The sequence below is a fragment of the Aegilops tauschii genome, chromosome 4 (genome assembly GCF_002575655.3).
Source record: "Aegilops tauschii subsp. strangulata cultivar AL8/78 chromosome 4, Aet v6.0, whole genome shotgun sequence".
Taxonomy (NCBI): Eukaryota; Viridiplantae; Streptophyta; class Magnoliopsida; order Poales; family Poaceae; genus Aegilops; species Aegilops tauschii.
Window position 1 is genome coordinate 247,127,278 of NC_053038.3, and position 72,089 is coordinate 247,199,366.

The following is a 72,089-nucleotide window of genomic DNA, read 5'->3' on the forward strand; positions in this document are numbered from 1 at the left end:
AGTCAACGCGGGACAAGGAGAAGCAGGACGGAGGGATCCGGGGATGGAGCCGCGTTTGGTTGGGATCCCGGTGGATCTCATCCACCCCGAGTGGATCCGGTCGGCGAGGGTTCCGACTGTTGGGGAACGTAGTAATTTCAAAAAAATTCCTACGCACACGCAAGATCATGGTGATGCATAGCAACGAGAGGGGAGAGTGTTGTCCACGTACCCTCGTAGACATACAGCAGAAGCGTTATCACAACACGGTTGATGTAGTCGTACGTCTTCACGATCCGACCGATCAAGTACCGAACGTACGGCACCTCCGAGTTCTACACACGTTCAGCTCGATGACGTCCCTCGAACTCCGATCCAGCCGAGTGTTCAGGGAGAGTTTCGTCAGCACGATGGCGTGGTGACGATGATGATGTTCCACCGACGCAGGGCTTCGCCTAAGCTCCGCAACGGTATTATCGAGGTGTAATATGGTGGAGGGGGGCACCGCACACGGCTAAGAGATCTCAAGGATCAATTGTGTGTCTCTGGGGTGCCCCCTGCCCCCGTATATAAAGGAGCAAGGGGGAGGCAGCCGGCCAAGGGAGAGGCGCGCCATAGGGGGGAGTCCTACTCCCACCGGGAGTAGGACTCCTCCTTTCCTTGTGGGAGTGGGAGAAGGGAAGGGGGAAGGAGAAAGAAGGAAGGGTGCGCCCCCCTTCCCTAGTCCAATTCGGACCAGACCATGGGGACGGGTGCGGCCACCTTTTGAGGCCTTTCTCTCCTTTCCCGTATGGCCCATTAAGGCCCAATACGAATTCCCGTAACTCTCCGGTACTCCGAAAAACACCCGAATCACTCGGAACCTTTCCGAAGTCCGAATATAGTCGTCCAATATATCGATTTTTACGTCTCGACCATTTCGAGACTCCTCGTCATATCCCCGATCTCATCCGGGACTCCGAACTCCTTCGGTACATCAAAACTCAATAAAACTATCATCGTAACGTTAAGCGTGCGGACCCTACGGGTTCGAGAACTATGTAGACATGACCGAGACACGTCTCCGGTCAATAACCAATAGCGGGACCTGGATGCCCATATTGGCTCCCACATATTCAACGAAGATCTTTATCGGTCAGACCGCATAACAACATACGTTGTTCCCTTTGTCACCGGTATGTTACTTGCCCGAGATTTGATCGTCGGTATCTCGATACCTAGTTCAATCTCGTTACCGGCAAGTCTCTTTACTCGTTCCGTAACACATCATCCCGCAACTAACTCATTAGTCACAATGCTTGCAAGCCTTATAGTGATGTGCATTACCGAGTGGGCCCAGAGATACCTCTCCGACAATTGGAGTGACAAATCCTAATCTCGAAATACGCCAACCCAACAAGTACCTTTGGAGACACCTGTAGAGCACCTTTATAATCACCCATTTACGTTGTGACGTTTGGCAGCACACAAAGTGTTCCTCCGGTAAACGGGAGTTGCATAATCTCATAGTCATAGGAACATGTATAAGTCATGAAGAAAGCAATAGCAACATACTAAACGATCGGGTGCTAAGCTAACGGAATGGGTCATGTCAATCACGTCATTCTCCTAATGAGGTGATCCCGTTAATCAAATGACAACTTATGTCTATGGCTAGGAAACATAACCATCTTTGATTAACGAGCTAGTCAAGTAGAGGCATACTAGTGACACTCTGTTTGTCTATGTATTCACACATGTATTATGTTTCCGGTTAATACAATTCTAGCATGAATAATAAACATTTATCATGATATAAGGAAATATATAATACTTTATTATTGCCTCTAGGGCATATTTCCTTCAGTCTCCCACTTGCACTAGAGTCAATAATCTAGTTCACATCGCCATGTGATTTAACATCAATAATTCACATCACCGTGTGATTAACACCCATAGTTCACATCTCTATGTGACCAACACTCAAAGGGTTTACTAGAGTCAATAATCTAGTTCACATCGCTATGTGATTAACACCCAAAGAGTACTAAGGTGTGATCATGTTTTGCTTGTGAGATAATTTTAGTCAACGGGTCTGTCACATTCAGATCCGTAAGTATTTTGCAAATTTCTATGTCTACAATGCTCCGCATGGAGCTACTCTAGCTAATTGCTCCCACTTTCAATATGTATCTAGACCGAGACTTAGAGTCATCTAGATTAGTGTCAAAACTTGCATCGACGTAACCTTTTACGACGAGCTTTTTGTCACTTCCATAATCGAGAAACATATCCTTATTCCAGTAAGGATAATTTTGACCGCTGTCCAGTGATCTACTCCTAGATCACTATTGTACTCCCTTGCCAAAATCAGTGTAGGGTATACAATAGATCTGGTACACAGCATGGCATACTTTATAGAACCTATGGCCGAGGCATAGGGAATGAGTTTCATTCTTTTTCTATCTTCTGCCGTGGTCGGGTTTTGAGTCTTACTCAATTTCACACCTTGTAACACAGGCAAGAAACTCTTTCTTTGACTGTTCCATTTTGAACCACTTCAAAATCTTGTTAACGTATGTACTCATTGAAAAAACTTATCAAGCGTCTTGATCTATCTCTATAGATCTTGATGCTCAATATGTAAGCAGCTTCACCGAGGTCTTTCTTTGAAAACTCCTTTCAAACACTCCTTTATGCTTTGCAGAATAATTCTACATTATTTCCGATCAACAATATGTCATTCACATATACTTATCAGAAATGCTGTAGTGCTCCCACTCACTTTCTTGTAAATACAGGCTTCACCGCAAGTCTGTATAAAACTATATCCTTTGATCAACTTATCAAAGCGTATATTCCTACTCCGAGATGCTTGCACCAGTCCATAGATGGATCGCTGGAGCTTGCATATTTTGTTAGCACCTTTAGGATTGACAAAACCTTCTGGTTGCATCATATACAACTCTTCTTTAATAAATCCATTAAGGAATGCAGTTTTGTTTATCCATTTGCCAGATTTCATAAAATGCGACAATTGCTAACATGGTTCGGACAGACTTTAAGCATCGCTGCGAGTGAGAAAATCTCATCGTAGTCAATACCTTGAACTTTGTCAAAAACCTTTTTCTGACAAGTCTAGCTTTGTAGATAGTAACACTACTATCAGCGTCCGTCTTCCTCTTGAAGATCCATTTATTCTCAATTTCTTGCCGATCATCGGGCAAGTCAACCAAAGTCCATACTTTGTTCTTCATACATGGATCTCATCTCAGATTTCATGGCCTCAAGCCATTTTGCGGAATCTGGGCTCACCATCGCTTCTTCATAGTTCGTAGGTTCGTTATGGTCTAGTAACATAACCTCCAGAACAGGATTACCGTACCACTCTGGTGCGGATCTTACTCTGGTTTACCTACGAGGTTTGGTAGTAACTTGAACTGAAGTTACATGATCATCATCATTAGCTTCCTCACTAATTGGTGTAGGAGTCACAGGAACAGATTTCTGTGATGAACTACTTTCCAATAAGGGAGCAGGTACAGTTACCTCATCAAGTTCTACTTTCCTCCCACTCACTTCTTTCGAGAGAAACTCCTTCTCTAGAAAGGATCCATACTAAGCAACAAATGTCTTGCCTTCGGATCTGTGATAGAAGGTGTACCCAACCGTCTCCTTTGGGTATCCTATGAAGACACATTTCTCCGATTTGGGTTTGAGCTTATCAGGATGAAACTTTTTCACATAAGCATCGCAACCCCAAACTTTAAGAAATGACAACTTTGGTTTCTTGCCAAACCACAGTTCATAAGGCGTCGTCTCAACGGATTTTGATGGTGCCCTATTTAACGAGAATGTAGCTGTCTCTAATGCATAACCCCAAAACGATAGTGGTAAATTGGTAAGAGACATCATAGATTGCACTATATCCAATAAAGTACGGTTATGACGTTCGGACACACCATTACACTGTGGTGTTCCAGGTGGCGTGAGTAGTGAAACTATTTCACATTGTTTTAACTGAAGGCCAAACTCGTAACTAAAATATTTTACCTCTGCGATCATATCGTAGAAACTTTTATTTTCTTGTTCCGATGATTCTCCACTTCACTCTGAAATTCTTTGAACTTTTCAAATGTTTCAGACTTATGTTTTATTAAGTAGATATACCCATATCTGCTTAAATCATCTGTGAAGGTGAGAAAAGAACGATATCTGCCACGAGCCTCAACATTCATCGGACCACATACATCTGTATGTATGATTTCCAACAAATCTGTTGCTCTCTCCATAGTTCCGGAGAATGGCGTTTTAGTCATCTTGCCCATGAGGCACGGTTCGCAAGTATCAAGTGATTCATAATCAAGTGATTCCAAAATCCCATCAGTATGGAGTTTCTTCATGCGCTTTACACCAATATGACCTAAACGGCAGTGCCACAAATAAGTTGCACTATCATTATTAACTTTGCATCTTTTGGCTTCAATATTATGATTATGTGTATCACTACGATCGAGATCCAACAAACCATTTTCGTTGGTGTGTATGACCATAGAAGGTTTTTATTCATGTAAACAGAACAACAATTGTTCTCTAACTTAAATGAATAACCGTATTGCAAAAAACATGATCAAATCATATTCATGCTCAACGCAAACACCAAATAACACTTATTTAGTTTCAACACTAATCCCGAAAGTACAGGGAGTGTGCGATGATGATCATATCAATCTTGGAACTACTTCCAACACACATTGTCACCTCGCCTTTTACTAGTCTCTGTTTATTCTGCAACTCCCGTTTCGAGTTACTACTCTTAGCAACTGAACCAGTATCAAATACCGAGGGGTTGCTATAAACACTAGTAAAGTACACATCAATAACATGTATATCCAATATACCTTTGTTCACTTTGCCATCCTTCTTATCCACCAAATAGTTGGGGTAGTTCCGCTTCCAGTGGCCAGTCCCTTTGCAGTAGAAGCACTTAGTCTCAAGCTTAGGACCAGACTTAGGCTTCTTCACTTGAGCAGCAACTTGCTTGCCGTTCTTCTTGAAGTTCCCCTTCTATCCCTTTGCCCTTTTCTTGAAACTAGTGGTCTTGTTAACCATCAACACTTGATGCTCTTTCTTGATTTCTACCTTCATCGATTTCAGCATCGCGAAGAGCTCGGGAATTACTTTCGTCATCCCTTACATACTATAGTTCATCACGAAGTTCTACTAACTTGGTGATGGTGACTAGAGAATTCTGTCAATCACTATTTTATCTGGAAGATTAACTCCCACTTGATTCAAGCGATTGTAGTACCCAGACAATCTGAGCACATGCTCACTAGTTGAGCGATTCTCCTCCATCTTTTAGCTATAGAACTTGTTGGAGACTTCATATCTCTCAACTCGGGTATTTGCTTGAAATATTAACTTCAACTCCTGGAACATCTCATATGGTCCATGACGTTCAAAACGTCTTTGAAGTCCCGATTCTAAGCCGTTAAGCATGGTGCACTAAACTATCAAGTAGTCATCATATTGAGCTAGCCAAACGTTCATAACGTCTGTATCTGCTCCTGCAATAGGTCTGTCACTTAGCGGTGCATTAAGGACATAATTTTTCTGTGCAGCAATGAGGATAATCCTCATATCACGGATCCAATCCGCATCTTTGCTACTAACATCTTTCAACATAATTTTTTTTCTCTAGGAACATATCAAAAATTAACACAGGGAAGCAACAACGCGAGCTATTGATCTATAACATAATTTGCAAAATACTATCAGGACTAAGTTCATGATAAATTTCAGTTCAATTAATCATATTACTTAAGAACTCCCACTTAGATAGACATCCCTCTAATTCTCTAAGTGATCACATGATCCATATCAACTAAACCATGTCCGATCATCACGTGAGATGGAGTAGTTTCAATGGTGAACATCACTATGTTGATCATATCTACTATATGATTCACGCTCGACCTTTCGGTCTCCGTGTTCCGAGGCCATATCTGTTATATGCTAGGCTCGTCAAGTTTAACTTGAGTATTCCGCGTGTGCAACTGTTTTGCACCCGTTGTATTTGAACGTAGAGCCTATCACACCCGATCATCACGTGGTGTCTCAGCATGAAGAACTTTCGCAACGGTGCGTACTCAGGGAGAACACTTATACTTTGATAATTTAGTGAAGGATCATCTTATAATGCTACCGTCAAACAAAGCAAGATAAGATGCATAAAGGATTAACATCACATGCAATCAATATAAGTGATATGATATGGCCATCATCATCTTGTGCTTGTGATCTCCATCTCCGAAGCACCGTCATGATCACCATCGTCACCGGCGCGACACCTTGATCTCCATCATAGCATCGTTGTCGTCTTGCCAACTTATTGCTTTTACGACTATCGCTACCGCTTAGTGATAAAGTAAAACAATTACATGGCGATTGCATCTCATACAATAAAGCGACAACCATATGGCTCCTGCCAGTTGCCGATAACTCGGTTACAAAACATGATCATCTCATACAACACATTATATCACATCATGTCTTGACCATATCACATCACAACATGCCCTGCAAAAACAAGTTAGACGTCCTCTACTTTGTTGTTGCATGTTTTACATGGCTGCTACGGGCTTAGCAAGAACCGTTCTTACCTACGCATCAAAACCACAACGATAGTTTGTCAAGTTGGTGCTGTTTTAACCTTCGCAAGGACCGGGCATAGCCACACTCGGTTCAACTAAAGTGAGAGAGACAGACACCCGCCAGTCACATTTAAGCAACGAGTGCTCCGAACGGTGAAACCAGTCTCGCGTAAGCGTACGCGTAATGTCGGTCCGGGCCGCTTCATCTCACAATACCGCTGAACCAAAGTATGACATGCTGGTAAGCAGTATGACTTATATCGCCCACAACTCACTTGTGTTCTACTCGTGCATAGCATCAACGCATAAAACCAGGCTCGGATGCCACTGTTGGGGAACGGAGTAATTTCAAAAAATTTCCTACGCACACGCAAGATCATGGTGATGCATAGCAACGAGAGGGGAGAGTGTTGTCCATGTACCCTCGTAGACCGACAGCGGAAGCGTTATCACAACGCGGTTGATGTAGTCGTACGTCTTCACGATCCGACCGATCAAGTACCGAACGTACGGCACCTCCGAGTTCTACACACGTTCAGCTCGATGACGTCCCTCGAACTCCGATCCAGCCGAGTGTTGAGGGAGAGTTTCGTCAGCACGACGGCGTGGTGACGATGATGATGTTCCACCGACGCAGGGCTTCGCCTAAGCTCCGCAACGGTATTATCGAGGTGTAATATGGTGGAGGGGGGCACCGCACACGGCTAAGAGATCTCAAGGATCAATTGTTGTGTCTCTGGGGTGCCCCCCTGCCCCCGTATATAAAGGAGCAAGGGGGAGGCAGCCGTCCAAGGGAGAGGCGCGCCATAGGGGGGAGTCCTACTCCCACCGGGAGTAGGACTCCTCCTTTCCTTGTGGGAGTGGGAGAAGGGAAGGGGGAAGGAGAAAGAAGGAAGGGTGCGCCCCCCTTCCCTAGTCCAATTCGGACCAGACCATAGGGAGGGGTGCGGCCACCTTTTGAGGCCTTTCTCTCCTTTCCCGTATGGCCCATTAAGGCCCAATACGAATTCTCGTAACTCTCTGGTACTCCGAAAAATACCCGAATCACTCGGAACCTTTCCGAAGTCCGAATATAGTCGTCCAATATATCGATTTTTATGTCTCAACCATTTCGAGACTCCTCGTCATATCCCCGATCTCATCCGGGACTCCGAACTCCTTCGGTACATCAAAACTCAATAAAACTGTCATCGTAACGTTAAGCGTGCGGACCCTACGGGTTCGAGAACTATGTAGACATGACCGAGACACGTCTCCGGTCAATAACCAATAACGGGACCTGGATGCCCATATTGGCTCCCACATATTCTACGAAGATCTTTATCGGTCAGACCGCATAACAACATACGTTGTTCCCTTTGTCACCGGTATGTTACTTGCCCGAGATTTGATCGTCGGTATCTCGATACCTAGTTCAATCTCGTTACCGGCAAGTCTCTATACTCGTTCCGTAACACATCATCCCACAACTAACTCATTAGTCACAATGCTTGCAAGCCTTATAGTGATGTGCATTACCGAGTGGGCCCAGAGATACCTCTCCGACAATTGGAGTGACAAATCCTAATCTCGAAATACGCCAACCCAACAAGTACCTTTGGAGACACCTGTAGAGCACCTTTATAATCACCCATTTACGTTGTGACGTTTGGTAGCACACAAAGTGTTCCTCCGGTAAACGGGAGTTGCATAATCTCATAGTCATAGGAACATGTATAAGTCATGAAGAAAGCAATAGCAACATACTAAACGATCGGGTGCTAAGCTAACGGAATGGGTCATGTCAATCACGTCATTCTCCTAATGAGGTGATCCCGTTAATCAAATGACAACTTATGTCTATGGCTAGGAAACATAACCATCTTTGATTAACGAGCTAGTCAAGTAGAGGCATACTAGTGACACTCTGTTTGTCTATGTATTCACACATGTATTATGTTTCCGGTTAATACAATTCTAGCATGAATAATAAACATTTATCATGATATAAGGAAATATATAATACTTTATTATTGCCTCTAGGGCATATTTCCTTCACCGGTGACGCGGCGACTCCGGCGAGGGCGCAGAAACCAAGGCGGCCTCAGGGACGGGCGGATCCGGCGGCGGAGGTCGGCGGCGGCTACTCCGGCGAGGCTGGCCGGTGCGGCGAGGCGACAGAGGCCAGCTGGGCAGCAAAGCCGGAGGCGACGTGGAGCAGTGGCGGAGCAGGGCGGCGGAGCTCCCTGGAAGCGACGAGGTGGCGCGCGGCGGTGCTGGGCGGTGGGGCAAGGCGGTGCGCGGGTGGCGGCGATCGGCGATCGGAGGTGGTGGCGGCAGTATGCGGCACACAGAGGCGGCAGCTGCGTGGCAAGGCGCCGGCTCGGGCGCGCGGGCCGGGAGTGCTGCGACTGGGCCCGGCGGGCCGCGGCGGCGAGGAGAGGCGCGGAGACAGGTGGCGGCCTCCGATTGGTCCGGGGCGGCGGCTGGACGTGTCCGGCGGCGCGAGGACGAGAGAGCTAGGGTTTTAACCCATGATTTGAGGAGGGGGAGGTGTTTATATAGGTAGAGGGAGTTAGGAGAGGCCAAATGAGGTGTTGTTTTCGCCCACATGATCCTGATCCAATGACGGAGAGCATGGAGGGGGTTTAGATGGGCTAGTGGGCTGTTGAGGAGGGGTGCTAGGCTGCGAAGAGAAAGGGGTCCGACGATTAAAGCGGTTAACTGTTGGGGCATCAAACGACCTCCAAATGGAACGAAATTTGACAGGCGGCCTACCAGTGATGTACCAAGGCCACTCGACAAATCTCGGCCCATTCTGAGAACTTTTTTCTCCCGCTCACGAAACAAGGTCTGAGAGGTGCAACGGGTGCATGTGAGAGAGTCGGATTCCGAAACGGACAATGGAGAAAAAGACCGGATGCAAGTTTTTAAAACATGAGGATGCAATGCACATGATGACATGGAAAAATGCAACACGCAAGCAAAATGACATGGAAATGACGGCGAATAACTGGAACACACCTGGCACATCGGACTCGGGGCTTTACAAGAATGGACACCTACTCGAGATGAAGAGACGCAGGAAACAGTCATCCCCGGCAAGGAAGCACCCCAAGAGTGGATCATGTACATTGATGGTGCTTTCTCGCTGCAGGGTGCGGGGGCTGGCGTGCTCTTCATCGCACCCACCGGGGAGCACCTAAAGTACGTAGTCCAAATGCAGTTTCCCTGAGAGAGGGCTACCAACAACACTGCAGAATATGAAGGGCTCCTTGCTGGGCTCAGGATTGCGATAGAGTTGGGGATTAAGAAGCTGATCATCCATGGAGATTCACAGCTTGTGGTGAGGCAGGTCAGCAAGGATGACCAGAGCCCGTTAATGGAGGCATACGTTGAAGAAGTGAGGAAGTTGGAGGAACACTTTGACGGATTGCAAACGGAGCACATACCGCGTGCGGAAAATAGCACTACTGATTATCTGTCAAAGTGTGCTGCACAAAAGCTCCATGTGGAACCAGGAACCTTTGTCGTCCATTTGACTCAACCATCCGTATCTTATTGGAAATGGCTAGGAAGAGGGGGAAGCTGGACTCCGGCAAGCCTTCACCAGTAGTACCTTTTGTTTTTAAATTTGGATTTGTTTGGAATTTTAAAAAAAATGTCACTCCAAAAATGTCAGAAGAAAATAATGCCAAAAGTTTGAATTTAAATTTGGATTTATCTGGAATTTCAAAAAAATGTTTTTTTATAAACTTTTGTTTTTGCATCTGAAAAATAGTTCAATATTTAGGATTTTTTTCTGCTGAGAATTTTGATATATATATATATATATATATATATATATATATATGTCCTATATAAACAATATATTTTTTCTTTATTTATATTTTTCTTCTTCTCTATCTAATTCAAAAAAAAGGAGAAAAACCCCCGAGGTGGCAAGGCCGGCCGGCGCAGCCAGCAGCGCCCAGGGGCCAGCCGGCCCAGCCAGCCGACCACACCGTGGCCTGCCCCAGCGCGCCCGCACGCCCCGAATCCCCCACCCTTCGGCCGCCCGCTCGCCCCCTCTCTCCTTTCTCTCACTGACCCGCGGGGCCCGCCCTCATCTTTTTCTCCTTGCACACGCCACGCAAAACCGGAGCACGCCCAGAGCGCCGCTGCGTTCTGATCTTCCTGGGACCGTGATCCCGAGTCGCCCCCTCCTCCAAGACGTTGCCCTACATAAAGCCCTACCTCTCCTCCCTCAACCCCCTAAAACCCTACCCCAATTCCCATCGTAGCCCACGCACTCGCCGATCACATCTCGTCGCTGCCGCCGCCGTTCGTCGCCACTGCCATCAACGGTGAGCGACCTCCTTCCCTCAAACCTTTTCAGATGATCCCCCTCAACCCTACGCAACCTTTTGACGTGGTCTTGCCCCCTATTTTGTTCCTCAGCGACGCCCCCGACACCCCGAGCTCTCGCGGGAGCACCGAGGCCGCATCGTGACGCCCTCGCTTCGCTGCATCCGCCCAATGTCTCCGCCGCCGCCCCGGACCACCGAAGACCCCGCCGCCCGCTGCCGAGCGGCCACTGTCGTCTCCATCCGTCGTTGTAAGCCCGCACCTTCCCTCCAATGTTAGATCTTTAATGTACGTTGTAGATTAGATTGTAGCGAAGGGTTAGGTTTATTTGTATTAGATCGGTTTCTGATCGGTTTAGTTTACGGCTTATTTCCGGTTTATTTGATTAGATTGAACTGGTCGGTTTAGTTGTTAGCCGCATATGTTTCTATTAAGTTGCGCTCGAGCGTTGTTTAGCTTCAGATCGCCCACAGCCTAGGCCCAGTAGCGTCGTCTGTTTTTTTCGTACCTGTTTTTAAAACAGAAAAGGTTCAGTTTTGTAAAATTCATAACTCTTAGGTTATTTAGAGCTTTTGATTGGTTCTTTTTGCCTAGTTTGAAAATTTCCTATAGTTTCTGTATAAAATAGTTTCGGCAATGTTTTAGTTTTTAAAAATTGTTTTATATGAGTTTTAGTCGGATTAGTATTTCTGCTACAAAATGAGCTAGGATTAATTGTTTTTAGTGATTCATTATGCCACTGCTTTGTTTTGACCTTGCCTAGCAGTAGGATCAATTTGGGTATTTTTATATTTTATTAAAATTGTTTTACACGAAAACAACGCTGTTGTAGTTTCTTTTACTTTGCTGATCTTTTCTGTTGTTTTAATTACTTTAAAATTTATTTTTTCTGTTGTTTTATTTTTGGGATAATTAGATTTATGCCCCTAGTTGTGTCCCACTCGTCTGTTTTACCCCTAATTTCCAAAAGTCGCCGGTTCTGTCCAAGTCACTTTGTTCCTCTTATGCTTCTGCCCTTTGACCGTTTGACCGTCAGTTTGAAAACTTCATAACTAATTCATACTAAATCAGAAAAATGCAAATAAGATACCAAAATGTTCAGAAAAACATCACCTATATGTCTGTGTCATTTGCATTCGTGAAAAAAGTTTTGGAAAGTGCACATCCGAGTTTTAGCTCTTTTGATACCACCATGAATAGTAAAATCTAAAAAACTCAAAAAAAATCAAAAAAATATGGTGCCAAAGAACGACAAATGTTCTAAGTACTTGCCAAGTTTCATCAGGGAACGACATTCATGGAAGTCATGGTAAAAAGTAATCTATTTTGGAGTGCTGATTGTTTTTTTTGCTGGGGCACCCACGAATGTCATTTCCTGTTGAAACTTGGCAAGCACTTAAAACATTTGTCATTCTTTGCAACCAATTTTTTTTATTTTTTTATTTATTTTTAGATATTAGTATTCATGGTGGTAGCATAAGAGCTAAAACCCGGATGGGCACTTTCAGACACTTTTTTCATGAATGCAAATGACACTGACATATAGGTGATGTTTTTTCAAACATTTTGGTACCTTATTTGCATTTTTTGATTTAGTATGAATTAGTTATGAAATTTTCAAACTGACGGTCAAACGGTCAAAGGGCAAAAGCATAAGAGGATCGAAGTGACTTGGACAGAAGCGGTGACTTTTGGAAATTAGGGGTAAAACAGCCGAGTGGGACACAACTAGGGGCATAAATCTAATTATCCCTTTATTTTTAGTTAGATTAGTTCCTGTAGAGTTAGAAGGTGAACTTTTATCTGCAGAAAAAGAAATTTTTTTATTTTATTTCCTTTCTAGTTTTGTTTTAGGCATAAAAGGAGTTTTATAATAGCTTTTAATGCGTTTCTTTTTGCATTAAATTATTTGCCGTTTTTATTTTTGTCATTTAACAAAAACCTTATTTTGGCTCTGTTTAAGAAAAATTTGTAGAAGAAAATTATTTTTGAGTTTGTCTTACTTGTAGTAAAAAAAACCTTGCTTTGATTCTATCACTTCATTGGTTTTATTGTTGGATTTCTATGTGTGTATGATGGTGTGTTATTATAATTTACTTGTTGTTGTAGTAGAAATTTTATGATGGTATACTTATTTTGTGTTTATTGTTTGCTTCGAATAGAATTTCCGAAGTGTGAAGCTTGCTATCACGAGTCACTAGCGTTCAAAGGCCGTCAGCCAGGCAAGTCTTGATCATGAATTTTAATTCCTATGTTCTATTGCATGAGTAGTATTTCCTCCCCACCATGCATGCAGTAGGAGAAATTGAACAAGTCCTGAGTAGTATCATGTGGTAGGTTGACCCAACATCCCTTTGTTACCATTGCCCGGGACGATGTAGTTTATTTTGCTATGCTCGTAGACACTGTTTTTAATGATTTCGGGTATGAGACACTGGTTGGCGGAACCATCTCATTAACAACCAACCATTTGTAGTAATTGCAAGCAAGTCCTTTTGTTGTAGGAAAAAATTGGCTTTTTTGCAAAAACTTAAACTTAGAGCCCCACAGCCAAATTGCATATAGTATTAGCATTGTTATTATTGTCTTTCTCTATGACTTGCCAGCATATTCAAAATGCTGACCTACACGGCTGCAACGTCTCAGGTTGCAGAGGAGTTTTCCGACCAGGAGTGAGGCTATGATCTACGCTCGGTGATTTCCCTATTGAGTCGGATGGACTCGCTTATCGTCTACGCTTCTGCAGCATTTAGTTTTTCTCACGAGTTGGCCTTCGGCCGAATTTATTCTATTGTAATAAAGACTCTATTTGAGAATCGTGTAATAAATCAGGTGTGACAGCAATGTACTGTGTGTGCCAGCATGATCTTGGGATGGTACAGATACATAGAGACTTGGCCGATTTTGGGTCAGGTCGCTACAATGGATAGGCTACATGCACACAAGTACCCGACAAGGCTTGTCTTTTTCGTTAATATGTTGATAAGCAAGTACAAATCTTACAGAGCACAAACATGGATAAAATAGATTACATATTTAAGACTAAAGTTTGGCAAGCGCCTACATATTTTAGACTGAAAAAAGGTAAGTGCCCCATAATCCCTTTCTTGTCCCTCTCCTCCCAGGAACTACGTGGAGGTGAAGAGGACAAAAGGAGTGCCTGGGTAGAAGCAGCCTGGCCCCATCAAGACCCACAGGCAGCAGCCTGACAAGGGAGTGGCGAGGCTGCGAAGGCAGCGAATGGGCAGAACGGCTAGGCGACACCCTAGCCGCCACCTGGACCGCGGGATGCGCCCGGCAGAAGGCACCAAGAGAGCCTCCCCCGGCAACCATCTAGAAGAGGCTGGTGATGATGGTGCCGGGGCAGGCAAAGAGACGAAGAACGGAGCAGTGGGCCAATAATACGAGACAAAGGCGTCGGTGCCATCGTACTAAGACTTAACGGCCTGCCACCTGCCTTCCTCCTCTTTGCTGGTTTTCTCCTCGTCGCTGTCGCTCCAGGAAGGCGCTAGGCCCTGGCCCGACACCTCCCCCGGAAAGACTGCCGATGGTAGTGGCGGGGCCCAAGGCGTGTTGAGAGCACCATTCCCCACTCCGGCGGGTAGAAGGGCGTCACCACCCTCGGCGTAGCCCCCAACCTCGCGGTAGAGAGCAGCACTGGGACCCCAAAGGTCCCGAATGCAGTACCACGAGCAGGCACCAAAAGCCCTCGGGAATTTGCCAGCAAGTCATTGGGCTCCGGAGGCTTGCTGCAGAGGCGACGCCCCAACCCCGGACGGAGAACTCATATGAAGGATATGAGTGCTCCGTCGTCAAGGAAAGGCGCGGCGCCCCATGCACCGAGGTTGGTTCGACCGCGAGAAGTGTGTCGCCACCAACTACGGCGGCTCCAACAACAGCCGCCATGTCTCCTGCAGCCATGGACCAAGCTCACTCCCCGGGTCTCTACACGAACACTCAAGGTCATCGCCCCTAAACAGAAGCACGGGGTCGAGCCCCGACCTCTCTTCCTCGGCATGAAGAAGACGAACAAGAAGAAGGAGGAGAGGCGAGGATAGGTGCTTCCATTCATCCTCGCACTCCCTTTTATAGGCAAGCAGAAGCACACAGCTGGGGGCTCCTTCGAACCCGACCCGCTCGTATCACTAACAGCAGTCGGGCCCGTTCACCGCCCCCTTGCGCCAATCTGGAATGATCGAGTTTTTTCCACGATGCCCTTTCCTGCGCCATCCATCACCTACCCCGTGCAATGCATGCCGCGTACGTGGCGGAGAAATCAAGCACGGTGGGAAGAGTGAGATGGCAATTACCTCCCAATGAGTTAAAGTCATTCACGGGCCAGTACAGAGATGGCCCCACCACGTTCGGCATCTTTCACGACGCACGGAAAAATCGTAAACTGACTCAAGCACACGTAAATGAAGAAGCAAAGAAAATATCAAAGGTTAAGCTACCACAAGCCCCCTGCCTATGTACTTGATGGGGCCTACCCCAATGATGCTCGACAGCATGTTCGGGCCAAGCCCGGGGGCTCCTGTTTGTGCAACAAACCTTGCCGTATGTTGCCCGGACTGTACACAGACGCAAGGGGCAAGCCTGCGGCAACAAGACAAGACCAAGCTGAAGAAATAACTCTTTGAGGAATCAAAGGGCACATCAAGAAGACCAAGACAGGACAAAAGAGCAAGATATCATTAAGGAAAAACCTGCCTTGCCGAGCAGGCGAGCCTGGTCAAGTCGAAGCTACACCGAGGACAAGTCTCAAGATTTCCCCAGCAAGCTTGCCGGGGACGTCTAGGGCGGATCGCCCCGCCAAGGCTCCACCGCTCCACCGCACAGCGACTCAAGTCACTTATCAGTGCGGTGTCGAGCCCCCAAATGATTAAGTGGCAATCATTTGGCACATGGCAGCCATTTGGGAAGAAGATTCACCCTGCATGACATCCGTCCAGAGGTGTGTCATGCACACAGACAAATGGTGGTTGAGCGGCACGGCAGGCTTGCCGGGTTTCATCCTCAGCATGACACCTAGCAATGCATTTAATGCACTTTGTCCTAACTGCCAAAGTTAGGTATGATAGCACTGTTGGCTATCTAATCAGTGTATAATGACGGATTTGCCACTGTGGTAACCCCTTAGCCTATAAAAGGAGGGCCATGGCGACCTAGAATAGGATTCGGATCCTTGTACACTTATTCGCGCGTAGCTACTCTCCTCGAGGCGACCTTGCCGAGCTTGAGCGCTGCATGTTCGTCACGGTCCTCCATTCAATCGACCAAAGCAGGAGTATGATTTTACGCTTTGTAGGGGCCCAAACCTGGGTAAAAACCACCCACGTCACCATTTCTATGCTGCCCTACAGTCTCCGCTCTTTCTGCAACGTGCCCATCCCCCTTGCCAAACCACAAGGGGCTTATGGCCCCATAGGTGATTGTGTTCTTCCACGACGGTGATTATATGTGTAGAACTTTCAATGATCTCAAGATTGTTAGTAAACATGCTTTCATGGTAAAAACTCAAGTAGAACAAGTTCTCAAGGCACAAAATGATTTTCTCAATGAAATAAATAATAAGATGAATGATCATGTTGTTAGAGTTATGACTAGAGGTGGTAAAATGACTCAGGAACCTTTGTATCAAGAAGTTCATCCTAAGAGAAATGAGCAAGACTCTCAGAGAATTCATATTAATGCACCTAGTCCTTCTAAAAAGAAGAAGAATAATGATAGGACTTTGCATGCTTCTAATGAACCTGTTATAGATACACCTGAGAATCCAAATGATATTTCTTTTTCCGATGCTGAAACAGAATCTGGTGACGAACATCAACCTAGTGAGAATGTTAATGATAATGTTCATGTTTGTGTTGATGCTCAACCTAGTAATGATAATGATGTGGAGATAGAACCTGCTGTTGATCTTGATAACCCACAACCTAAAAATAAAAGATATGATAAAAGAGACTTCATTCCTAGGAAACATGGTAAAGAAAGAGAACAATGGGTTTAGAAAACCATGTCCTTTCCTCCTAAACCATCCAAGAAAAAGGATGATGGAGAACTTGAGCGCTTTGTTGAAATGCTTAGACCTGTTTGCGTATGTGTTTGACTGATATTCTAAAAATGTCTCCTTATGCTAAGTATATGAAAGATATTGTTACAAACAAAAGAAAGATACTAGAAGTTGAATTTCCACTATGCTTGCTAATTACACTTTTAAGGGTGGAATACCAAAGAAACTAGGAGATCCAGGAATACCAACTATACCATGCTCCATTAAGAGAAACTATGTTGAAACTGTTTTATGTGATTTGGGAGCTGGTGTTAGTGTTATGCCTTTCTCTTTGTATCGTAGACTTGATTTGAATAAGTTGACACCCACTGAAATCTCTTTGCAAATGGTCGATAAATCAACTTCTATACACATCGGCATTTGTGAAGATGTACCCGTCGTAGTTGCAAACGTTACTATCTTAACGGACTTTATTATTCTTAATATTCCCGAGGACGACAGTATGTCGATCATCCTTGGTGGACCATTTTTTAATACTGCATTGGCTGTTATTGATTGCAACAAGGGCAATGTCACTTTTCACATTAATGGTAATGAGAACATGGTACACTTTACGAAGGAACAACCTCAAGTTAATAGCATAAATTATATTGGAAAATTTTCAACTATTGCTATTGTCGGTTTTGAATTCCCTATTCCTACTATCAAAAAAATACGATATACTTATCATTGGGGACATGCATATCCCCGTTGAGGTAACCTAGTGTTATACGAAGATTCTCCGGTTTCATGTCATTCGGAAGAAGTTTGTTAATAAGACTTGATCAACCTTGTTAATGAATTCCTTTTGATGAGCATGAGATGGATGTATTTAGTAAACACAACTTTCTCTACCCACTTTTTAGTTTCTCTTATTTAGAATAAATAAAGCAAACATACTATTGTCTGTTTTCAGATTTATCCGTGCAATAAAAAAATAACCAGAAAATAAAAGTTCTCCAAATGCCCTGAAAATTTAGTATGATTTTTTCTAGAATATTTAAGAATTTTTGGCACTGAAAACACATCAGAGGGGTGCACCAGTGGGCCACAAGCCCACATGGCGTGCCCGATGATACGTCTCCAACGTATCTATAATTTATGAAGTATTCATGCCATGTTTACAACAATTTTTTATATGGTTTTGGGATGATTTCATTAGAACTAACCCAGACTGGCGTTGTTTTCAACAGAACTATCATGGTGTCATTTTTTGTGCAGAAATAAAAGTTCTCGAAATGGGCTGAAAATTTACGGTGATTTTTTATGGACCAAAAGAGAACCCCAAGGCACAAGAGTTGGACCAGAAGTGTCCCGATGCGATGACAAGGTAGGGGGCGCGCCCTACCCCCCGGGAGGGTGCTCCTACCTTGTCGATGCCTCGTGGACCCCCTTGACGTGAGACCACGCCAAAAATTCCTATAAATACCAAAACCTCTAGAAATAAACCTAGATCGGGAGTTCCCCACCGCAAGCCTTTGTAGCCACGAAAAATCAATCTAGGCCCCCTCCGGCACTCTGCCGGAGGGGGCCATCATCACCGGAGGCCATGGAGGAGGATCCCGAAGGGGGCCATCACCACCATGGAGGCCAAGGACCCGAGGGAGAACCTCTCCCCATCTAGGGGGAGGCCATGGAGTAGGAAGCACAAGGGGGAGACCCTCTCCCCCCTCTCCCGGTGGCGCCAGAGTGCCACCGGGGGAATAATCACCGCAGTGATCGTCTTCATCAACATCACCATATTCATCACCATCCTCATCTCTTTTAAGCGGTCCACTCTTCCGCACCCCGTTGTAATCCCCTACTTGAACATGGTGCTTTATGCCACATATTATGATCTAGTGATGTGTTGCCATCCTAAGATGTTTTGAGTAGATTTCCTTTGTCTTTTGGGTTGATTGATGATCTAGATTGTTTTGAGTTGCATGTTTCATTTTGCTGCTGTCCTATGGTGCCTTCCGTGCCGCGCACATGTGAGGGATTCCCGCTGTAGGGTGTTGCAATACGTTCATGATTCTCGTATAGTGGGTTGCTTGAGTGACAGAAGCATAAACCTGAGTAAGGGGGTTGTTGCGTATGGGATAAAGGGGACATGATGCTTTAATGTTATGGTTGGGTTTTACCTTAATGATCTTTAGTAGTTGAGGATGCTTGCTAGAGTTCCAATCATAAGTGCATATGATCCAAGGAGATAAAGTATGTTAGCTTATGCCTCTCCCTCATATAAAATTGCAATAACGACCATTGATCTTATTAACAATTACCTAGGATAATTCCGCATAGCTATTCATCATTATTCCACACTCGCTATTTATAATATATAGTAATATACTCTAACTTTATGTTAACAGATATCATGCAAAGTTATCATCTTCATACCCACAACGTGTTTTATTTCGCGTTTCTAGATGGAAGCAAACGTTCAGTGTACGTAGAGTTGTATCAGTGGCAGATACGACTAGAGAGAATATTGATCTTACCTTTAGCTCCTTGTGGGTTCGACACTCCATACATATCACTTCCACCTTTGGAAATTGCTACGATGATTCCTTTCACTTGGGGATTATCAAGCTCTTTTCTGGCGCCGTTGCCGGGGAGCAATAGTGTGGGGTTGATATTCTCGTGTGTGCTTGTTTGCTTTCTTCACTAAGTAGATTTTGTTTTCCCTTTGTTTTTCTTTAGTTGTGTGTGAATAAAAAATTAAAAGAATGAATTAAAAAAAGTTACTTGCCTCTTATGCCTGAAAACTTTTTCAAAAAGAGAAGTGATTGGAAGGTTACGCACTAGAGAAGTGAGGGTCGACCTTGAACACTTGTGTTCATGCTCATGGAAACAATGTAGAATTTTTCTTGGAAGTTTCTCAAAAATAATTATCCCCTTGTATATATCCATTGTATTATAAAAATAATGTGCCAAGTTTTGGTTTTAGGATGATTAGAGTGCTTGTTTGCTATGTGCGGTGCAAAAATAGAAACTTTGGCTGTAGTGCATGAATTTTCAGTTTTTACTGGAACGTTAAAGGTTTCTGAAATTTTTACATAGTACTGCTATGCAAATTGTTTATTTTCTCCTAATTATTTAGAATTTTTGGAGTTACATAAGTATACAAAGTTTCCAGATGGCTACAGACTGTCCTTTTTTTGACAGATTATGTTTTCTTTGTGTTATTCGCTTATTTTGATGGGCTGTATCGGGGGGGTATGAACCATGGTGAAGGTGGAATATAGTATATATAATGATAATATGAAATTTGAATTAGTTTACAACAGTACCTAAAAGTAGTGATTTGCTTTATTGTACTAAGGATCTCACAAGGTTTTTTGTTAAGTTTTGTGTGGATGAACTGTTCGAAGATCGAGGTGTTATCAATATGAGAAGAATACGGAGAGACAAGAGTTCAAGCTTGGGGATTCCCAAGGCACCCCAAGTAAATATTTCAAGGAGACTCAAGCATCTATGCTTGGGGATGCCCCGGTTGGCATCCCATCTTTCTTCTTCAAGAATTATCGGTATACCTCGGACTTTGTTTTGTTCACATGATATGCGTCTTTTGTGTTTATTTCTCTTCTCTCTTACTATATGCTCCATGCTAGTATGAGATATCACTTCATTGATTTGTAGAATGCTCTTTGTGCTTCACTTAAATCTTTTGAGTATGGCTTTATAGAGTGCTCTTTGTGCTTCACTTAAATCTTTTGAGTATGGCTTTATACAATGCTTCGTGTGCTTCACTTATATATTTTAGGCTTGGATATTTGTCAATCAATATTAATTGTAGAATGCTCTATGAACTTCACTTAGATCTTTTGGATTATGAATAAAATTATCATCAAAATTGGGCTTGGAAGAGTATCATTAAAATATCATGCCTAGCTAAAAAGGCACTAAAGAAAAGTGCTTGTTGGGACACAACCCAATATTTACCCTTACTATTTTTGTGAGTTCTTGTGATTATGGTACTGTAGTAATCATGTTTTATAGTTTTTGTTTCAATAAAGTGCCATGTAAAGCCTTTGGAATGGTCTATGGTGATAGTTGATTTGATCTTGCTGAAAGACAGAAATCTTTGCGCTCATTGCCAGAATTTTAAAAATTCACATAAGCATGCTTTTGATCTGAATTTTTTACACAAGATTGATATACAAATTGCCTAGTTTGTCCTAATTTTTCAGAATGTTTGGAGTAGTAGAAGTATGGTTGTTGTTCAGATCATTACAGACTGTTCTGTTTCTGACAGATTATGTTTTCAATGCATAGTTTGCTTGTTTTATAGTTTCTATAGCTTATATTGCTCAATATAAATTGTAGAAATGATATGTTATAGTAGGCATTGTGTGAGAACAATTATGAATCTTATCTTGACAGTACCAAAGTAAATTATTTGCTCTTTATCATACTAACCCATCTCCCGAAGTTCCGTTAAGTTTTTTGTGATTGAAATTTTCAAGTTTTGGGTGAGAAATTGATATGAGGAGAATAAGGAGTGGAAAGACCCTAAGCTAGGGGATTCCCAAGGCACCCCAATATAATATTCAAGGAAGACTCAAGCGCCTAAGCTTGGGGATGCCCCGGAAGGCATCCCCTCTTTCGTCTTCAAAACTATCGGTATACCTTACTCGGAGCTATATTTTTATTCATCACATGATATGTGTTTTGCTTGGAGTGTATTTTCATTCTACTTGTTGTTTGAATAAAATCATTGGATCTGAAATCTTGAATGAGAGAGAGTCCTCCCATGTCTAGTTAATTATTTAACTACTCATTGATCTTCACTTATATCCTTTTGAAGTAGTTTGTCATTTACTCTCGTGCGTCACTTATATCCTATGAGTAAATGGCTGAACTAATTGAATTTCATAAATCTGAAATTATATATGATTTATATGCTTATCCCATGGGGAGTAATCACTTCACACATAAGAAGTATAGGTGGTAAAAGTTATTGAAAGTTAACAAACACAACATTGGTCACATGAACAATTCATGAAAGAATATTGAAGGAAGAGATATTTCACATATAAATATACTATCTTCGACATCTTGTATGATTGTGAGCCCCACTAATTATTTTCAAATTTGAGCAAATTAGTTGAAGTTCGACAAGGAAGACAACGTAATGAGGTATGTTTGGGTATATTTGCATAGAAGTTATATTGTTATGGATCCTCTAACATGTGGTGCTTGCTTAGGATCTTTTGCTAGCCACAATTTTGTACTAAGTAGAGATACTACTTGTGCATCCAAAACCCTTAAACCCTGTTTCATGCCATGAGTGTCCACCATATCTACCTATGGATTGAATAAGATCCTTCAAGTAAGTTGTCATCGGTGCAAAAAGCAATAAAAATTGCTCCTAAATATGTATGATCTTTTATTGTAAGGGAAAATAAGCATTGTACGAACTTGTGACGGTAAAGAAATAAAAGCGACGGACGGCATAATAAAGGTTGCTATCACAAAGGGCAATCCAACGTGACATTCCTTTGCATTAAGGGTTTGCACATCCAAAATTAAAAAGCGCATGACAACCTCTGCTTCTCTCTGCGAAGGGCCTATCTTTTACTTTCATGTATTTACTTTTATGCAAGAGTAAATAGTTTTCCTTCTTATTTCAACCTCAGTTATTCTTTAGTTGGAAAGCATCATGTGGTGGGGAAAGACCCAAGCATATATAGCCATTCAAATATATTTGATCATGAATTATTATTGTTGACAATTATCTATATGATAAATAAGTTGGGAGGCGAAACATTAAGCCACTATCTTTCTTTGTGTTCAACGGATGTTATTTGTTCTAAAAATATGCTTTGAGTGTTAGCAATCATGGAAGACTATATGATGGTTGAGTAGTGCAATTTGCTAAATCAAAGCTCTTACATACACCCTTCCTGTAAATAAGATGAATTACAATTGTTTGGTGACCGTGAACATGGTTTGTTAGTTTTCAAGAAAGTTTACGGTCTATACTTTAACATGTGAATAGCTTGCTACTTGATCATGAGAAGTATTTTGAGATGAGATATTGTTTATGATATGTAATGATGCTAAAAAATTGTTTGGAACTATCATTGATCAAATTTATGCACTATGCTACCATTCACACTTCATAAATTATTTCATTTATAATTTACCTACACGAGGACGAGCAGGAATTAAGCTTGGGGATGCTGATACATCTCTGACATATCTATAATTTATGATGTATTCATGCCATGTTTACAACAATTTTATATGGTTTTGGTATGATTTGATTAGAACTAACCCAGACTGACGTTGTTTTCAGCAGAACTACCGTGGTGTCGTTTTTTGTGCAGAAATAAAAGTTCTCGGAATGGGCTGAAAATTTACGCTGATTTTTTATGGTCAAAAGAGAACCCCAAAGCACAAGAGTTAGACCAGAAGAATCCCGAGGCGACGACAAGGTAGGGGGGCGGGCCCTACCCCTGGGGAGGGTGCTCCTACCTTGTTGATGCCTCGTGGACCCCCTTGACATGAGACCGATGTCCAAAATTCCTATAAATACCAAAACCCCTAGAAATAAACCTAGACCAGGAGTTCCGCCACCACAAGCCTCTGTAGCCACAAAAAATCAATCTAGGCCCTCTCCGGCACCCTGTCGGAGGGGGCCATCATCACCGGAGGCCATGGAGGAGGATCCCGGAGGGGGCCATCATCACCATGGAGGCCAAGGACCACAGGGAGAACCTCTCCCCATCTAGGTGGGAGGCCATGGAGGAGGAAGCACAATGGAGAGACCCTCTCCCCCTGTCTCTCTCGCTGTGGCACCGGAGTGCCACCCGGGGAATCATCGCCGCGGTGATCTTCTTCATGAACATCACCATCTTCATCACCATCCTCATCTCTTTTAAGCGGTCCACTCTCCCGCACCCCGTTGTAATCCCCTACTTGAAAATGGTGCTTTATGCCACATATTATGATCCAATGATGTGTCGCCATACTATGATGTTTTGAGTAGATTTCCTTTGTCTTTTGGGTTGATTGATGATCTAGATTAGTTTGAGTTGTATGTTTTATTTTGGTGCTGTCCTATGGTGCCTTCCATGCCATGCACACGTGAGGGATTCCCGCTGTAGGGTGTTGCATTACGTTCATGATTAACTTATAGTGGGTTGCTTGAGTGACAGAAGCATAAACCCGAGTAAGGGGGTTGTTGTGTATGGGATAAAGGGACTTGATGCTTTAATGCTACGGTTGGGTTTTGCCTTAATGATCTTTAGTAGTTGCGGATGCTTGGTAGAGTTCCAATCATATGTGCATGTGATCCAAGGAGAGAAAGTATGTTAGCTTATGCCTCTCCCACAAATAAAGTTGCACTAACGACCATCGATCTTGTTAACAATTGCCTAGGATAATTCCGCATACCGATCCATCATTATTCCGCATTCGCTATTTATAATATATAGTAATATATTATAACTTTATGTTAACAGCACCTACTTTTATATTTTAGTTCTCCGATATCGTGCAATGTTATCCACTTCATACCCACAACGTAGTTTTATTTCTCGTTTCTAGATGGAAGCAAACGTCCGGTGTACGTAGAGTCGTATCAGTGGCAGATAGGACTTGAGAGAATATTGATCTTACCTTTAGCTCCTTGTTGGTTCAACACTCCATACTTATCACTTCCACCTTTGGAAATTGCTATGATGATTCCTTGCACTTGGGGATTATCACCCACCCCCCTTGGGCGCGCCTAGCAGGCTTGTGGGTCCCACGTGGGTCCCCTCACTTATTCCAGCACCCATCCACTTCGTCTTCCTCCAGAAAAAAATCCCACCATTGTCCAAACCCGTGCTCTTGCTCATTTTGCTGCCATTTTCGATCTCTTGGCTTGAAACTCCGTTTCCAAAACTGTTTCGGGGATTTGTTCATCGATATGTGAGTCCTCCAATGGTCCAATTAGTTTTTGTTCTAGTGCTTTATATATTACAAACTTATGCTAATTGGTGACCTTGTTCTTGAGCTTGCATGTCAAATTTATATGGTCCAAAGTAGTTTTGTTGCATGATATAGCCTCTACACACTAGTGGGAGTAGTTGCTATAAATCTTGTTGAGTTTTGTTCACTTTTATTTTGAGTCACTAAAAAATTCACAAATTTTCACAGAAAGAAAATGTCGAGGAAGGTGTTCCAAGGTGGTTCCTCGAAGAAGAAATTCCCAAGGCCCGCGATACATGAGCCGGATCTCGAACCACCAAGGGAGGCTTTAGTGCAACCTTGTGATTGGCCATCTGATCATTTCATGACTCGTGCCGGTTTCAAGGATAAATTGTATGCGTACGTGCATAACGCCGAGCTGACGGACTTCTAGTCAGATAAGCCCTCGGTACTACAACCTTACATATTCCTTTGTGTCGGTGGGAGACAACACCTACAGGACCACCTGAGTCCCTTCTACGGTTTGGCCGGGAAGAGGGGTGGCGCAAAGAGCAGATCTAGTGATCAACACGATGGATTTTTACCCAGGTTCGGGCCGCTAAGAAGTGTAAAACCCTAGTCCTGCTTGAGTGTATATTCTGTGTTCTTGAGCTTCGGCTCGCTGTTCCGCATGCAAGCTGGGCCGAGAGGTTCCAAAGTCCAAATCTTCCTCTAGTATGTTGTGGGCCTCCTTTTATATGTCCAAGGGGTTGCCACAGTGGCACACTAGAGGTGTAAAGTAGCTACAGTATCTATGTTTATCACCGGCATCTTAGGACAAACGCATTAAATGCCGAGAGGATAGCACGTCCCGTCCGTCGCCGCCCCGCCCTAACTCAAAACGCATCCATGCTGAAGAGGCATGCAGTGCCAAGTTGGTTGGCCAGCTGCTGCACTGGAGAGGTGGCAGGGTCTTCACGAAGATCTGCATGCCACCACGCAAGTGCTTGCTAGGCTGGCTGGCCGGCCACTACGCTGGAGTGGTGACGGGGTGACGGAGTCTTGCCGCGGTCTTGCTGATGTCCCCGGCAAGGATCTTGCCGGGGCCTCGCAGACGTCCTCGACAAGGGTCTTGCTAGGAACTACGCCTTCTGGCCTTCACAAAGATCTACACGCCACTACGTGCGCGCCCCTGGGTCTTGGCCTTAAAATTGTCGATGGTGTTAGAGCTCTCAACCACATGGGTGGCGCCTTTGTTAGTGATCTGCAAATCGTCCCGGCAAGGATCTTGTCGGGGTCTCGCAAGCCGTCCCGGCAGGGATCTTACCGGGAGTCCAGCTCGTCCTCTGTTCTCTGGCTTGGCCGCTTCTTCTTCTCCTTGTATCTCATTTCTATCCTTGATCGCCTTCTTCATGCCTCACCGCGGGTGTGGCTACAACTGCTCGTGCACAAGTATGGGGAGCTAAAGGGCCCAAACTTTAGTACACCGACAGGAGCCCCCGGGCCTGGGCCATACACGAGTGCGAAGCATCGTTGGGCCAGGCCCAAACAGTGCGCGGGCACGCGTGGCAGGGAATAACTGCTATAACCTTCTCGTCTGTCATGCTCGCAGCTGCCCATGAATAGTCCTTTATTCATGGGATGGTAGCCGACGTTCCACGCCCCTCACCACGCCCGCCTTTTTCGCCAGGTACGCCGCATGCATGGCATGGGGTAGGTGGCGGACGCGCAGGTTATGGAAAGGCGTGCCACGGCAGATACCCATGCGCCTTTGATTGGCGCGGGGAGGGCGGTCGACGACCTCGCTTGTTGCCAATGGCCTTAATGAGCCGGACTCAAAAGGGCCCTTCAGAGAAGCTATAAAGCCAGCCCCTAACCCTTCTTGTTTGGCTATAAAAGGGGGATAGGGAGGAGAAGGAGGGGCATCCCTTCATGTCTTCTCTTCTTCTCCGTTCTCCATCCACCACCATGCCGATCGCGACCCCGTCCAGCACCTCCGCCTTGGGCGCTTGGTTCTTCCTTAACCGCCGTGGCTCTCTAGCGAGAGGAAGATCTAGTCACCTCCGTAGCGAGAGGAAGATCTAGTCGCTTGGTTCTCCCCAGCAAGCTTGGCTTCCCCGGCAACATCCTTGCCGGCGGCTCCTGCGAATTCGGCGGGAAAGTGCTTGCAGGGGCCTGATTTTCTTCGATTATTCTGCCCTGCCGATGGTTCAATGGACGACTGAGTCAATTGGAGCACAAAGGTCCCTGGTTCCACAGGTAACTTGAGGGCAACACGTTTTGAAAGGTCGTCAGCAATGCTGTTCTCTGCTCGGGGAACATGCTCTGCTTGTAGACCGTCAAAATGCTCTTCCAACTTCCTCACTGCATCTACATAAGCTTCCATCAGCGGGCTCTGATAATCCTTGTTCACTTGCTTCACTACAAGTTGTGAATACCCACGGACGATCAACTTTCTGATCCCAAGGTACACCGCGATCCTGAGACCGGCGAGAAGCCCCTCATACTCTGCGGTGTTGTTCGTCGATCTCTCTCGGGGAAAGTGCATTTGGACTATGTACTTGAGGTGCTCTCCGATGGGTGCGACAAGCAGTACACCGGCATCGGCGCCTTGCAGCGAGAAAGGCCCATCGAAGTACATAATCCAGTTGCGGCATGTTTCCTTGCCAGGGAGAGTGGTCTCTTGAATTTCTTCATCAGGTGTTGAGGTCCATTCTGCAATGAACTCCGCCAAGACCCTGCTCTGGATTGTTGAAGTGCTTTCAAACCTGATACCAAAACTTGACAGCTCCAACGCCCACTCCACAATCCTTCCGGTTGCATCCGGGTTGTGCAAGATCCGTTGCAACGGGGAACGAGTGATGATGGTGATCTCATGTGCTTGAAAATAATGACGCGGCTTCCTCGAGGCCATAAGGAGGCCGAAGAGCAACTTCTGCACCCCAGAGTATCTTGATCTAGCCCCCTGCAAGAGGGAGCTAACAAATAGACCGGGTGCTGCATCATCTTCTTCTTCTAAATCGCTTCATTTGCTTGTGCAGATCCTGCCTCACCGGCACCCGACTCTGCCCTGCCGGGATCAGACTCTGCCGGGGGTACTGCCTTGCCAGCACCAGACCCTGCCGAGGAGAGCTCTAGCTCGCCATCCGTCGCTCTCGCCACTACTATTGCCTCTTCATCAACTTCCCTCCGCGCCACTAGCGCAGCACTGACCATTTGATTTGTTGCCGCTAGATATAGTAGCAACGGCTCTTGCGGTTTAGGCGCGACTAGTATTGGCGTAGAGGAGAGGTATCTCTTCAAATATTGCAGCGCTGCCTCGGCCTCCGGAGTCCATTTCATTGGTCCTACCTTTTTCAAAATCTTGAAAAAGGGGAGGGTGCGCTCAGCAGATTTGGAGATGAACCTACTCAAAGCAGCAAAACGCAGCCAGCAAGCCGACGTACATCTCTGACTCGCCTTGGTGCTTCAATTTGCTCAATCGCCTTAATCTTGTCAGGATTCGCCTCGATCCCACGCTGAGACACAAAGAACCTGAGAAGTTTGCCGGATGGAACACCCAACACACACTTCTCAGGGTTGAGCTTGAGGTTGATCTTGCATAAGTTTGCAAATGTTTCTTCCAAATCTTGCACGAGTGTTTCCTTGTCCTTGGTTTTGACCACTATGTCATCCATGTATGCTTCTATATTTCTATGGACCTGGGGCTCAAATCCAATCTGAACCGCTCTTGCAAATGTCGAACCAGCACTTTTCAACCCGAAAGGCATTTGTATAAAACAATACGTACCACATGGGGTGATAAAGGCGGTCTTCTCTTCGTCTTCCTTTGTCATAAAGATTTGGTGGTATCTTGAATAGGCATCAAGGAACGACAGCAGGTCGCACCCGGCAGTGGAGTCCACAATTTGGTCAATGTGCGGCAAAGGGAAAGGATCCTTTGGGCAGGCTTTATTGATATCTGTATAATCAATGCACAGCCTCCATTTCCCATTTGCTTTGCGCACCATGTTGGGTGGAGCACTCCTCTCACCAAGCCTGCAGCTTCCAACTTCCTAATCTCCTCGATGATGAACTCTTGCCTCTCCAAAGCTTGCTTCCTGACCTTCTGCTTGACAAGCCGCGCATGACGACAGATAGCAAGGTAGTGCCCAATCACCTCCCTGGGAACGCCGGGGATGTCAGATGCTTGCCATGCAAACACATCGACGTTCGCCCGCGGGAAGGCGACGAGCGCACTTCCCTATTTGTTGTCGAGGGTGGAGCTTATAGTGAAAGCTCCGCCCGTGCCGTCCTCCTTCGCGGGCACCTTCTTGGTTTCTGGTGGTGCAGCCTTGGATTTCTTGCATTTGCCGGTGGAGCTCTCTGGCACGTCCTCAACGGGAACGCAGCACTCCGAAGAGGCGCGTTTGCCGGAGTGGGTGCAAGATGCTTGGCCGAGGTGAGAAGCCTTGCCGGTGACTGAGGTCTTGTTGATCTGCCCTGGGTGCGATGGATCTTGCAATATTGCTTGTCGGAGCCCTCCGACTTGTCACCAGCCACCAAGTCCTGGCAGGCGGCACACCCGGCGACTTCCTTGCCGGGGTTGTCAACCTTGGCCTTCTTGGCGGTGTCGGGGTTGCCGGATTCCTCGACAGCAAGCATGGTCTTGCCCCTACGCTTTCTATTGCGTCGCCGGCCTTTCTTTGCCGGGGTGACGACGTCTTCGCCTCCAAAATCGTTTCCCGTGCTGGCATCTTCGTCGGGGTACTTCCTTCCTTCTTCAGCATGAGCACATATGTCAGCCAGAACATATAGTTCGGCAACATCCCTAACTTTGTTCTTGGCCAGCTCTTGACGCATCTTGCGGTTGCGCATGTTCTGATGGAATGCGCTGATGACAGCGGCAGGATGAACATCTGGGATGTTGTACTGCACACGGCTGAATCTCTGTATGTACTTGCGCAGGGATTCTCCATCCTTCTGGGGAATGAGATGCAAATCACTTGCCTGGCCAGGAGCTTGATGGCCTCCGGTAAAGGCGCCGACAAAGTCGTGGCACGGGTCAGACCAAGAAGAGATGGAATCTACTGGCAGGTGCATCAACCACGACCTGATGTTGGGTTTGAGCACCAATGGGAAGTAGTTGGCGAGCACCTTACCGTCCCGAGCCCCGGCAGCTTGCATCGCAATGGTGTATATGCTCAGGAACTCGGGCGGATGGGTCTTGTCATCGTACTTCTCCGGGACCTCGGGTTTGAACGTGCAAGTAGTGGGCCACTGGAATTGGCGTAGCTCACGGGTAAAAACTGGACAACCTACCTCGTAAGGCAGGTCACCAGAATCCCTCGGCGCAGGCCTATATGCAGTGGGCCTTGCACGCCTATCAGACTGATGGCGTGCTTCCCGTCGCCGCTTGATGGTAGTTCGAGCGTCCTCTTTAACCCGCTCCCGAAGAACTTGACGCTGGTCGCGCCGAGCTCGTGGATCGGACGAAGCTGTGGAGCCCTCATCACGGGCGTCGACCCACCGAGCTGGCGACCGTTGCTGCCATGGCGGAAGGGAGTGCACCGTGGTCACGGCGCCACCGGCCCTTCCGCCGTCGGCACGCGCCGGCTCGGTGGATCGACGCCGCGAGGGGCCTGCCTCCTGGTATTGGTCTTTATTGGCATGATCAATAAGGCTCTGGATAGCAGCCCTCCATTCTTCTTGCTTCTCCGCAGCAGGAGGGAAGTTGAGGAGTAGCTATACTCGCGCTAATGCTTCCGCTAGCGTACGTGGCAGCGACAAGCGTGAGGAACGGGAGGTGCTCGGGCTTCTAACTATGTTAGAAGGAGCGCCGTCACGGTTCCGCGGCCGTGCACCATCTTGACCAGCATCTTGGCGTGCATGTCGCCCCTTCGCATTTCGAGAATCATCCAGAGGGCTCTTCCCGCGGCGGCGCCCGGGGTCACCAACGTTGCGGCACTGCTCGTCATGCACGACCTAAGAGGACCGCGGTGCCGACGCCGGAGGGGGTGTCTTGGAGGTCGCCGCGCCGCCCGTAGGCAGCACGATCCCGCCCCTGGACCCCGTGGCGCGCGGCTCGTCGTCTCGGGCACGAACGACGCCGCTCGCCTGGCTTCGATTGCCTGAGTGTCATGGATGCTCGTGATCCGCACCTCCGCCACCATCCGCAACTACCCCGTCGCCCGTCCTCGCTGGCACGGGCGGTTCGGCTCCAGAAGAACCGATCGTCGTGAATCCCTTCTTCTTGGGAGCCATGGTGATCGAGGGAACGACGCACTAACCGCTAGATCAGGTTTGCAGAACACTCTTTCCCCTGCCTGGCGCGCCAAAGATGTCGGTGGGAAATGACACCTACGAGACCACACGAGTCCCTTCTACCGTTTGGCAGGGAAGAGGGGTGGTGCAAAGAGCAGATCTAATGATCAACACGATGGATTTTTACCCAGGTTCGAGCCGCTGAGAAGCGTAAAACCCTAGTCCTGCTTGATTGTATATTCTGTGTTCTTGAGCTTTGGCTCTCTGCTCCGCATGCAAGCTGGGCCGAGAGGTTAGGAAGTCTGAATCTTCCTCCAGTACGCCGTAGGCCTCCTTTTATATGTCCAAGGGGTTGCCACAGTGGCACACAGGAGGTGTAAAGTAGCTACAGTATCTTTGTTTATCACTGGCGTCTTAGGACAAATGCATTAAATGCGCTGCTTACGTGCCCTCTAGCTTTATCAGGGACGGGAGGAGAGCCCGTCCCGCCCGTCGCCGCCCCGCCCTGTCTCGACACGCATCCATACTGACGAGGCATGCAGTGCCAAGTTCGCTGGCCAGCTGCTGCGCTGGAGAGGTGGCAGGGTCTTCACGAAGATCTGCATGCCACCACGCAAGTGCTTGCTAGGCTGACTGGCCGGCCACTACGCTGGAGCGGTGACGGGGTGGCGGAGTCTTGCCGCGGTCTTGCCGATGTCCCTAGCAAGGATCTTGCTGGGGCCTCGCAGACGTCCTCGACAAGGGTCTTGCTAGGAACTGCGCCTTCTGGCCTTCACAAAGATCTGCACTCCACTACGCGCGCACCCCTGGGTCTTGGCCTTAACGTTGTCGATGGTGTCAGAGCTCTCAACCACCAGGGTGGTGCCTTTGTCAGTGATCTGCAAATCGTCCCGGCAAGGATCTTGCCGGGGTCTCGCAAGCCGTCCCAGCAGGGATCTTGCCGGGAGTCCAGCTCGTCCTCTGTTCTCTGGCTTGGCCGCTTCTTCTTCACCTTGTATCTCGTTTCTATCCTTGATCGCCTTCTTCATGCCTCGCCGCAGGTGTGGCTACGACTGCCCGTGCACAAGTATGGGGTGCTAAAGGGCCCAAACTTTAGTACACCAACACTTTGTGAGGAGATTTAAGTATTCGGTCCAGCGCAATATGCATTCTGTTTTATTTGGTCTTTATGATAAATCATTTACCATGGACATTGAAGATTTTAATGATGCATGTAAAATTCCACAATGGGGCAGTTGTACTGAACCTCGTAAATCTGATTGTTCTAAGTTCCTTGCTAGCATTACTGTAGGAGAAACCAAAACCATAACAAAAGCTACCATAGGGAGCATTCACTTTCCTGCTTTACATTACTTTGCTCTCTTTATAGGTAGATGCATTAATTATAAACATGATCATAGCCTCCTTTGCGCCTTCGATCTCATTGTTCTTAAGAGCGCAGTAATGAATGATAAACGATTTAATTTGGGGGCTATCATTGCACGTCGATTACATAATAATGCTAAAGATGGAGACTTCTTTGGTGGAATTTATGCCACCCATTTAGCTAAGTATCTTGGGGTTCCAATTAAAGAAAATGATGTCCCTCTACCACCTGCTCACCTTGATTATGATGGTATGGAACATTACCAGTTTCTTGAGAGAGACGAGTTGCCTTTTCAGTATAGACTAATCTTTGACAGGCAGTGCGTTGTCCATATTACGCTTCCCGCTTCTGCCTTCTTTGACTTTCAGGTGAAACGAATATACTTCATAACTAGAGAGGAGGCAGCCTAGTACGAAAGAGCGAGGGAGACCTCTTGCCTCCATGAGGCAGCTCGCCAGGCCGTGGCGGCTGCAATCGAGTACACCCCAACTATAACCTTGGATTTTACCATGTCCAACCATGGCCCTAGACTAACTTAGGCCAAAATCCTAAGCTTGGGGCAGTACGTATTTCTCACCGGCATTACATTCATGTTCACACACTCATTCCAGTTGTCGGTGTTCATCCTTTTTCATGGTATTATCCATGTTAGTTTGTTTGTCTTGCTGTCTTCTTGTGTGTTTGAAATTTTTGGAGAAAATCCAAAAAATAGTTCTCGCTTCTTTTTAGTTTTTCTTTCTAAGTTTATTTAGTAGTACTAGTAAAAGAAAACCCCAAAAGATTTCTCGTTCTTCTTTGCTTGTTGGGAGCTTTCCTGTGTAAATAGTTTTTCTTGTTCTTGTTTTGCTTTCTTTAGGAAAACAAAGACTCCAAAAATATTTCAGTGTGTTTCTTTGAAATTCTTTTCTTTTTCTTTGGGTCGTAAGGAGAAGACCACGATGAAAATGTTGAGTGGCTCTCATATGCATTATTGTTGATCTAACAAAGGGCCCATATTACCTTGTCTTCTCCTTTGAATGAATGTTTGTTGATTCCAGCTTAGTCCAATGCATGTGCACTCTTATTATTATCCACACCGTTCGGTCCTGCAAGGAAAGGCAATATGGACGATATTTGATGAAGTGATTGAGATGAGGAAAAGCTTGTACGGACTCGACCTATTTTGTAAATATGATTAGCTCATCGTTCTTGATTCAGCCCATTACGAATGAAAAATGTTTGCATGAAAATTAGAGATTATAGTTACTCATGCCATGCTTAATTAGATAGGAGTGGATAATGGTTTATCTGGTGTGCCAACATGCTTTTAAAATGCTTATCATGTAGTATGATAGGATGGTATCCTCTTCTGAATGATTCAAGTGGCTTGACTTGGCACATGTTCACGCATGTAGTTGAATCAAAATCAACATAGCCTCCACGATATTTATGTTCATGGTAATTTATATCCTACTCATGCTTGCACTCAATGTTGGTTAACCTCAATGCATGTTTATGACCGTTGTCGCTCTCTAGTTGGTCGCTCCTCTATCTTTTGCTAGCCTTCACTTTTACTAAGCAGGAATACTGCTTGTGCATCCACTTCCATAAACCCAAAGTTGTTCCATATGAGTCCGCCATAACTACCTATATGCGGTATTTACCTGCCGTTCCAAGTAAATTTCCATGTGCCAAACTCTAAACATTCAAATAATAATCCGTTTTGTATGCCCGAATAGCTCATGTAGCGACTGGGGGCTGTCAGTATCTTCCATGCTAGCGGGGTTATTCTCACGATGAGTGTTTATTCACTTGTCATTCATGAGAAAGTGGCTGGTAATCGGGATGCCCAGTTCCATGCTCAAAATCAAATCAAAATATAATAATAAAACAAAACTCCCCCAGGATTGTTGTTGGTATGGACGGTACCCGCGAATTCAGCTAGCCATGGAGTGTGGTTGTTGGTGGAGCAGGAGTAAAAACTTTACCATTCTGTTTGGGAACCGCATATAATCTATCTAGCATGGAAGATAGCGAGATCTCTTGGTTGTTATGTTGACAATGAAAGCATACCGCTCAAAATTATATTTATCTATGTTTTAAAAACTCTGAGCTCTGGCACCTCTGCAAATCCCTACTTCCCTCTGCGAAGGGCCTATCTATTTACTGTTGAGTCATCATCCTCTTATAAAAAGCACCAGCTGGAGAGCACCATTGTCATTTATATGCTTTGTTTTCAATTGATGTTGAGTATGAGTGTGACTGGATCTCTTTTGCCATGAATTATAATGTCTAGTCAGTCCTTGATCTTCAGGGGTGCTCTGCATTTATTTTTTGCGGTCATAAAGGGCTAGCGAGGTGCCATTTTTTCATATTATATCATTGTTGTTTTGAAAAGGTGTTGTCATCCGAGATTTATTATTATTGCTCGCTAGTTGATTATGCTATTGATATGAGTAAATGTGAGACCTAAATGTAATTGTGAATACGGTTAGTTTATAATCTTTGCTGAAAACCAGAATATTGGCTAGACATATTTGCAACAACAAGATCAAACAGAGTTTGTAAAAGTTTTTCTTTGCCACTTTCAGTTTGTCAATTGAATTGCTTGAGGACAAGCAATGGGTTAAGCTTGGGGGAGTTGATATGTCTCCATCGTATCTACTTTTCCAAACTCTTTTTCCCTTGTTCTGGACTCAAATTTGTACGATTTGAATGGAACTAACCCGGACTGACGCTTGTTTTAGCAAAATTGCCATTGTGTTATTTTTGTCCAGAAATAAAAGTTCTTGGATTGACCTAAAAATTTGCGAAGAATATTTGTGGAATATATAAAAACTACTCGCACAAGAATTAACCAGTGGGGGTCCACCCAGAGGCCACAAGCCTGGGGGGCGCCCCCCCAGGGGCGTGCCAAGAGGGCTTGTGGACCCCCTGGACCTCCTCCGACCTCAACTCCAACTCTATATAACCCTATTCGGGGAGAAAAAAATCAGAGAGAAGAATTCATCACATTTTACGATACGGGGGCGCTGCCGCCTCCTGTTCTTTGTCGGGAGGGCTGATCTGGAGTCCTTTTGGGTCTCTGGAGAGGGGGGCGTCGCCATCATCATCACCAACCTTCCTCCATCACCAATTTCATGATGCTCACCGCCATGCGTGAGTAATTCCATCATAGGCTTGCTGGACGGTGATGGGTTGGATGAGATTTATCATGTAATCAAGTTAGTTTTGTTAGGGTTTGATCCCTAGTATCCACTATGTTCCAAGATTGATGTTGCTATGACTTTTCTATGCTTAATGCTTGTCACTAGGGCCCGAGTGCCATGATTCATGAATATATTTGTGTTCTTGATCCTATCTTGCAAGTTGTAGACACCTATTATGAGTTATGATTGACAATAATTGGGATTCTTTCCGGTGATTACCGTAGTTTGAGGATTTCATGTATTCACTAAGTGCTAATGCTTTGGTTCGGTTCTCTATTAAAAGGAGGCCTTAATATCCCTTAGTTTCCATTAGGACCCAGCTGCCACGGGAGGGTAGGACAAAAGATGTCATGCAAGTTCTTTTCCATAAGCACGTATTACTATATACGGAATACATGCCTACATTATATTGATGAATTGGAGCTAGTTCTGTGTCACACTAGGTTATGACTGCTACATGACGAATATCATCCAACACAATTATCATTGCCGATCCATTGCCTACGAGCTTTTCACATATTGATCTTTGCCAAGTTACTTTCGTTGCTATTGCTGTTACAATCACTACAAACTGCTACTGTTACTTTTGCCGCCGTTACCGTTACTTCCATATTACTTTGCTACTAAATTCTTTCCTGCAGATATTAAGTCTTATAGGTGTGGTTGAATTTACAACTCAACTACTATTACTCATGAATATTCTTTGGCTCCTCTTGTGTCGCATCAATAAATTAGGGTTGAATACTCTACCCTCGAAAACAGTTGCGATCCCTATACTTGTGGGTTATCAAGTCCTTTTTCTGGCGCCGTTGCCGGAGAGCATAGCTCTATTCTCTGAGTAACTTGGGATTAATATCTGTTGATCACTATGAAGAATCTGAAAGATACCAAAACCAAGTTTTTTTCCTCTAGGACGAGGGGAGGTAAGGAACTGCCATCTAGCTCTGCGCTTGATTCACATTCTGTTTTGAGTAAGCTTGCGACACCTACACCTCCTATTGATCCTAATATGTCGCAAGTAATTGATGATGCTACTTCTGCTATGAATAATTCCTATGATGATGCTAGTACTTTGCTTGATAAGACGGTGCCACTAGGTGAATTTCGTGATGAAAAACTTGCTAGAGCTAAAAATATTGAGAATATTGAAGATGATGATATTTCTGAAACTGATGAAATTATTGAAACTGAAAACTTTGAAACACCTGTTAGACCTAGCTCTCCTAGATATGAATTGCATGTTATGCCTGAGGGTTATGTTATGGAGGGAGAGGTAGCTAGGGACTTTCTTGCTTGTAAGGATAGCGATGATCTTAAGAAATTACTATGCAAGTGGAAAGAAAAATCTTTGAATGCTATAATGCAATATGATCCTAAGTTTGCTACTTCACCTATCTTTGTTACTGATAAGGATTGTGAATTCTCTGTTGATCCTGAGTTAATCACTTTGGTTGAATTTGATCCTTTCCATGGTTATGAATCTGAAAATGTTGTGGAACATCTTACTTAATTGAATGACATAGCCACCCTATTTGCTCCTGAGGAAAAAAATTATCTATTAATATATTCTTAAGTTGTTTCCTTTCTCGTTAAAGTTTCATGCTAAGATATGGTTTAATTCTCTTGCTCTTGGTTGTGTGCGTAGTCCCCGGGATATGATTTATTACTTCTCTGAAAAATATTTTCCTGCTCATAAGAAACAAGCTGCTTTACAGGAAATATTTAACTTTGTGCAAATTGAAGGAGAGAGTCTCCCACAAGCTTGGGGGAGGCTTCTCCAATTACTTAATGCTTTGCCTGATCATCCTCTCAAGAAAAATGAAATACTTGACATCTTTTATAATGGACTAACTGACGCTTCTAGGGACCACTTAGATAGTTGTGCTGGTTGTGTTTTTAGGGAACGAACTGTTGAACAAGGTGAAGTGATATTGAGTAATATACTGAGTAAGGATAATGATTAGACTCTTCCCAAACCACCTCCTAAGCCAACTCCGAAAAAGAGGGGTATTCTATTTCTCAATCCTGAAGATATGCAAGAGGCAAAGAAATCTATGAAAGAAAACGGTATAGAAGTTGAAGATGTTAAGAATTTACCACCTATTGAAGAAATACATGGTCTTAATACCCCAACACATGTAGTAGAGGTACATTCTCTCTATAGATTTGATGAAGGTGGTATTCCTCCTAATAAATCTGCTAGTCAATGCTTGGATGAATTTGATAACTTTATTGTTAAACAAGAAAAATTCAATGCATATGTTAGTACACAATTGAAACGTAATGCTTATATGCTTGAATGCTTGGGTGATTATATGTGTAGAACTGTGAGGATCTCAAGATTGTTAGTAAACATGCTTCCATGGTAAAAACTCAAGTAGAACAAGTTCTCAAGGCACAAAATGATTTGCTCAATGAAATGAATAATAAGATGAATGATCATGTTGTTAGAGTTATGACTAGATGTGGTAAAATTACTCAGGAACCTTTGTATCCTGAAGGTCATCCTAAGAGAATTGAGCAAGACTCTCAGAGAATTAATACTGATGCACCTAGTCCTTCTAAAAAGAAAAAGAATAATGATAGGACTTTGCATGCTTCTAGTGAACCTGTTATAGATACACCTGAGAATCCAAATGATATTTCTATTTCTGAAGCTGAAACACAATCCGGTGATTAACATGAACCTAGTGATAATGTTAATGATAATGTTCATGTTGATTCTCAACCTAGTAATGATAATGATGTGGGGTTAGAACCTGCTGTGGATCATGGTAACCCACAACCTAAAAATAGAAGATATGATAAAAGAGACTTCATTGCTAGGAAACATGGTAAAGAATAAGAAACATGGGTTCAGAAACCCATGCCCTTTCCTCCTAAATGATCCAAGAAAAAGGATGATAAAGAATTTGAGCGCTTTGTTGAAATGCTTAGACCTGTTTGCGTATGCGTTTGACTAATATTCTGGAAATGTCTCCTTATGCTAAGTATATGAAACATATTCTTACAAACAAAAGAAAGATACCAGAAGCTAGAATTTCCACTATGCTTTCTAATTACACTTTTAAGGGTGGAATACCAAAGAAACTAGGCGATCTAGGAATACCAACTATACCATGCTCCATTAAAGGAAAATATGTTAAAACTACTTTATGTGATTTGGGCGCTGGTGTTAGTGTTACGCCTTTCTCTTTGTATCATAGACTTGATTTGAATAAGTTGACACCCACTAGAATCTCTTTGCAAATGGCTGATAAATCAACTGCTATACCCATCGGCATTTGTGAAGATGTACCCGTCGTAGTTGCAAACGTTACTATCTTAACGGACTTTGTTATTCTTGATATTCCTGAGGACGACAATATGTTGATCATCCTTGGTAGATCATTTTTGAATACTGTAGGGGCTGTTATTGATTGCAACAAGGGAAATGTCACTTTTCATGTTAATGGTAATGAGCATACGGTACACTTTCCGAACAAACAACCTCAAGTTAATAGCATAAATTCTATTGGAAAAAAATTAACTATTGCTATTGTCGGTTTTGAATTCCCTATTCCCATTGTGAAAAAGAAATATGATATTCTTATTGTTCGGGACATGCATATTCCCGTTGAGGTAACCTAGTGTTATACGAAGATTCTCCGGTTTCATATCATTCGGAAGAAGTTTGTTAATAAGACTTGATCAACCTTGTTAATGAATTCCTTTTGAGGAGCATGAGATGGATAAATTTAATAAACACAACTTTCTGTACCCACTTTTTACTTTGGGATTTTTTATTTCTGTGCCCATGGTTCCTTAGCTCTACTCATTCATCCCCACTCTGTTAACTTTTGCTCACTTTTCCCCACTCCCTTGCCCGAAACCCTCAGAAAAGGTTGTGACGGACGTTGTCGTCGGGTCAATGCCTTTGACCGTTAACACTGATGAGTGGGGCCGCGTATACGTGGGCGCATGCAAGACCGCAGTCGTGGGGTAGCACGTGTCCATGGACATGCCCGAAACGTCCCATCATATAAAGAGGGGCAACCACCTCCATCGCCCCTACCATTTTTCCCCAAATCCCCTCCCTGCCGCATCGCCTTCCTCTCCCCCATCGGCATCGTCTCGCTCTCCTCCACTGCCTCGACCGCACCATCTCGCTCTCCCCCACCGCATCCTCTTCCTCACCTTCATCGCCTTCACCCGGAGATGGCCGAAGCCCATGGCGACGCCAGCGCAGCGGTCGGAGATGTGGTCGAATTGAAGGGCGCGGTGACTGCGGATGTCGGTGGCATCCACGGCGGTGCGGGAAAACTCGCAATCGCTGTGGATGTGGAGAAGAAGGTGGCAGGCTCCGCCTCAGCGATGCAGAAGATGACGGCGTCGAGCGGCGCAGTCAATCCCGATACCCCCCATGCGCAGCCTGGCGAGGAGCAAGAGGTATTTGCACTTGCTTTGCTTTAGGATATTAGCTTGTAGAGTTAGTTGGATTGGTTAGATTGTGGATTCATATCGTAGTTCAGATGGTTAGAGTAGTTGGTTTGACAGATGGGTCGGGTTTTTCTGTACTGGGGGGATGGGGGTTTTTGTACTAGGGTTTGTTGGATAATTTTTTTGCAAAAATGCTAGATAGATCTGTTTATTAGATGTGCTTCAATTCTACACAGATGTATGCTTATTAGATTTGTTTTTAATGCTCATAGATTGGGGTTTTTAATGCTACAGACATGTATGCTTATTAGATTGGGAAATTGGGTCCCTATTAGATTTGTTTTTGAATGCTACTCAGATTGTGGTTTTGAATGTCATATGCCCTAATGGAATCCATTGATTAAGAAGTTATTTGATCCGTTAGTATATAAGTTTGTCCATTATATTAGCTCTGTTCTTCAATGTGTGTGCATGACCAATGACCAATGTGTTATTTGAATGTTTTATTGGGGTTTTTGATCAATGTGTGTACAAATCTAATACATTGATATACTAGTGATGGATGTGGTTTTTGAATGCATAGAGCTAAGGGGCACAGAAATAAAAAAAAACCCACTTCTAAAACATTTCTGATATTGGGAGTATATTACCCCTATGATCAATGTGTCATGTGTGCATATTCAGGAGGATGGTGGTTGGGGGGAGAAAGAGGAAGCTGGCCGACTACGACCCATACGAGGGGGCGTTTAGTAACGATTCTGAATATGGCTAAGCCTAACCCTTGTTCATTTAGTTCCTTTGACATGGTGTGTATGAATCTATAATGTATTAATGCAATTCATTCATGTGTGCAGTATGATTCTGGAGATGATGTGTACAAGCGCAACGTCGCCTCCTTCACAGCCAAGGAGGTGGAGAAGATCAAGGCCAAGGGAGTTGCTTCCTTCTACAACCGCGGGTTCAAGAAGTGGCACTGCCCCTACTACACCACCAAGCCAAAGCCCAAGGATGGCCGCTTCGATCACCTTATGTCTCATGCGGAGGATGTAGCGATTCGCAGGGAGGACTACATGATCAGGGGGCAGCATGCCGCCCTCGCGAAGGCCCTCACTCCAGCGTGATGTGATCGATGATGTGATGATGTGAACTGAATCTTTAAGTTTATCTATTGGGTTACTTTTGGGTTGTTGAACTGAACCTCGTTGGTTATGGTTTGTTGAACTGAGTTTAGTTTTCACGTATTTGATTATGGTTGGCTATGTTGATGCTAGTAATCTGGTTGCTATCTATATTTGTATGTCCTTAAATTTGCATGTGATATATTTGTCTGTCCTGAATCTATGGTTAGTTATGCTTAGATGTTGTGAACTATGATTTTAGGTGCTGCAATGATCACACATGTTGTGTAGGAAATCAAATGCATGCTCCAAATGAGATCATGTAAACCTTGGCAAACCTGGACAGTATAAATTCAAGAAAATGCAAAAACAGTAAAACCTTGGCAAACTATCTATGTTTGTGTAGGAGATCATGTGTGCAAAATTTGAAGTGATTTAGAGGAGGTCAAATAAATTTGAATTTGAGAAATGTGCTCCAAATGAGCTCCCAGGCTAGGGTAAAAAACCATTTGTAATCAAGTTTTTTTGGACCTACTCTAAATGAGCCAAATGTTTTTATTAACACATATTCACTTTCATAGTGTAGATTCGAAGTCTCACTATTTTTTAAATTAATCTTCATTTTTTTACATTTTTTAAAACATATGCTTTAATATTGAAACTATTAAAAACACGTTTGAAATATGAAAATGGAAAACTAACTTCAGATCCTTCTTATTCACTTTGAAATAAAGCTTTGTTGATTTTTTTGATTTTTTTTAAATTCAAAAACAGAAGGTAACCCTACCTCCTCTCCTTGAACTCTATGAAATCATGTACATGATAGCTCATATGTGTAAAGGTTTTCTCATGAAAATGAACATAGACCAAGTTTATGATTTTTGGTTGGTAACATGTCACATAAGACAACATTGTGCGCAGGTTTTATATTTTTTTATTTTTTTAATTAATGGTGCTCATTTGACCTCGATCGTGCCAGCTAGGGTTTTTTCATGAAAATGACCATAGACCAAGTTTAGTATTTTTCCACATTAGTTTGTCTTATAAAACGACGAAGGTTTCATATTTTTCAATTTTTTAATTAGTTATGCTCAGTCAAAGCCTTCGAAACCCCGTTGACCAGCTCAAAACCCCTCTAAACCCTGCGGGGTTTCGCCTAACCCTAGCTCCCAACGTTAGCCGTCCGATCATACCCTCGCGCCAAGCGACAGCCCTCAGATCTGGTCTTCTAGAAGGAATTAGGTGGGCTGGCTGCGTGCAGGCTCCGCGCTGTTGGATCATAAGGACGGCTCCGCATCGTTGGATCGTGGGGCGATCCGCGAGAGGCGATCCTATTGGTTGTGCTCAGCTGCTCGCCCACCACTGACTCCGCGAAAAAAACGTTGTTATTGGGCCAAAAAGGAAACCAAGCTCTGGTTGGGCCGTCGAATTGCGTCATTTTTTTGCATCGTTTGCTCTGTTTTTTGTGAACGTGATGGCTCTGTATTTTTTTGCATCGTTTGAAATCAATTGACATTGCGTAGCAAAATTTAGTTCTTTTTGTTCTATACAAATGCAAAATGACCAAACTTTTAAGGGCCAAATTTATTTTTATCATGCAAAATGGCCACAAACTATTCAAAAATGTCTTTTTTTACCACGGATTCCCACGCGTGCAATTAGCTTCTTTTCTTCTTCTTTTTCAAACCACCGTTTCCCACGCGTGTACACTCCCGATGCTGCGGTGGGTTTGAAAACGGGCTACTTCACATTTGACCCCGTTATTGCCACGACCAAATAACACGTAGCACTACGGCTATTTAAGCCACCCTCTGCCTCTGCCATCCCTCATCCATCTCCCATCCTCTCGGCCATCTTCCCTTCTTGCTCTTCGACCACTTCTCCTTCTTCTAGCACATCCTCAGCCATGCAGTACACTGGACCAACCTACCACTTCCCACCCACCGTGCCGGAGAGGCTCTACCCTCCTGGCGTGTACGTTAAGCGCACACTACGTGTGTGGGCGATATCAAGGTGGAGGACCACAAGGAACTTCATCGAGTTCTTCCTCGCGTCCGGCTACCACCACCTCCCGCGGGGATCTCCAAGGATGTTCCGGGTCCAGGAGGTCATCCAAAACGGGGCGGTGGTTGCTCTCCTTGCCCACTTCACCAACACATTCGACGCCTTCTACCTCCTCAGCTGGGTGTTTTGGTGTGGCTGCGAGTTCATCGCTTTCACCACCCACAACACGTTCATGGAGTACACCAACATCTTCCCCACCGCGTCGCGCATGCACACTCTTCCGTACCCCATCGACAACGCCCCGGAGAAGCAGTGAAGGGCGCTCGGAGGAGGAGCGAGGTGGAGAAGGCAGCGTCTAGGGTTCTAAACCCTCTATCTATTTTTTTTGAGTCTATGTTATGTTAAGTTGTAATTGAATTATCTTGGCGATGCTATGGGCTTGTTGGCCCTTTTATCAAGTTCTATTATTAGGTTTTCTATCTATTCTATTATGAAGTTCTTCCTAGATTCAACTATGTGATCGTGCTATGGTCTTGTTGGCCCTATCTACATGTTTGTTGATTGTTTTCTTAGAGAGCTCGCTTTGTTAGTAACCACCTAGTGCATGCAGCCACAACGAATCCTTTTTTTCACAAGCCACAAATATGTAACCACCTAGCTAGTGCATGCAGCCACAACATATTTGTTCAATTTATTTGTCATAGCAAAAGGGGTGCAGATGCGAGTGGATCGAAAAGGCTGTAACTCATCGTAAAAACGATGCTCTAAGTCGAGGAGACAAGCGTGCGAGAAGAGAGGAACCAGCGGCAGCGACCGTCGCTGCATCCGTGGCGGTTAGCGCGCACGAAAGCGGCTCGGTCAGTGCATCATGGCAGCATGCATCAGCGCATGCAGGCTCGGTCAGCGCATGCAGGCTCGGTCAGCGCATTGTGGCGGCGTGCATCGACGCATGCAGGCAGGATTGTTGGGTGCATGCATAGCAGGCTTCTGTCGTAGCGGCACGCACAGGCGTTTAATGCAAGGGACGGCCCAACGAAACCACGGCCCAACGGTCGAACAGCTACACTGCCCAACGCGGCCCCACTCATCGTTAACGGTCAAAGCACTGACCCGACGGCGACGTCCGTTGTGACCTCTTATGAGGGTTTTGGGCAAGGGAGTGGGGAAAACTGAGCAAAAGTTAAGAGCGTGGGGATGAATGAGTAGAGCTAAGGAACCAAGGGCACAGATTAAAAACCCCTTTTACTTTCTATTATGTAGAATAAGTAAAGCAAAAATACTATTATTTTTCTGTTTTCTGATTTATCCGTGCAATAAAAAATAACTAGAAAATAAAAGTTCTCCAAATGCCTTGAAAATTTAGTATGACTTTTTTCTAGAATATTTAAGAATTTTTGGCACTGAAAACACATTAGGGCCCCCCTGGGCACGCCTAGCAAGCTTGTTTGTCCCCCTCACTTATTCCAGCACCCATCCACTTTGTCTTCCTCCATAAAAAATCCCACCATTACTCAAACTCGTGTTCTTCTTCATTTTGCTGTTGTTTTCAACCTCCTTGCTCAGAACTCTGTTTCCGAAACTGTTTCAGGGATTTGTTCATCAGTACATGACTCCTCCAATGACCCAATTAGTTTTTCTTCTAGTGCTTTATATATTGCAAATTTATGTTGTTGCGGTGACCTTGTTCTTGAGCTTGCATGTCAAATTTATATGGTCACAAGTTATTTTGTTGCATGATATAGCCTCTAGACACTTGTGGGAGTAGTTGCTATCAATCTTGTTGAGTTTTGTTCACTTTTATTTTGAGTCACTAGAAATTTCAGAAATTTTCAGAGAAAGAAAATGTTGAGGAAGGTGTTCCAAGGTGGTTCCTCGAAGAAGAAATCCTGAGGCCCACGATACGTGAGCCGGATCTCGAACCACCAAGGGAGGCTTTAGTGCAACCTTGTGAATGGCCATCGGATTGTTTCATGAATCGTGTCGGTTTCAAGGATGAATTCTATGCGTACTTGCATAATGACGAGCTGATGGACTTCTTGTCAGATAAGTGCCCCCGGTACTACAACCTTACTGATTCCTTTGTGAGGAGATTTAAGTATTATGTCTAGTGCAATACGCATTCTGTTTTATTTGATCTTTATGATAAATCATTTACCATGGACCTTGAAGATTTTAATGATGCATGTAAAGTTCAACAATGGGACAGTTGTACTGAACCTCATAAATCTGATTGTTCTGAGTTCCTTGCTAGCATTACTGTAGGAGAAACCAGAACCATAACACAAGCTACCATAGGGAGCATTCACTTTCCTGCTTTACATTACTTTGCTCTCTTTATAGGTAGATGCATTAACGGAAAACATGATCATAGCCACATACGCGCCTCCGATTGTAATCTGTCTTCCAACGGGCTGCCACGTGCTTAGTGGAGGCCATTTAATCATCTGGAGGCTCGACACCGCATTGACAAGTGACTTGCGTTGTGATGCAGTGGGGCGGTGGAGCGATGGTGTCTTGGCAGTATTTCCTTCCCTTGGCGGTCCCTGCAAGCTTGTCGGGGCAATCTTGGACTTGTCCCTCGGGTGGCCTCGACCTGGTCGGGCTCTCCTGCCCGGCAAGGGAGGCCTTCCCAAGGTGATCCCTTGTTGTCTTGCATGATAACCTGGTCTTCTTGATCCGCTCCTTGATCTCGCGAAGAGCAGCTTCTCTGGCTTGGCCTTGCTTTATATGCTTGTGATCGGACATGCCATGCCAACGTGCCTGTGTATAAGTATGGTCAACATGCACATGTTTGTTGGATCGACACCAACGTATCTATAATATTTTATTGTTCCATTCTATTCTAGTATCAATCTTGGATGTTTTATATACACTTTCAAGCAATTATATATCATTTTTTGGGACTAACTGATGTCTACTACACAACTTGTTCTTGTAGACTCGTGTTGGGGCTCCAAGCGCAGAGTTTTGTAGGACAGTAGCAATTTTTCCTCAAGTGGATGACCTAAGGTTTATCAATCCATGGGAGGCGTAGGATGAAGATAGTCTCCCTCAAACAACCTTGCAACCAAATAATAAAAAGTCTCTCTTGTGTCCCCAACACACCAAATACAATGGTAAATTGTATAGGTGCATTAATTTGAATAAGAGATGGTGATACAAGTGTAGTAATGATAGTAGATATTATTTTTGTAATAGGAACAATAAAAAACAGCAAGGTAACAAGTAACAAAAGTGAGCACAAACGGTACTGCAATGCTTGAAAATGAGGCCTAGAGTCCGTACTTTCGCTAGTGCAATATCTCAACAATGCTAATATAATTGGATCATATAACCATCCCTCAACATGAGATGAAGAATCACTCCAAAGTTCTTATCTAGAGAGAACATAAGAATAAATTGTTTGTAGGATACGAAACCACCTCAAAGTTATCCTTTCCGATCGATCTATCCAAGAGTTTGTACTAAAATAACACCAAGTTATCCTTTTTGATCGATCTATCTAATAGTTCATACTAAAATAACACCATATGATACACATCAACCAACTCTGATGTCACCTAGATACTCCAATGTTACCACGAGTATCCGTGAGTTGATTATACGATATGCATCAAACAATTTCAGATTCATAATACTCAATCCAACACAAAGAACCTCAAAGAGTGCCCCAAGATTTCTACCGGAGAAACAAGGATGAAAATGTGCATCAACCCCTATGCATAGATGACCCCAATGTCATGTCGAGAATCCGTGAGTTGAGTGCCAAAACATATATCAAGTGAATCAATATGATACCCCATTGTCACCACGTGTATTCATAGCAAGACATCATCAGGTGCTCTCAAATCCATAAAAGTATTCAATCCGATAAAAATGAAATCTCAAAGGGAAAACTCAATTCATCACAACAAGATAGAGAGGGGAAACCACCATATGATCCAACTATATTAACAAAGCTCGCGATACATTAAGATCGGGCCAAATCAAGAACACGAGAGAGAGATTAAACACATAGCTACTGGTACAAACCCTCAGCCCCGAGGGTGGACTACTCCCTCCTCATCATGGTGGTCGCCGGGATGATGAAGATGGCCACCGGTGATGATTTCCCCCTCTGGCAGGGTGCCGGAAGAGGGTCTAGATTGGTTTTTCGTGGCTACAAAGGCTTGCAGCGGCGGAACTTCTCATCTAGGGTTATTTCTGGGGGTTTCTATTTTTATAGGATTTTTTGGCCTTGGTTTCACGGGAAGATGGGCTTCGAGGGGCCCACAACCCACCAGGGTGCGCCAGGGGGGCTGGCACGCCCCGGTGTCTTGTGCTCACCTCCTTCACCTTCTGGTCCTCCCATGAAGCTTCTAGTGCCTCTTTTATTCCAAATAAATCATCAAAAAGTTCCGTTGCATTTGGAGAACTTTTATTTCTGCACAAAAAACAAAACCACGGTAGTTAGTTCCATTCTAATCATACCAAAACCATATAGAACTTTTGTAAACATTGCATGAATACTTCATAAATTATATATACGTTGGAGAGGTATCAACATCCCCAAGCTTAATTCCTACTCGTCCTCGAGTAGGTAAATGATAAAAGAAATAATTCATGAAGTGTGAATGCTTGCATAGTGCATAAGTTTAATCAATGATAATTTCAATCACTTTTCCTAGCATCATAACATCATAACAGCAACTCTTTCTCATCAAACTCATCATGATAAAGTAGCAATTGAAAATGGAATTTTTGATGTGCAATGCTACATCTCATATTCATCATATACTCGTTTCTTTTGTAGCATGGACATTTGGACTTGAATGATTCAAAGCAATGGTCTATAATTTGACATGAGGACATCAATACTCAAGCATATCAACAAGCAACCATGTTTTCCAAAATATCAACACTAAAGAAAGCTATCCCTAGCCCATTATGCGCAATCATTGATCCATTCATGAAACACACTTGAATATTAGCTACATCTAATGCACAAGTATCATCATAGTGCTACCTAGTTGGTGCTTTATAAGAGAAGATGGAGACTCGAATAAAAATAAAATATGCATAAAGTAAATAGGTAGGCCCTTCGCAGAGGGAAGCAGAGATTTGTAGAGGTGCCAGAGTTCAAAGCTTAAATTAAGAGAAAAAATATTTTGAGAGGCATGCTTTTCCCGTCAATGTAAACGACAGAGTAATTCCCAATACTTTCCATGCTAGATACATCATAGGCGGTTCCCAAACATAAAATAAAGCTTATTCCTTTTTCCACCATTCTTTCACAATCCATGGCTAGCCGTATCCACGGGTGCTTTCCATACCAACACTTTCCAAGGAATTTCTTATTTGACAACATAAAGTAAATTTCTTTTTCATTTCAGGATTGGGCATCCCTATTACCGCCACACTCTTGTGCAATGATAAGTGAATAAACACTCATCTTGAGAATAACACATCTAGCATGAAAAATATTGTTCACCCCCTGCCGCTTCATGAGCGATACGGGCACACAAAAAGGAAATTCATTTTGAAAAGTAGAGTTGACACATACAAATTTACTAGGAATGGCATGGAAATACCGCATATAGGTAGGTATGGTGGACTCATTTGGCACAACTTTGGGTTTAATAATTTGGATGCACAACTAGTATTCCCACTTAGTACATATGGATCTAGCAAATAGATTGAGAAGCGACCAACCAAGAAGCAAAAACGATCATAAAAGAGCATTAAACATAACTAACACCGAATAATGCACCACAAGTAGGATGTAACTTCATTGCATAACTATCGACTTTCATGCTTGCATAGGAAATCACAAACCTGAACACCAATATTCTTACTAAAGAATAATTACTCACCAACATGACTCACATATTATTATCTCCATATCGCAAAAATATTGCAAGGAATCAATTATCATATCCAATGATCTTCATGAAATTTTTTATTATATCCCTCTTGAATATCCATTACTTTGGGACTAAATTTATATATTACCATTGCAACTAACAAGCTCTGAAATAAATTTAAGTGAAGCACGAGAGAAAATGGAAAACTACTCCAAAAAGATATAAGTGAAGATCAAACAAGTAGTTAAGTAAATAGGTAGCTATTGAGGACTCTCTCTTATTTAAAAGTTTCAGATCTAAGTATTTTATTAAAACAGCAAGCAAAACAAAATAAACTGAAATTCTAAGAATAGCACACATCATGTGAAGAAGCAAAAACTTAGGCTCAACCGAGGCTAACCAATAATTGTTGATGAAGAAAGGTGGGACGCCTACCGGGGCATCCCTAAGCTTAGATGCTTGAGACTTCTTGAAATATTATCTTGGCATGCCTTGGGCATCCCCAAGCATGAGCTTTTGTTTCTCCTTAATTCCTTTTATATCACAGTTTCCCTAAATCTTAAAAACTTCATCCATACAAAATTCAACAAGAACCCGTGAGATGAGTTAGTATAAACCAATGCAATAAACTTATCATTCTCTACTGTAACAAATCACTAAAAAAATTATTTAACATTGCATACTAAATGCCTCTACATATTTAATACTCCTATCCCAAATAAAATCATTGAACATGCAAACATATGCAAACAATGCAAACATAACAGCAATCTGTCTAAACAGGACAATCTATATAGAGTGCAATTATACTCACACTTCCCTAACTCCAAAAATTCTGAAAATTTACCACACTGTAGAAAATTTATCATATCTTATTGTCCAAAAAAATAACATCTTATCACATTCTGACTTTTCTCAATAATTCACGCAAGAATAGAAAAACTTTCTGTTTTGAAACAGCAACATATAGACTTGCAACATAAGCATGGCAAAGGCTATACTTGACATTTTTACTGAAGTAAAAGATACAAAACATTATTCTAAATAACAGCAAGAAAATCCTAAAAAATAAAATAATGCTCCAAGCAAAACACATATCATGTGACGAATGAAAATGTAGCTCCAGGTGAGGTTGCCGATAATCTTGGAGACGAACGAGGGGATGCCTTCCGGGGCATCCCCAAGCTTAGTTGCTTCGATATTCCTTTAGTAATACCTTGGGGTGCCTTGGGCATCCCCAAGCTTAGGGTATTGTCACTCCTTATTCTCCTCATATCGATATCTCACCCAACACTTGAAAACTTCAATCACACAAAACTCAACGGAACTTCATGAGATGGGTTAGTATGATAAAACAAATCATTCACTTGGATACTGTCAAAGACAAGATTCATAATTGTTCTCACACAATTCCTACTGTGACCTACAATTTATACAACATATAATTACCAATATAAGCCATAGAAACAATAAAACAAGCAAACTTTGCATTAACAACATAATCTGTCAAAAACAGAACACTCTGTAATGATCCAAATTGTTCTCATACTTCTGCAACTATAAAAAATTCTAAAAAAATAGGACAACATGGGCAATTTGTATATCAAGCGTGTGTAACAAATTCAGATCAGATGCACATTCCAGTGAATTTTAACAATTCTGATACTAGGTGCAAATGTTTTTATTTTTTCACAGAATCAAATCAACTATCATCCACACTATCCCAAAGGATTTACTTGGCACTTTATTGAAACAAAAGCAATAAAACATGCTTACTATAGTAGCCTAATCATGTTACCACACAAAAACAGTAGGTACAAATGTTGGGTTGTCTCCCAACAAGCACTTTTCTTTAATGCCTTTTTAGCTAGGCATGATGATTTCAATGATGCTCGCATAAAAGTAAAGAATTGAAACACAAAGAGAGAATCATGAAGCATATTACTAGCACATTTAAATCTAACCATGTAGCGCCCAAGATGTGATTTTATCCCAATCACGTGATGAACTCATGATTGGGGCACAACCGCATTTCGAGTGCCTAGCAAGGTGGATATCATTACAACATACCATGTACTGAATAGATGAGAATACAAGATAAAGGCTTACACTCGCCACAAGCTACAACATGAATACATTAATACATCAATAGATAGCAATCATCATACAGAAGAGAAGGATCCGACTACGGATGAAATCAAACGAAAAAGAAGAACCACATCCACCCTGCTAATCCCAGGCTCCCGGCCCGGAACCTATCCCTTGATCGAAGAAGAAGCAGAAGAACTCCAAACAAGCAAGCATCGCTCTCACGCCATAGCATCGCTTTACCTGTACCAGTACCTGCACCTGTTTGTTGTAGTAATCCGTGAGCCACGAGGACTCAGCAATCCCATTACCATGGGTATCAAGACTAGCAAACTTAATGGGTATGGAATGGATAAGTGGTGAGGTTGCAGCAGCACTAAGCATTGTATGGTGGCTAACTTACGAGTACAAGAGTAAGGAGAGTGACTATGCATAACGGTCGCACACTAGTAATGATCAATAAGTGATCCTGAACTACTTACGAATCAAACATAACCCCATCGTGTTCTCTTCTCGAACTCACTCGAAAAGAGACAGTCATAGTTACGCACACGGCTGGTGTATTTTATTTCGGGTCTAGTGTCAGGTTCTCTACAACTGGATATTAAAAATTCCAATCTGCCACGTAACCGTGGGCACGGCTTCCGGAAAGATTAAAACCCTGCAGGGGTGTCCCAACTTAGTCCATCACAAACTCTCACGATCAACGGAGGAAAATCCTCCTCCCGGAACAACCCGATCAAGCTCGAAATCCTGGTTCACAAGACATTTCGACAATGGTAAAGTAAAACTGGCAAGACATCCTGACGTGCCAACACCCTGATAGTAGCTGCGCGTATCTCGTCTAAGGCCATGATCGGATGGGACATCCTACGAGTAAAACCAGACCTCGAGTTTCCCTGTGGTGGCCCCGCAGGTTGCCTGGTTTGGACCAACACTCATGAGGAACACTAGCCCAGGTTGTTGATTAATTATCCTCGGGTACCGGTAAGTCCCTATGCAAGTTTTAGTTGTTATTAGGCAAATGGTCAAACCAAAGTTGGGCCTTGCTGGAAGAGTTTTATTCAAAGCGAACTATCAAGGGGGGGCCATAAACCCCGACCGTGTTAGGAACACAAAATCAAGGAACATAACACCGGTATGATGGAAACTAGGGCGGCAAGAGTGGAACAAAACACCAGGCAAAAGGCCAAGCCTTCCCCCCTTTACCAAATATATAGATGCATTAATTAAATAAGAGATTTTGTGATATCCCATGATATCCATGTCCCAACATGGAACAACCTACACTGCACCTGCAACTAGCAACGCTATAAGAGGGGCTGAGAAAAGTGGTAACATAGCCAAACAACAGTTTCCTAGGAAGGTGAAAGGTTAGAGGTTGTTTCATGGCATATTGGGAGGCTTGATAAACAAGTGGTGGGTAGCGCGACATAGCGATAGCATCGAGACAACTAGCATAGCAAAGATAGTAGTGAGATCCAAGGTTATGGTCATCTTGCCTGAAATCCCGCTAGGAAGAAGACCTAGTCCTTGAAGAAGACGAACCAAGCATAGACGAACGCATCCTCACGATCACAATGAAACAGGAACTATCGAGAAGAAGCACAACTGGAAAGAAGCAAACAACATGGTAAACACACAACACATCACATGGCATGATGCTCATCCAAGTATGATGCATGACAAGGCTACATGATGCTACTCATGGCAAGAGATGATGCATACGAGAACCCACATCAAAGCAAGTTTAAATGAGGCCGGAAAGAACATATAACAATTCCGAAAACTGCCCATATGCAAATTTCGAAATTGGTCCGGATCTGAATAACACATTATGTTGAAGTTGTTAAACAAAAAGTTAATATGCACCATGATGATCTACACGTCTTTCTAGTCAAGTTACATATAAGGTTCACTTAATTCGGAGCTACAGCCTAGAAGATATGAGCAAAACAAGTTAAACATGGCATTGATGCAAAATGCATACAAACATCAAGCACACATACTCAAATCAAGGATGCAACACGAACATGATGAAACTACATGTAAAACCAAGCAAGTTTCATATAGGGCATGGACAAAACGGAGCAACGGATCAACACATACACACAAGTCAAGTTATAACAACAATTTACCAAAAACAGCAACTAGGTATATGGCAAGCATCAAAACAACATGCTACAGGAACTATATGGGCACAAAAATTGATATGCACTCAAAGTACAGATAACATGCTTCAATTATCAGGTTCATAAGCATCATGGTTAATTTAATATGATCAAAGCAAAGTGCAAAGTTCTGTTACAGATTAGTACTTGGAGAAAAACTGGGCATATACATGAGCAGAGTTAATATGATGGAATGTTGGAGGCATGAAACAAAGATGCTACGGTGCATGAACATGGCATCAAAAGGCATAGCATGCTAGTATATATAAACTGGGAATGCAAAATAGGAACATTATGAAGCTGACTTTGGAGGCACATAACAGCAAGCATAGAAATTTTAATATTTATGCAAAAGACATGGGCATGTAGTAGACATGGCATACTCCGAGTTACTCCATGGGCACAACTCCACATGATGCATATATTAATTACAATGAGCTTTGCAAAAAGGAACATGCTGTTAACAGGTTGACAAATTTAGCATGATGGCAACTTTAGAGCAAGAATGAGTCAAGCTACACTAGGTTTATATGACAACCAAGGGCATGGAATCAAATTACACATAACATAGAGCAATACACATCAAAGGGTCATATGCATATGAGCTATGGATTAGTGGGAACCATCAAGCAAAGATGGCAAGTTTTATAGCAGACAAGTTTTAACTTGGTGAAATTAACAAGTCTGAAATCAGCAACATTGACTTGGCATGTTGCAAGCTCATGGCACTCACATCATGGCATATCATGGCATGAAATAAATACTATCAGCAAGAGGACATAAAAATGCACCGAACACATGTTGACAAGATGCTCATATCACATATGCTTTAAATCACACAAAAATAACAAAGGGCAAGTTATATCAGTTTTCAGCACTTAACAGCACCATGCACTTTTGCAACAGAGTTTATGACATGAAGATGCACCCTAACATGAATGCAACGGCCACCATTATGGAAAGCACGAAGATGTAAGCGTCCTGGGAACGGGGGTACCCTAGGCTGGCTCCCGAGGAGCGGAGATACCTATGCAAGGGGCACCCCGCGAGGTCCACGTGATGTGAGCCATGACGACCAAGGCCAGGCGGGCGCCAGCGGGCGTAGAGTACCAGTTTCCTCTTTGGTGCTAAAGGGGCAAGCACGGGAGAGGAGTCCCGAGGCATCAGGCAAAGGTTTCCATTTCAGTGCAACGAGACCAAGACAAGCAGGACGGCAGGACAGAGGTCACCGCGGAGCCCACGGCGGCGTCACCACTAGAGCCTTTGGCAGGCGAACCACCTTTTGTCAGGATAGCTTGTACTAGTTGTCTCCCTTCAAACTTGGCCGTTGTGGGATCCCTTCCCGCCTAACATTTGGGAAGAGGACCAAGGCTACTATAAATAGGACTAGCCACCACCATAGGAGGCACATCTTGGATTGGATCCACTCCACCAGGGCCATCCCATCCGTTCACCGAGCTCTAGAACACCTCTGCTCAGGAGGCTGTTCTTACCTTGTACTGTTCATCCTCAGCCTACAAGGCAATCAACCGCACCACACTGGAGTAGGGTATTACACCACAATGGTGGCCCGAACCAGTATAAACCCCCGTGTCTCTTGTTCTTTGGGTTCGTCGAGCTAGGCCTGGAGATCGTTGTGTGAGCAAGCTAAGGAGAGAGAGATCTCTGTGCGCACCCCAGTGTTCAAACCTCAAGGGTTTGCTGGAAACCAGAATCCGACATTTGGCGCGCCAGGTAGGGGGTGCGCGGAAGCTTCGCCCCTCTGCTTGCTTAGTTTCTCCGACCGGCTCCCATGGCAGGCGCTACCCCTCCGACTGGGTCGACGGGCACGTGCGGAGGCACCAGGGGTCTCCGGGCCTTCACCCTCGCCTTGCGGCAAGTGCGGTGGCCGCACAAGTTCAAGCCAGAGATACCGCCTCGCTACGACAGCGCAGCGGACCCAGCGGCCTTCCTGCTGGCATACGAGGAGGTCGTTCTGGAAGCCGGAGGCGATGACAAGGTCATGGCCAACTGGTTCCCCATGGCCCTCGCCTGTGTAACGCGCGCCTGGCTGCTTAACCTACCGGAGTCCTTTGTGGCCTCCTGGGAGGAGCTGCACTACCTCTTCATCGCGCGCTTCGCAGTGCCGGCGACCCCCGCTGTTGCGGCCCTCCTAGGAGGTTCGCAGGCGCACCCTCGAGTTGTCACGTCAAGCAGTTCGTCCGCCAGGTGGGCGCTGCTCGCATGCAGCAGGGGATCCCCCGGGATGGGCAGCGCCCCAGGCCGACCTCACCTTCATCTCGGAGAACCACCCGGCAATCGCTGCGGGCTCAGGCGTGCTTCCGATGCTCTGCACGCCCACCATCTGCAACGTAGCAGTCACCAAGACCCTCATCGACGGGGGGCGGGCCTCAAAGTGCTCTCCGTGGAAGCCTTCAGCTTGCTCCACGTACCGCTCGGCCAGCTCCGCCACACCAAGCCCTTCTCCGGGGTCGGCAGTGGTTCCACCAGCCCCCTAGGGCAGATCCGTCTCCCCGTCACCTTCGGCACCTGCGACAACTACCGCACCGAACTCATCGACTTCGACATCGCTCGCATCGGCCTCCCGTACAATGCCATCCTCGGCTACCCAGCCTTGGCCCGGTTCATGGTGGCAACCCACCCCGCCTACAACCTCATGAAGATGCCAGGAAGCAACGGTGTTCTCACAGTGTCCGGGGACACCAAGGAGGCCCAGGCGGCCCTTAGGTTCACCTTCAGGGCCGCGGCGGCGGCTCGCCCTGCAGGCGAGGCAGCGTCCAGAGCCCAGGGGGCTGCGCCAGCAAAGAAGAAGCAGTTGTTTTCACAAGATCGTGCCAAGATGAAGCAAGTACCGGTCGATCACGACGGGGCCTCAGGAGCCACCTTCACCATAGGCGCCAACCTCGACCCCGACCAAGAAGAGGCGCTGGTGAAGTTCTTGCGAGCGAACAAGGAGGTATTCGCCTGGGAACCCAAGCAGTTGGTGGGGGTCCTGAGGGGAGTGATCGAGCACCACTTGAGGGTATGCCCCAACATGCGCCCAGTGAAGCAAAAGGCGCGGCGGAAATCCATGGAGAAGCAGTCCTTCATCGTCCAGGAAACTCGAAAGCTGCAGGCGGTGGGTGTCATTCGTGAGGTCCGGTACCCGGAATGGATGGCAAACCCCGTTGTTGTGCCCAAGAAGGGCGGGAAAGAGCGCATGTGTGTCGACTTCACCAACCTCAACATGGCCTGTCCTCGGGACCCATTTCCGCTTTCGCGAATTGATCAGATCGTCGACTCCACCGCCGAATGCGACCTGTTATGTTTCCTCGATGCTTTCTCGGGTTACCACCAAATTAAGATGGCAGTGGAAGATGTAGAGAATACGGCCTTCTTGACCCCGTGCGGGGTGTACTGCTACACCTGCATGCCGTTCGGGCTGCGCAACACTGGGGCAACCTTCCAGCGACTGATGCACATCGCCCTGGGCCAGCAGCTCGGGAGGAACACGGAGGCCTACGTCGATGACATTGTGGTGAAGTCTCGGGAGGCCAAGACTCTCATTCAGGACCTGGAGGAGACATTCGCCAGCCTGCGCCAAGTGGACCTGCAGCTCAATCCGGGGAAGTGTGTATTCGGCGTCCCATCCAGCAAGCTGCTGGGTTTCCTCGTGTTGCACAGGGGGGTTGAGGTGAATCCGGAGATGGTCAAGGCAATAGAAGATATGACCCCGCCTCAGACCCTCGAAGAAATGCAAAAGCTCGCGGGTTGTGTGACCTCGCTGGGGTGCTTTATCTCCAAGCTAGGGGAGCGCGCCTTGCCCTTCTTCAAGCTGATGAAGAAGAAAGGCCCGTTCGAGTGGACCCCGGAGGCCGACCTAGCATTTCAAGACCTGAAGAGGTACCTGACCAGCCCACTAGTAATGGTAGTGCCTCGTCCCCTCAAGCCCCTGGTGCTCTACCTAGCCGCCATGCCTCATTCCACCAGCGCTGTGCTGGTGGCCGTCCACGCTGAACTTCAGGCCAAGGGCCAGCCGCACAGCGCCTTACCTTCAGATGGGAAGGTGCGGTACGATGATGGCGCCCCTGAAGCCACAGCAATGATGGTGGACGACCATGCTCCACAAGACGGCGCCCTCAAGACCACGGTGGCCACAATGGGCATCTAGGCTCCCGAGGTCACCAGGCCTCCGGAGGCGCCCCAAGCCTCGGAGGCCTTGAACCCCATCGAAGCTCCTACCCTCATTGAGCACCCAGGGTACTTCGTCAGCACGGTGTTACGAGACGCAAGGGAGTGCTATCCCATGCCGCAGAAGCTTCTACTCGCGCTCCTTGTGGCCTCGCACAAACTGCGTCACTACTTTCAAGGACACCCCATCAAGGTCATCTCGGTGTACCCGCTAGAAAGGATACTACAGAGCCCCAATGTTGCAGGAAGGGTCGCCGAATGCAACATTGAGTTGCAGGCGTTCTAGCTGGAGTTCAGCACCACCAGGGTCATCAAGGGAGCTGCGCTTGCCGACTTCGTGGCAGAATGGACCGACGCCCCAAGACCCGAAGTGAGTGAAGACCGATCTCTCTCACCAAGAAGTGAAGCACCAGACAGCTGGGTCATGTACTTCGACGGCGCCTTTGCACGCCAGGGCGTGGGGGCTGGTGCCGTGCTCGTCTCGCCCACCCAAGACAAGCTCTACTACACCATGCAACTCTACTTCCAGCAGGGCAAGAAGGTCTCCAACAACGTCGTGGACTACGAGGGGTTGATCGCTGGTCGCAAGGCTGCAGTGGCCTTGGGAGTGAAACGCCTCACCATCAAGGGCGACTCTCAGCTCCTCCTCAACTTTTCCAACAAAGTGTATGAGCCAAAGGACGAGCACATGCAGGCATACCTCGCGGAGGTGCGCAAGATGGAGAAGCAATTTCTGGGCCTGGAGCTGCAGAATGTGCCTCGCGGCACAAACAAGGAAGCCGATGACATCACCAAGAGGGCGTCCAAGCGCCAGCCATAGGAACCCGACGTCTTCGAGGAGCGGCTCTTCAAGCCTTCCGCGGCCCCTCCGGCTGTGGAGTCCGCACCGCCTCGAGAGGAGCTCCCCCCGCCACCAGCCTCAGGATCCCCAGCCTGCGGCCCGACCTCAGGAGCGTGCCTACTCCTCGCGCACGAACCTCAGGAGGGGTGTTGGACTGAAGAGTTCAGGGCATACCTCGGACAAGGAGTACTACCGGAGAAGAACGAGGACGCAAAGCACGTGGCCTGGCAGGCTACAGCATACTGCATCCACGATGGTGAGCTATACAGAAAACAACCAAACGATGTTTCCTTGCAATGCATTTCTAGGAAGCAGGGGTGCGAGCTGCTAGCTGACATACATGGCGGAGATTGCGGGCATCAATCTTCGTCGCACACCCTGGTGGGCAAGGCGTTCCGCAGTGGGTTCTACTGGCCCACGGCACTCAACTATGCAACCGAGCTGGTGAGATCCTGCGAGGCCTGCCAGTTCCATGCCAAGCAAATCCACCAACCAGCTCAAGGCCTCCAGACTATCCCACTCTCCTGGCCATTCGCGGTCTGGGGACTGGATATCCTGGGTCCATTCCCTCGAGCGCCTGGGGGCTACCGCTACCTCTACGTCGCCATCGACAAGTTCAGCAAATGGGCGGAGGTGGAAGCCATCTGCACCATCCCAGCCGGGTCCGCCGTCAAGTTCATCAAGGGCCTCGTGAGCCAGTTTGGGGTCCCTAACCGCATCATCACCGACAACGGCTCGCAGTTCACTAGCAATCTCTTGAAGACCTATTGTGCTAACCTTGGAACGCAGATTTGCTACGCCTCGGTGGCACACCCCAGGAGCAATGGCCAAGCCGAGCGCGCCAACGCGGAGGTCTTGAGAGGCCTCAAGACCAGGACCTTCAAGAAGAAGCTCGAGGCCTGCGGTAGGGGTTGGCACGACAAGCTTCAGTCCGTGTTGTGGTCCATCGGCACCACCGCCACCAAGCCAACAGGCAAGACCCCGTTCTTCCTCGTCTATGGAGCAGAAGCGGTTCTCCCTCACGAGGTCAGGCATCGCTCCGCGCGGGTCCTGGCGTTCGACGAGGCACATCAAGATGCCATGCAGGGGATGGACCTCATGCTGGGGGAGGAACGCCGCCGCCAAGCCTCGCTCCAAGCGGAAAGGTACCAGCAGGCGCTGCGACAGTATCACTGCCGTAGCGTCCGCTCCAGGATGCTCGAGGTGGGCGATATCGTCCTGAGGCGAGTGCTCTCCAGGGAAGGGCTGCATAAGCTCTCACCCATGTGGGAGGGCCCGTTTAGGATTGCCCGCATTTCCAGGCTTGGCGCCGCGCGCCTGGAGACACAGGACGGGATCCCCATCAAGAACGCCTGGAACATCCAGCACCTCCGGAAGTTCTACCCATGAAGCAAGGCCCGGTGCCTGTGAAGGTCTCCACTCGTGACACTCTCACGTAATAATGAGTGGGGTTGTACACGCCCCGGAGTCTCTGGAGTGCTGCCCTCGGGCCTTGGGGGCTCCCTCCCACGTCCTAGTGGCAGCACTTAGCTCCGCGCTACGGAGAAGACTAGACTAGGTGCCGGACGCGGCTGTTCTTTTGCTTTCTGTATTTGGTTTGCAACCCTTTTAATGGAATTTGAAGTTCTAGCGTTTCCCGGTCGCTTGGTTCAGTCTCTTCCTCTCTTTGCTTTTTCGCTCGGCTCTTTGTCTTGCACCAGGGAGGGCGGCAGTTGCCCGACGCTCTCCCTCGCGCACCTCGCGAGGGGGCTGGGCTGGTGTGTGCATATGCTGGGCTAAGCCAGTCACGGGCACACCTCGCCAAATCCCTGCTGGCTCCAGAGCTTCGGCTCTCCTGATCTTCGCGAGGCGCCCTCGATTGAGCTCGTGATCGACGCTAGGCCATGATCAGCCCACAGCTAAGGCTTCGCGCAAGAAAGAATAAGGATTTCCTAACAAATTTATGCAGCCTCATGGTATCTCCCGAGGTCAATGGCTCCCGAGTCGGCAGCAGGGAAGCCTCATCAGATGCCAAGAGGCGCGCGCTCTCATGAGGTGAAAACTACCTCAGATATACCAAGCTAAGTTATCCTTCTGCGTCTACATAAAGCGCAAGTACCACAACACGATACAAAAACGATAAATATAACATAAGCGGCATAAAAATTATGGTTCATTACATGCCCTCGGAGGGCCCCATGCTTGTTTTTCGAAATGCAGGAAGAAAGGAGAGGACGGGCAAAAGCGGCTCCTACGCCCGCAGCTGTTCACGAGGGTCAGCCCCCAGCGCCCCCCGGACTCAGCCGGAGCCCTCCTCGCGCTTCACTGGGGCATGGTGACGAGATGACCCACCGCCCTCCTCGAAGGAAGCCCGACGACGCGGTGGCTAGTCGTAACTGCTGCTGCTGGAGCTTTCGCCGGAGGAGGAGCCGCCGCCCCTGGACAAGCCATGGCCATCGCTGAGGGCAAATTCGCCCTCATCCTCGTCACGGCTATCACCAAGGCCTCGTCACCTCCTGCCTCACGATGGCGTCGCGGGGCGGGCCAACCTCTTCTTCGGTGGAAGTAGCCCCTGCTCCTCGCGGGGGGTCTTTCCCTTCTCAGTGGCGGAGAACCTCCTTATCGGCACCATGGGTGTCGCAGCAAGAAGGTGGAGCAAGGAAGAAGAAGAAGCAGACGAGTAGAGGAAGAGATGAGCGACAGGGTCTCCGCCCATCTCCTCATTTATAGCCAGAAGGAGGCCAACCGCCGGCCTCCACGATCACAGGTAATGATGGTTTTCTTCTGCATGCAGCTGGGTCTCGTCAAGTCGAACGGTTGCCGAGGCAGCGTGGGGAAGTGGATATGCCCATGTCCCGTCAATCGCCACGCGTCAATCAAGGCCGCAGGCTATTGGGGCCCGCGGCGCTCCGCACTTTCCCTTTGGCTTCGCCTCGAAGCCAAGTCCGAGCGCGCCTTGGGCCCGGGGGCTACTGTCGGCGTCTTGGGAATGGGGTTACCCAGACTTGCCTGCCTGCGGCCCATGGCGTGGCTCCACCAACGGCCTGGTACGGCCCATCTTCAGCAGCAACCACTCAAGACCCTCTCGAGGGGCCAAGCCTCGCGAGGCGGATGACACCATGACCTCCTCCGGGGCAGCCTCACTAGGCTGGCTCCTGAGGAGCAGAGACATCTATGCAAGGGGCACCTCGCGAGGTCCACGTGACGTGAGCCATGAAGACCAAGGCCAGGCGGGCACCAGCGGGTGCAGAGTACCAGTTTCCTCTTTGGTGCTAAAGGGGCAAGCGCAGGAGAGGACTCCCGAGGCATCAGGCAAAGGTTTCCATATCGGTGCAACGAGACCAAGACCGGCAAGATGGCAGGATGGAGGTCACCACGGAGCCCACGACAGTGTCACCACCGGAGCCTTTGGCAGGCGAAGACCACCTTTTGTCAGGATAGCTTGTACTAGTTGTCTCCCTTCAAACTTGGCCGTTGTGGGATCCCTTCCCACATAACATTTGGGAAGAGGACCAAGGCCACTATAAATAGGACTAGCCACCACCATAGGAGGCAACTCATCTTGGATTGGATCCACTCCACCAAGGCCATCCCATCAGTTCACCAAGCTCTAGAACACCTCTCCTCAGGAGGCTGTTCTTACCTTGTACTATTCATCCTCAGCCTACAAGGCAATCCACCGCACCACACTAGAGTAGGGTATTACACCACAACGGTGGCCCGAACCAGTATAAACCCCCGTGTCTCTTGTTCTTTGGGTTCGTCGAGCTAGGCCTAGAGATTGTTGTGCAAGAAAGCTAAGGAGAGAGAGATCTTCATGCGCACCCAAGTGTTCGAACCTCAAGGGTTTGTCGGAGCCCAGAATCCGACAGAAGAGTAGATCAATTTACATACATAAATCATCTCAATCGGAAAAACATGTACATGCTTACACTCATCACAAAATGCATATATGGTATGAATTTCCTGGGGATTAGCCATTTGTAGAAAAGCAGATGAGCGCTAAATACTAAGAGGTACCCAGGGCGGGGAATAGCTGGCTGCTCACGTTGGGACAAAACCGGACTGGGGTCGGTGAGAAGGCCCATGGGGCGCGTGTGCAGACGGGCCGGCGTGTTGGGCTGGGCCTTGGCGCGGCCCAGCGCTGGAGGCGTTGTGCCCCCCCCCCCCCCCGATCTGGCTGGATTGAGGCAGGGATGCGCCTGGCGGCGGGGATGCAGGTGGCGAGGCGAGGTGGAGACGGGGCTCCGGCGGCGGGCGGATCGTCCGGATCCGGGTGGATCTGGCCGCGGGGCCCGTTCCCAACGGCGAAGACCTTGGCGGCGGTCACGGCAACTCCGGCGGCGGCGGGGCACCTCCTGCCGACGGCGCGGAGGAGAGGGGGTGTTAGCGAGAGGGAGAGACGGGAAGGAGAGGGAGATATAGGGAGGCGGCGACCTGGGTCCGGCGGGCGGCGGCGCTCCGGCGAGGCCGGCAGAAGGTGGCGGCGAGGAGAAGGCGGGGTGGCTCGGGAGCTCGGGCTCCTCTCCCGATCCAGATGGGATCGAGGGAGGAACCGAGTGTTGGGGCTGTGGCGGCGGGCGCGGTTGGGCTCGCGCGGGCCAGCGATGGGCTTGGCGGGCCGCGACCGCATGGGAAGGCAGGGGCGACATGGCGGATCAGGATAGGTCACAGGCGGTGGCTCACCCGCTTGGGCGCGCGCCAAGTGGCGGACTAAGGGTGGTCGGGCGTGGAATGCGAGGAGGGAGTGGTGGTTGCAGGTAGGGGGAGGCTAGGGTGCCAGTTTTGGAAGGGGAGGGGTCTATAAATAGCAGGGACCTAGGGTTTGAGGGTTTGGGTGGTTTTTGGGCCCTCCGATCGCAATCGAATGGCTCCGGTCGGATGAGGCTAAGGTGAGGCGGCAGTGGCCTGTGTAGAGTGGATTGGGCCAAGAGAGAAGATCATAGAGGCCCGGCAACAATTTTCGCATACCGAAAACTCCGACGAATATACCAGCTATAGTGCTGCTATAGTTATCCGTTGGGGCATCAAGCGGACTCCGAATGAGACGAAATTTGGCTGGCAATCTACCTACAACATAACAACACTGCACGCCAACTTTCAACCCATTCCGAGAACATTTTTATCCCACTTATAAAATAATGTTTGGAAGGTGTCGCGGGCGCGTGCGAGTGTGAATGGGCTCTGAATGGATAATGGAGAGAACTGGGAGACCCGAACGAATGCAAGTTTTGAAAACATGCAGATAAAATGCACATGATGACATGGCAGAGTGCAACATGCAAGCGAATGACATGGCAATGACGGCGAATAACTGGAAAACATCTGGCGCATCGGTCTCGGGGTATCACAAACACACTTCCTATGCATAGTGATTTTGTGAGCAAACAAATCATGGGAACAAGAATCAACTAGCATAGGAAGGCAAAACAAGCAAAATTTCAAGATTTTCAACACATACAGAGGAAACATGATATTATTGCAATATGTAGAAGCATATATTCCTCTCTCATAATAATTTTCAGTTGCATCATGAATGAATTCAACAATATAACTATCACATAAATCATTCTTTTCATGATCCACAAGCATAGAATTTTTCTTACTCTTCACATAAGCAAATTTATTCTCATGAATAGTGGTGGTAGCAAATTCAACAAAATAGCTATCATGAGATAATTGATCCACATAATCAATTTGAGCATTAAAATCATGATGACAAGTTTCATGGATATCATTATTCTTTATTGCATACATGTCATCACAATAATCATCATGGATAGCAACTTTTTTATCATAGTCAACTGAAACCTCTTCCAAAATATGGGATTCATTACTAAATAAAGTTACGACCTCTCCAAATCCAATTTCATAATTATTATAATAAGATTCAACACCCTCCAAAATAGTGGGATCGTTAGTACCTAGAGTTGACACTCTTCCAAACCCACTTTCATTAATAGAATCATCATAAATAGGAGGCATGCAATCATTATAACAAGTTTGCACATCAAATCTTGGGGGACTAAAAATATCATCTTCATCAAACACAGCATCCCCAAGCTTATGGCTTTGCATATCATTAGCATCATGGATATTCAAACAATACATACTAGCAACATTGCAATCATGCTCATCATTTATGCCAAACATTTTATTGAATTCTTCTTCTATCAATTGAGCACAATTTTCCTTTCCATCATTTTCAAGAAAGACATCATAAATAAAATAATATGAGACCACCTATATTCGTTTTTTTGTAGTTTTCTTTTATGAACCAAACAAGTGATAAAACAAGAAACTAAAATATTTAATTGCAAGGTCTAAAGATATACCTTCACGCACTCACCTCCCTGGCATCGGCGCCAGAAAAGATCTTGATGTCTACTACACAAGTTGTTCTAGTAGACTCGTGGTCGGCCTCCAAGCGCAGAGTTTTGTAGGACAGTAGCAAATTTCCCTCAAGTGGATGGCCTAAGGTTTATCAATCTGTGGGAGGCGTAGGATGAAGACGATCTCTCTCAAACAAACATGCAACCAAATAATAAAAAGTCTCTTGTGTCGCCAACACACCAAATACAATGGTAAATTGTATAGGTGCACTAGTTCGCCGAAGAGATGGTGATACAAGTGTAGTAATGATAGTAGATTGATTTTTGTAATATGAACAACAAAAACAGCAAGGTAACTAGTTACAAAAGTGAGCACAAACGATAGTGCAATGCTTGAAAATGAGGCCTAGGGTTCGTACTTTTGCTAGTGCAATCTCTGGACAATGCTAATATAATTGGATCATATAACCATCCCTCAGTGTGCGATGAAGAATCACTCCAAACTTCTTATCTAGTGGAGAACATAAGAAGAAATTGTTTGCAGGGTACGGAACCACCTAAGTTATCCTTTCCGATTGATCTATCCAAGTGTTCATACTAAAATAACACCAAGTTATCCTTTATGATCGATCTATCTAAGTGTTCATACTAAAATAACACAATATGATACACATCAACGACCTCTAATGTCACCTAGATACTCCATTGTCACCACGAGTATCCGTGAGTTGATTATACGATGTGCATCAATCAATTTCAGATTCACAATGCTCAATCCAACACAAAGAACCTCAAAGAGTGCCCCAAGATTTCTACCGGAGAAACAAGGATGAAAATGTGCATCAAACCCTATGCATAGATTATCCCAATGTCAGTTCGGGAATCCGCGAGTTGAGTGCCAAAACATATATTCAAGTGAATTAATATGATACCCCATTGTCACCATGGGTATTCATAGCAAGACATACATCAAGTGCTCTCATATCCATAAAAGTATTCGATCCGACAAAAACAAAATCTCAAAGGGAAAACTAAATTCATCACAACAAGATAGAGAGGGGAAAACACCACATGATCCAACTATATTAACAAAGCTCGTGATACATCAAGATTGTGCCAAATCAAGAACACGAGAGAGACAGATTAAACACATAGCTACTGGTACAAACTCTCAGCCCTGAGGGTGGACTACTCCCTCCTCATCATGGTGGCCGCCGGGATGATGAAGATGGCCACCGGTGATGATTTACCCCTCCGACAGGGTGCCAAAACAAGGTCTAGATTGGTTTTCCATGGCTACAGAGGCGTGCGGCGGCAGACTTCTTACTCTAGGGTTATTTCTAGGGGTTTCTGTATTTATAGGATTTTTGGCGTTGGTTTCTCGCGAAGATGGGCTTCGAGGGGCGCACAACCCACAAGGGCGCGCCAGGGGGCTAGGGCAGCCCGGTGTCTTGTGCTCACCTCCTTCACCTTCTGGTCCTCCCATGAAGCTTCTAGTGCCCCTTTTGTTCCAAAAAATATTGTCAAAAAGTTTTGTTGCATTTGGAGAACTTTTATTTCTACAGAAAAAACAACGCCACGGTAGTTCTACTGAAAACAACGTCAGTTCGGGTTAGTTCCATTCAAGTCATACCAAAACCATATAGAATTTCTATAAACATGGCATCAATACTTCATAATTTATAGATACATTGGAGAGGTATCATTAACCTATTAACTTAGTGCCCAGTGCCAATTGTTGTGTTTTACTTGTTTTTGGTTTTTCACAATACCAGTACCAAACGAAGTCCAAATGCCACAAAAAATTGGAGATTTTTTCAAGCAATAAGAGACCCTGGAAGCTTCGGGAGGGGACGATGTAACGACCCGAACGTGATAAGATTCTATGTCTCTATGATTACCGTGCTAGTCCCTGGATCGATTCCCTAGCACACACAGTACATATGATTATCAAATAACTAGTGCATCATTTACTACAACGTATGATTCAAAATTTATAAATTATTACAAACTAAGTAGCACATAGCTAAATTTATTAATAATAACAGCAAAATTGTAGCATAAGTAAAAGGTGGGTCCCATCAATGCTTACTGGCGAAATGCTGAGTGAAGACTCGCGACCCTACTGTATCTCACTGATCATCTGAATATTCTGCAACATGATAAGTTGCAGCCACAAGGGTCAATACATTGAATATATTGGCAAATCACACATAATGATATAGAAAACCTACATCCACAAGCAGGGTATGACAAACAGAACACTCAAGTTTGGTTTCGCATGAAACTAACTTCACCTACCTCCACTTAACTAGTCAAGGTTTACACAAGCACAGTTATCACACAACGAACTAGACCACATCCAAATTACCCACACACGAAAACCCTTAGAATCATAGGATGAAATGACAAAGATCTTCAAGAAGTCTCAAGTGCGCTCAGTCGATGGTGCATTTAATGGGGACTCCAGAGCGCTCAGCCATCAACGCATTCACCTGATTTAAGTCCCGACAACTCAAGTGCGCTCAGTCATGGCGCATTCTCTAGGGACAATAGAGCGCTCAGCAATGACGCATTCACCTAGTAAAAGTTTTGAGCCTATAGCTATAAACACTCACCACTTTCACGAACCACTTGACACCAATACTGTGTCTACGATCGCAAAGCTAAGGACACAATCGCATAATACAAACAATCCACGAATATGACAACATGCAATATAATGATCAACCAAACATATATCATCACACAACAACTACACATGCATAGCAGAAATATAGAATTAACTATAATCAAAATTGGAACTTGGCTTCAACGGTGCAGAAGTACTCTAACGCCTAATTCTTATCCGCTTCACACTCCGGACAATCTATACGTTCAATGAATGCACCAATAAAATAAATCATACTCACATGACACTAAAATAAAGTCAACAACAAAGAATTCAAATAAAACTCCAATAGAAGAAACATATCAGTAGGTATATATTATCTACATGCTAATGGGATCACCATGCAAAAAGAAACGACTAATTTGGACGAATGGTTTGAAAGATATGGCTTCCGGAAGATTGAATTCAAATTTAAACAAATTCAAATTTGAATAGTTCAAAAGTGTGGAATTTGGTTTCTAATGAATGATCCTAGTCAATATGAGTACACAGGAAAAAGAATCACTTAATTTGGCTATACAGATAAAAAGTTATAGCTAATCAAAGTTTGGGCTAAAATCTGCCAAAAAAGGTGATGTGTTGTGCGTCTTGCCACGTGGTGAGTCATTAGTGGCTGATACCGGTTCGAGCTAGATTAAACACAGGCCGCTGATTTAAGTAGGAACGAACGGTGCTCGTGGCTCACCAAAAAAACTGAGACTGGGCAGCCACCGGACTTGGAGAAGAGGACCTCGGCGGCTCGGACTTCGACGACGGCAACGGCTACAGGGAATCTCCAGGGAAGGCGGACTGTTCGGATGAAGATGCATACAATGGGGGTGAGTTTGGTGGCGTCAGCGGCAATTGGAAGCTCCTCAGGTGGCTGCTGTATTCGGCGGTGATCTTCGGGTCGAGGTCTTTGCACTCGGTTCGGGGCATTCCTGCACGAAGTAGGATGCCAGGATTGTATATGAGATCGTGGAGAAGAGAATAGGTACAAGAGATGCTAGAAACCTTCAGAGGCGACGGAATCGACTGGCGGGAGCTTCTATGACGGCGGAACTCCGGCGAGATTGAGACGGCTCTGTAGGGCACGGGAGATCTTGAGTTTGGTGAAATTGGCTGAGGAGAGCGAGGGGTTTATTTATGCGGTGTCAGGACTGGGTGAGGGGCAGCAGATCGATCGGAATTGATCGATTCGATTCGTTCTGGGCTCGGCTACAGAAGTTCAGGAAGAACTCGGCGCTGCGGGGAAGATGACATGTGGGGTAGGGCGGTCAGTGGCAGAGAGAAAGTGGAAGAGAACAAAAAAATAGACAAGAAAGAGATGGAGCTGGGGAATGGGTTGCGGTTGTGTGGAAATGGGCCAGCCTGCTGCTGCTGTTCCAGCGCGCTGGAGCTACTGGCTTTGTTGGGATGCAGTTGTGCAGGCCCAGGTGAACAGTAAAGACTACGAAAAATATAAATAGTGCATAGGAAATTATCTTGGCTAAAATTAAATATCAGAAAGATTCCTAAAATACCACAGCAAATGATTTGAATATTCAGAAAATTTCAAATGCGCATAGAAATCATAATGAAAAATAATGATCATGTTAACATACCAAAAATGACATTTTGGGATGTTACACACGAGAAGATGGAGCAGTGTATTCCACGAAAAACTTTTTTCGCCGCCGCAAGTTCCTGTTCTTGACAGATGCCTTCTGGAGGCCTTTTCTGGCACTGTGCCGAAGGGGGATTCGATCACGGAGGGGCTCTACATCGTCCTTCGTGCCCTTCCGATGATGCATGAGTAGTTTACCACAGACCTACGGATCCATAGTTAGTAGCTAGATAGCTTCTTCTCTCTATTTGATCTTCAATACAATGTTCTACTCGATGTTTTTGGAGTTCTATCTGATGTAATCACTTTTTGCGGTGTGTTTCTTGGGATCCGGTGAATTTTGAGTTTATGATCAGATATATCCATGAATATTATTTGAGTTTTCTCTGAACTCTTTTATGCATGATTGTTAGAGCATCGTATTTCTGTCCGATCTATTGATTTGGTTTTGCCAACTAGATTGATTTTTCTTGCAGTGGGAGAGGTGCTTTGTAATGGGTTTGATCTTGCGGTGCTCAATCCCAGAGATACAACGGGACATGACACGTATTGTATTGTTGCTATTATGGGTAAAAAATGAAGAAAATATGCCCTAGAGGCAATAATAAAGTTATTATTTCCTTATATGATGATAAATGTTTATTATTCATCCTAGAATTGTATTAACCGGAAACATGATACATGTGTGAATACATAGACAAACAGAGTGTCACTAGTATGCCTCTACTTGACTAGCTCGTTGATCAAAGATGGTTATGTTTCCTAGCCATAGACAAAGAGTTGTAATTTGATTAATGAGATCACATCATTAGGACAATGATGTGATTGACTTGATCCATTCCGTTAGCTTAGCACTCGATCGTTTAGTATGTTGCTATTGCTTTCTTCATGACTTATACATGTTCCTATGACTATGAGATTATGCGAACTCCCGTTTACCGGAGGAACACTTTGTGTGCTACCAAACGTCACAACGTAACTGGGTGATTATAAAGGTGCTCTACAGGTGTCTCCGAAGGTACTTGTTGGGTTGGCGTATTTCGAGATTAGGATTTGTCACTCCGATTGTCGGAGAGGTATTTCTGGGCCCACTCGGTAATGCACATCACTATAAGCCTTGCAAGCATTGTAACTAATGAGTTAGTTGCAGGATGATGTATTACGGAACGAGTAAAGAGACTTGCCGGTAACGAGATTGAACTAGGTATTGAGATACCGACGATCGAATCTCGGGCAAGTAACATACCGATGACAAAGGGAACAACGTATATTGTTATGCGGTTTGACCGATAAAGATCTTCATAGAATATGTGGGAGCCAATATGAGCATCCAAGTTCCGCTATTGGTTATTGGCCGGAGACGTGTCTCGGTCATGTCTACATAGTTCTCGAACCCGTAGAGTCCGCACGCTTAAAGTTACGATGACAGTTATATTATGAGTTTATATGTTTTGATGTACCGAAGGTAGTTCGGAGTCCCGGATGTGATCACGGACATGACGAGGAGTCTCGAAATGGTCGAGACATGAAGATTGATATATTGGACGACTATATTCGGACACCGGAATGGTTCCGGGGGTTATCAGATATATACCGGAGTACCGGGGGTTACCGGAACCCCCCGAAGGTTATTGGGCCTCATGGGCCCAATTGATGGAAGAGGAGAGGCGGCCAAGGGGCAGCCGCGCGCCCCTCCCCCCCCCCCCCCCCCCAAGTCCGAATTGGACAAGGAGGGGGGCGGTGCCCCCCTTTTCCTTTCCCCCTCTCTCTCCTTCCCTCTCCTCTCCTAATCCAACAAGGAAAAGGGAGGGAGTCCTACTCCCGGTGGGAGTAGGACTCCTCCTGGCGCGCCCCGCCTAGCCGGCCGCCTCTCCCCCCCTTGCTCCTTTATATACGGGGGCAGGGGCACCCTAGACACACAACAATTGATCATTGATCTTTTAGCCGTGTGCGGTGCCCCCCTCCACCATAGTCCACCTCGATAATATCATAGTGGTGATTAGGCGAAGCCCTGCGTCGGTAGAACATCATCATCGTCACCACGCCGTCGTGCTGATGAAACTCTCCCTCAACACTCGGCTGGATCGGAGTTCGAGGGACGTCATCGGGCTAAACGTGTGCTGAACTCGGAGGTGCCGTGCGTTCGGTACTTGATCGGTCGGATCGTGAAGACGTACGACTACATCAACCGTATTGTGCTAACGCTTCCGCTTGCAGTCTACGAGGGTACGTGGATAACACTCTCCCCTCTTATTGCTATGCATCACCATGATCTTGCGTGTGCGTATGAAAATTTTGAAATTACTACGTTCCCCAACAGTGGCATCCGAGCCTGGTTTTATGCGTAGATGTCATATGCATGAGTAGAACACAAGTGAATTGTGGGCGATATAAGTCATACTGCTTACCAGCATGTCATACTTTGGTTCGGCGGTATTTTTGGATGAAGCGGCCCGGACCGACATTACGCGTACGCTTACGGAGACTGGTTCTACCGACGTGCTTTGCACACAGGTGGCTGACGGGTGTCAGTTTCTCCAACTTTAGTTGAACCGAGTGTGGCTACACCCAGTCCTTGAGAACGTTAAAACAACACCAACTTGACAAACTATCGTTGTGGTTTTGATGCGTAGGTAAGAACGGTTCTTGCTAAGCCCATAGCAGCCACGTAAAATTTGCAACAACAAAGTAGAGGACGTCTAACTTGTTTTTGTAGGGCATGTTGTGATGTGATATGGTCAAGACATGATGCTCAATTTTATTGTATGAGATGATCATGTTTTGTAACCGAGTTATCGACAACTGGCAGGAGCCATATGGTTGTCGCTTTATTGTATGCAATGCAATCGCCCTGTAATGCTTTACTTTATCACTAAGCGGTAGCGATAGTCATAGAAGCATAAGATTGGCGAGACGACAACGATGCTACGATGGAGATCAAGGTGTCACGCCGGTGACGATGGTGATCATGACGGTGCTTCAGAGATGGAGATCACAGGCACAAGATGATGATGGCCATATCATATCACTTATATTGATTGCATGTGATGTTTATCTTTTATGCATCTTATCTTGCTTTGATTGACGGTAGCATTATAAGATGATCCCTCACTAAATTATCAAAGTATAAGTGTTCTCCATGAGTATGCACCGTTGCGAAAGTTCTTTGTGCTGAGACACCACGTGATGATCGGGTGT